This window comes from Microtus oregoni, unplaced genomic scaffold (genome assembly GCF_018167655.1).
Source record: "Microtus oregoni isolate MIOR12 unplaced genomic scaffold, Mior012 000020F_ref0000438, whole genome shotgun sequence".
In the NCBI taxonomy this organism is placed as follows: Eukaryota; Metazoa; Chordata; class Mammalia; order Rodentia; family Cricetidae; genus Microtus; species Microtus oregoni.
This window is the reverse complement of record NW_024543079.1, coordinates 37,491,071-37,562,797: the sequence shown is the minus strand read 5'-3', so window position 1 is coordinate 37,562,797 and position 71,727 is coordinate 37,491,071. Positions and strand designations below refer to the sequence as shown.

The 71,727-nt window shown below is 44.9% G+C and overlaps 1 protein-coding gene across 2 annotated transcripts; it reads left to right on the top strand.

The window, feature by feature from the left end:
- Positions 1 to 18,461: 18,461 nt before the first annotated feature.
- Positions 18,462 to 49,577, top strand: Stk35 (serine/threonine kinase 35). Of its 2 annotated transcripts, XM_041670456.1 has the most exons (4): positions 18,462 to 18,939; positions 19,505 to 20,105; positions 28,442 to 29,188; positions 44,974 to 49,577. In XM_041670456.1, the coding sequence occupies exons 1-3, from the start codon at positions 18,634 to 18,636 to the stop codon at positions 29,152 to 29,154; spliced, it is 1,620 nt and encodes a 539-aa protein (XP_041526390.1). In that variant the 5' UTR covers positions 18,462 to 18,633; the 3' UTR covers positions 29,155 to 29,188; positions 44,974 to 49,577. The 2 variants fall into 2 exon arrangements, with proteins under 2 accessions (XP_041526390.1, XP_041526391.1); XM_041670457.1 differs by lacking the exon at positions 28,442 to 29,188 and having other exon boundaries at positions 18,489 to 18,939.
- Positions 49,578 to 71,727: the final 22,150 nt, after the last annotated feature.

The window sequence follows — 71,727 nt, the reverse complement described above, 5'->3', positions numbered from 1 at the left end:
ATCCCCTCATTATTTCTGCATGGGGATGGAGAAAAGAACCATTCTGAAATACACTCAAACGTTCTTTTCTTTACAATAAAACCTGCTGATTACCGGGCGATGGTGGTGCGCGCCTTTAATCCCAGCACTCAGGAGGCAGAGGCAGGCGGATCTCTGTGAGTTTGAGGCCAGCCTGGTCTACAAGAGCTAGTTCCAGGACAGGCACCAAAGCTACAGAGAAACCTTGTCTCGAAAAACCAAAAATAAATAAATAAATTAATTAAAAAACCCTGCTGATTGATTGCTTACCCGTGTATCATCAATGAATGGATGGAATCTGAAATTCTAAAATGCAGTACTATTTATATTAAGCTTAAAGTATAATAATCTAGTAAATCCAATATGTGAGGGGCAGAGCGAGGTTGGAGGACAAAATGCAGAAGTCGCCGCTCTCCTGCATGTGGGTCTCAGAAATTGAACTCAGATTCTACCTGCTGAGCCGCCTTGCGGACCTGATAAAATATTCTTTATTTGATTCAAGATGGAGTTAGGCTTCTTGGAAGGAATACATGTCTACACAAGTTAAATAATACATCAGCACATGTCAGAATCACATCACATAGGGAAGTGGGGAGGATCTGGATGGAACTGGTGGAAGGGAAAGAAGGAGAAAAAACCACATGAGGAAAACTACAGAACTCTGATGAAAGAAACCAAAGAACTAAGTCTGTGGAGAAGCAGCCTATGTCCATGGTGAGAAAGGCTCAATATTAGCAAGGTGTGATCCTTTTCAACTGATGTATAGATTAAATGCAGTAAAAAATTAAAATTAGAGCAAATAGTTTTGTGGATGTCAACAAACTAAGAGACAGAAGACTCAGAGAAAGCAACCCTGTGTTGAAGGAGAAAAGCTAGAAGATGAACCTGATTTCAAAATTTACCAGCCTGGTCTACAAGAGCTAGTTCCAGGACAGGAATCAAAAGCTACGGAGAAACCCTGTCTCGAAAAATTAAAAAAAAAAAAAACAAAATTTACTATGAAATGAAAGCAATTGAGACATTTTGGCTAGGATTTAAAAATATACAAACGAATCCATCGATAGGATCAATAGCAGGGATGTAGGCCCACATTGATGTAATTGCACTGACTGCTCTTGCAGCCTGCACAGATTCTGTTCCTAGCACCCACATGATGGCTTACAACCATCTGCAACTCCAGTTCCAAGGGATCTGATACTATTTTCTGACTTCTGTGGGCACCAGGCACACACAAGCACATACCTGCAGACAAAACACTCGCATACATAAAATAAAAATCTTAAGAAGAAAGTGGTTTTCAACAACTGATGCTGAGACACTGAGTCAGTCAGAACAGAAGGTGAGCTTAGACACAGAGTTTACGGGCTTCACCGCAATTAACTCAGGGGGGGAGCCTCTGCCTGAAGGTAAAACACAGAGCTAGATAAGGAAGTCAGGACTGTAGGGGGGGGAGGGGGGTTTGGCCCACCCACTGAGACAGTGTGCCTGATCTAAAGGGAGCTCACCAAAGCCAGCTGGACTGGGACTGAATGAGCATGTGATCAAACAGAACTCTCTGAATGTGGCTGACAATGGGGGCTGACTGAGAAGCCAATGATAATGGCCCTGGGATTTGTCACTGCTGCACGTACTGGCTTTTTGGGATCCTAGTCCATTTGGATGCATACCTTCCTAGGCCTGGATGGAGGGATGGAGGAGGGAGGGCCTTGGACTTCCCACAGGGCAGGGTACCCTGCCCTCTCTTAGGACTGGAAGGGGAGGGGGAGGAGAGGAGGAAGTGGAAATTTTGAATGGTATTATTTATAAAGTAATAAAACAAAAAAACAACACCCACAAAACTGGAAGGTGCTATGTGTGTGACCTGAGGAGAACACGACTCACCAGGCTTACCAAGGTGTGAGCCCTGTGAGCGCTAATGATGACTGGCCTGACAAGACACGCCCACTGGCGCAACAGTGGCCTGACCACCATAGCAGTCGCAAACCACTTGCTGGTTAGATTTAGGTCCCACTCCACAGGATGAAACCCATACCTGGCACCATGGATGAGCCAATAACCCATGACTAGATAGGTCATGGGACCTAGGAGAAAACTTACTAGCATTATTCTGCTAAATGGATGGACACCATAATAAACTGACTCCTAATGGCATTGTTATGCCTCTCCCAACCTTCATTAGAGATGTTTCTATTTCAAGTAGATGGTGATTAACACAGAGTTAAGTAGTTGTGATTAGCACAACTGGCCAAGGTATAGAGAATAATATCCAGCCCTAAATGTAACATCTATAGTCCACCCTTTCTTCCTTACCCCCAGGGATCATTGGGGAAGAGGAGGTGGGAAGACTGCTTGAGCAAGAGATGACCACAAGGACACGGTGTCCTCTAGGTGTTGCAGGACACGTATGAACTCACCGTGGTTATGACATGTGCGAGACCAGTGCAAGCTCAAACCAGACCAAATCCCAGCATAGAGAGGGGAGGTGGAGATGAAGTCCCACCCTAGCTGAGGCTCTATTGGCAACTGATAACTTCTGGGAGAGGGAGAGTCAGTGTTCTTTAAGAGCGCTGCCTATAGTCAGCTGACAATACTCCAGAAGAAATAGATATAGCAGACGTAGTAGGAGGCAGAAGATGCAGTCTTCTAAGGAGATGGAGAAAGGACATGGCTATCTGGGGTGAAGGGGCACTAAAGAATCCTCTACTGCAAATTGAAGTCTGAGTACCAAGAAAGACTTCCAGAGAAACCAGACAACTAGCAGGAAGAGCAAAAATCAGCTCGACCTAAGAGAGAAAATCTGGCCCTGTAAAAGGGTCTACGTGTGCAGAGGACAAAAGGCACAAGAGGACAAATGCACTTAAGGAGCACACAAGGGGAGAGCGCACAGAAGAGGTTAATAAGTGTTCCGACACTTCTTGGGGGCTCTCAAAGAATCATAGCTTACCCCAGAACTAAGCCGGGGTCATAGAGACACAAACACAGGCCCCCATTGCCATGGGGTGCAGGAGTTCCAGGTGAAGAATTCACTGCGCAAATCAGTCCACACCCAGACGCAGCAAGGGGAGAGAAAGCCGGTGCAGACAAGCGCTCACTCCCAAGGATGCTGTACAGGGCTTCTCTCGCTCAGGATGTATGTTTGCCTCAGGAGACTGACAATCTTTTTTTTTTTTTTTTTTTTTTTTTTTTTTTTTTTTTTTTGGTTTTTCGAGACAGGGTTTCTTTGTGGTTTTGGAGCCTGTCCTGGAACTAGCTCTTGTAGACTAGGCTGGTCTTGAACTCACAGAGATCCGCCTGCCTCTGCGTCCGAGTGCTGGGATTAAAGGCGTGCGCCACCACCGCCCGGCTACCCAAGCCATTTTTGAGAAAGTTGACTGGAAGTCGTTCAAATATGGAGACGGAGTGACAACTGGCACATGTCATTGTTGGGTAACTTGACACCCAGCAAGCTCTTTCATGAAGCAGCCCCAAGGGCTATGACTACTGACCTTTCATCTGGAGTAGTTCGATTTCTTCATAAAAATGTACTTCAGGGGCTGGAGAGATGGCTCAGCGGTTAAGAGCACTGACTGTTCTTCCAGAGGACCTGAGTTCAATTCCCAGCAACCACATGGTGGCTCACAACCATCTGTAATGAGATCTGGCACCCTCTGGCCTGCAGGCATACATGGAGGCAGACTTTCTATACATAATAAATAAATAAATAAAATCTTTAAAAAAAATGTACTTCAATCCATTGCCTGTGGGTGCCTATGGGAGCCTAAATATGGTGTGGATGAGCTTAGATAGACACCTTCACACCAACCCTTCTCACCAAAGATGTTCATAAATCTCACCAAAAAGTACACTGAATCCAGCCATTGAAAAGTAGCAACTGGATCCTGAAGGCTCTTTTGGAGGTGGGGTCTGCTTGAAGGTCTCTGGGGAATGTGTTCTTGGGACTTTATCTTGTTTTTGTTTTGTTTTTTCCTAACAGGGTTTTTCTGTGTAACAGTCCTAGCTGCCCTAGAACTAGCTCTTGTAGACTAGGCTGGCCTTGAACTCACAGAGATCTGCCTACCTCTGCCTCCCAAATGCTGGGAGTAAGGGTGTGAACCACCACCTCGCGGCTCTGCGCTCCTATTTCTATGTGACCTGGCACCATGAGGTGAGCAACTTTGCCCCACCATACACGCTATCACCGTGATGTGCTAAATCATCACATCCATAGCAACGGAGTCAACTGAGCCCTCCAAAGTTATGACCTACTTTCACGTTCTCTTGAGTATTTCATACTGCAATGGAAGTCTAACTAAGACAGATGTGAAACTTCTGGAGCTGGTCTTCGAGTATCAGGGCCATCAATATTCAATAGCATAGCATGGAAACCTGTCAGGCTCCACTAAACTTACTGCCTTGGTTTCTTTCCTTGTTACCATGATAAAAAATATTCTGATCACAGAACTTAAGGCAAAAAGATCTATTTGGCTTACAGCTCCAGGCTATACTCTATTGTTATAAGGAAGTCAGGCAGCAAGAACTTGGAGTAACTAGTTATATTACATCCACAGTCAAGAGCATAGAGCAAGGAGTTAATGGCTGCCTGATAGTGTCTAGCTCACCTTCTCTGCTTTTATATAGTACAGAATCCCCTGCCTAGGGGATGGTATCACCCACAGTGATCAGGTCTTCCAACCTCAGTTAATGTAATTGAGTGTTTCAATGCAATGAGACGTCTAACACAGACATGAACCTTCTGGAGCTGGTCTGTGAGTACGGGGAGCATCATCATTCAGGACACAGCATTTTAGTTAACTCCGACGTTTAGTTCTATACTCATAACTTCCCATTTGCTAGGACTGTCTGTCATCACTGAATCTGTAAACTGTGTGCTAAGTTCCTAGTGATGAGTCAAGAATGGTGTCATATTCCAGCACTCAGGGAGCCGAAGTAAGAGTATTTCCACTATTTCAAGGCCAGCTTGGGATACACTGAAAGATACTGTCTCAAAGAAACAAAAGTTCCCAGAGATTAAGCCCGTATGACCTACGGGGACAGAAATAACTAAGGTCATTGCGTCAAGATGCCCCATCTCAAAGCCAGTCCAGTTGCTCGGGTACCCTGCTTTCCCTTCATCTTCTCAACATCTGGTTCAGCCAACTCCTGAGTCTTAAAGCATTCTAGATGAACTGGATGTTCTCCAGCATCTTCCCTTCTTGGACCATCAGGGATGTTCTTCTCTCACTCTGACAGTGTTTGCTATTCCACACAGCCTGGTTCCCATCTTTATCCACACTGCTTCTGGCTGAGTAATTCCCACTACCTTTGTCAAGGATGGAAATGGTGAATCTATTGCGTGCCCTTATTACCTGAGGTGCATTTAAAGGAGAGAGTGGCGGAAACAAGACTCAGTCATTTCTTTTCTTATTTTTTTTAATTATAAATGTGTGTGTGAGTACCAGTTCGCCTGGAGGGCAGAAGAGCCAGATGTGGAGTTCCAGGACATTGCAGGTGCTGGGGATCCAGCTCTAATCTTCTGCAAGACAAGTGTGTGCTCTTAACTGCTGAGTTCTTGCAAATTCCCCAAACTCCAGCAGTCTTAAATCTGCTTAACACTGCTGAACTGTAACAAACAATGATTAAGATGGTAAATTTTATGTTCTTTGTTTTTAAATTATAATTAAAAACAAGACAAACAAAATATCTGCCATTTAAAAAAATACTCCCCATTAAATTTCTGTAGATTTCAGAAAGCAAACACAATAAGCCATGTCCTTTTGAGTCTGTTTCCACACAGAACGCGCATCACCAGGTTTCTGCTGCTGTTTGTCACAGCACCTGACAAGAGCAACTTAAAGATAGGGCTTAGCTAGTTGGGGGTGGCACACACCGTTAATTCTAGAGCTCAGGAGGCAAAGGCAGGCGGATGGACTGTGAGTTCAAAGCCAGCCTGGTCTACAGAGCGAGTTCCAGGGCAGCTAGAGCTACACAGAGAAACCCTATCTTCTAAAAAATGGAAAGAAGGAAGGAAGGAAGGAGGGAGGGAGTGACGGAGGGACGGAGAGAGGAAGAAAGAAAGGGGCTGAAGAGATAGTTCAGTGGTTAGGAGCACTGTTTGTTCTCTGAAAACACCTCCATGAACAATACCCACGCACATACCATGCCCAGGAGTTTTTCTGTTATGTGACGCTAAGCAATCAAATTGGTAACACCAACCACTGCAGAGATTTAGCATATTTTAATCCCGTCTACACCGTTTATTCAAGTTATTACAAGAACTATCAGAAGTGGAACTTCTTAAAATGTGATTGTGTTGAGTCACGGTGACAAAATTCTCAGGTAAAACAGCAGAAAGGGGGAAAGTTATTTCTTCCAATTCATCATTTGAGAGGCAGGGAGGGTGTGGCAGGGTCAAGCCGCTCCCAGCAGCAGGGAATAGTTATCCTGTGTTCTGCCCTGTTAGCCCCCTACCCCCAAACCCCTGGCCTATGGGACCGTACCTCTCCCTATTCAGACCGCATTTTTGTACTGAGTTAACCCTCTCTGTGTCTTCATGGACACACCTAGAAAGCACTTAGACATCTCTCCATCAATGGAGCCAACATTCACCACCAATACGGCTCCTAAACCATCATTAGCAGCACGTGGGAACTTGTCAGAAGAGGGAATTATTGGGTTTCTCCCCAAGCCTACTGCCTTGGCTTCTTTTCTTGTTGCTATGATAAAATACACTGACCACAAAACTTAAGGCAAGAAGGTTTATTTGGCTCATAATTCCAGGTTATTCTCCATCAGTAGGGGGGAGTCATGTGACAAGAACTTGAAGTAGTTAGCTAGATTACATCCACAGCCAATGCATGAGAGTATTTAGCTCACTTTTTTCCTACTTTTTAAAAATTTTACTTATTTTTATGTGCATTGGTATTTTGACTGTACATACGTTTGTGTGAAGGTGTCAGAACTTGGGGTTATAGACAGTTATTAGCAGTCATGTGGATGCTGGGAATTGAACCTGGGTCCTCAGGAAGAGCAGTCAGTGCTCTTAACAACCCCAGGTCTCCGTGCCTAGGGAACAGCACCACCTCAATGTAAGCATAAAACGTGTTTCCCCAGGTGAGTCCACATTCCTCGGTTACATCATCATACCCCCTAAGAGTCAAATCAGCAATTGAGTTTTAAGAAATCCTCTACAGTCTGAACCAACAGCCAGGGAGTCTACACGGGACTGACTTAGGCCCTCTGCATATGCGTGACAGTTGTGTAGCTTGGTCTATTTGTGAGACTCCTGGCAATGGCTGTCCCTGGTGCTCTGGCCGACTCTTAGGAACCTATTCCTCATGCTGGATTGCCTCGACCAGCCTGAATACAAGGGGAGGTGCTTGGTAATACAGCAGCATGATGTGTCATGCCTTGCTGATGCCCATGGGAGGCCTGCCCATTTCTGAGTGAATATGGAGGAGGGGTGGGTTCAGGGGGAGGTGGGGGAGGGGTGAAGGAGTGGGAGGAGAGAAGGGAAGAGAGGCTGTGGTCAGGTATAAAATATATACATTTTTAAAAAAAGAAAAAGAAAAACAGAAGCCCTCTACAATTGATTGGAAAAAGAATAAAATCAAGTACAGGCTGAACACCCAAGGAGAGTTCCACTCCCCCAGCCTGGGAAGGAGGAAATGATGAAAGAAAAGGGACCAGCATCCTTCCAGCAGCTGCAGGTGCCAGGGGACATGCTTGCCAGTGTATGTTCTAATCAATGTTCATTCTCTTGTCCTTGAAACACCTGAAGTTTAGGGAAGGTAGGTAAGTTAGCTAGTCAAGGAAAACTAACCCGTTAATCCATGAGTAGAAGCATTTACCTCCCAAAAGGTCCCACAGATCGAATACCATTGATATGTGACTTCCAGGAATTTTGAACTCATGAAGTTTGAGGGCTATATCCAAACCATAGCAATGTTCATAAATGAATATAAACTTCAAGCCTTATAAAAATTAACTCAGACTGCATCAAAGTAAATTTGTCACTATGCACAGAAAGCAATGGGAGGATATGAAAGTGGTTAGATGGCTCCAAAAGCATAACCTGTCAAAGAAAAAATGATGAAAACTGACCATTCCAAGTGAAAAGCCTTTGTTCTGGAAAAGATCCTGTGAAAGAGTTAGGACCAAAGGGAAAGCATCTGCAAACCACTCATCTGACAATGTACTGAAATGAGCACAAAGGATTCTCAAAATTAAAATAAAAGGCAATCAAAGCAGAAAACGGACAAAGGCTATAAGAAGTTACTACCCTGGAAAATACCCATAGCTGCCGAGCAAGCGTGTGGAAGGATTCTCAGCATCGTTCCACATTAGGGCAGTGCAAATCAAGGCCAGCGAGGGACCTGCCATGGCTACCAGGACTCTCTAAAAGACAGAGGTAACTCCGAATGCTGCTGGGGAAATGCGGAGAACAATGGGGAAGGGGGTGCAGGGGACAGGGATGACAAGTGAGGAGGGCTCTCTTGTAAAGAGCTGGGGATGTTAAGTGGCTCAGCCAGCCAGAATAAGGCATTGTCTCGTAATATGACCTGGGTGTTCATAATACAGTCAGCGAGGGAGATGAATTGTTGAGGAGTTGTTGAATATAAGCACACACACATATTAATTCACGTTCAACATGAACCTGGAGAAGGTAGGTGGGTTGTGTCTGTGTCAATTTTGTGGTAGTGGTATCGTACTAAATGGAGTTAAGGTGTTAGTTCCAGGGCAAACTGCTCTACAGGACTTCCTGTCTTGTTTCTTACAGTTGCATGTCAGCGTCTCAAAAACCAAAAAAAAATTTAAAAAATGTTTTGAGAACCTCAATGATATTTACCACATTAGAAATTAGGCTGGGCGGTGGTGGCGCACGCCTTTAATCCCAGCACTTGGGAGGCAGAGGCAGGTGGATCTCCAAGTTTGAGACCAACCTGGTCTACAGAGAGTAAATTTCAGTATAATAGCCAAAGCTACACAGAAAAAACCCTGTCTTAAAAAAAGGAAAGAGGGCTGGAGAGATGGCTCAGTGGTTAAGAGCAGTGTCTGCTCTTCCAGAGGTCCTGAGTTCAATTCCCGGCAACCACATGGTGGCTCACAACCATCTGTAATGAGGTCTGGTGCCCTCTTCTGGCCTGCAGACGTACACACAGACAGAATACTGTATGCATAATAAATAAATATTTAAAAAAAAAAAAAAAAAAAAAAAGGAAAGAAAGGGCTGGAGAGATGGCTCAGAGGTTAAGAGCATTGCCTGCTCTTCCAAAGGTCCTGAGTTCAATTCCCAGCAACCACATGGTGGCTCACAACCATCTGTAATACACACAGACAGAGCCGGGCGGTGGTGGCGCACGCCTTTAATCCCAGCACTCGGGAGGCAGAGGCAGGCGGATCTCTGTGAGTTCGAGACCAGCCTGGTCTACAAGAGCTAGTTCCAGGACAGGCTCCAAAACCACAGAGAAACCCTGTCTCGAAAAACCAAAAAAAAAAAAAAAAAAAAAAAAAAGAAATACACACAGACAGAATATTGTATACATAATAAATAAATAAATATTTTAAAAAAGGAAAGAAAAAAGAAATTTAGTAACCTATTTTTCAATTAATAATAAGCACTTACATATTAATTCAAACATTTTTATGAACTATAATTATATTTGGCATTATTCTGTAGAGTTTTTTTTAAGTCTGTTTAATGTCTGATTTCACAAAGAACTGGGTCCTCCTTTTCCTCCCACAAAAATCCATGCCGAGCAGCCCAGAAGGATCTCTGGGGATGCATACACATACGGAGTGTGTAGTTCTGGGATAGAACGAAAGGTAAGCAATGCCTTATCATTACTATAAAAATAGTTTTCAACCTCAAAGACCCCTTCAAACAGCCTCAGAATGTCCCAAATCTGTGACATCCATGTTGGAAAGCCTGCATTATTGTGATTGTTTGTCCACATTTGCTCCTGTGTGGATGGCGAGTGAGGCGGAGACAGTGAGCTTTCATTTCCTATTCCAAATGCCTTATATAATTCTTGGTGTTACGTAGATACCAAATAAACATTTGATGAACCAATGAAATATTAATGACCCATTTGCCAAGGACAGGGAGACAGGGAAAGAGAGTGACCTGTTTGCCAAGGACAGGGAGGGGAGAGAGAGAGAGAGAGAGAGAGAGAGAGAGAGAGAGAGACTGCCAATCTGGTTGACAGTTTATTACTGTAGACTTCTAGTTCTGAGTCAGAATAAAGGTCAGAATGTCCTGATCTAGCTTGATCCAGGGAACAAACATTGTTCTGAGAGGCTCCTAGGGCATAAAAAACAGGGTATGTAGACCGAGTGGCCTTTTGAGAAAGGTCTCCCCAGTGGTTTTCGGTCTTCCTGTTATGGCCTCTCCACACCATTCAGAACACGCACAAAGAAAAGGGATTTAGCAGTTTCTGTAGAAACATCAGGAATGGCTCTCTCCGTTATATACCTCTCTGATACTCCTGATACATTGGGATGCCCCCCAAGGATCCAGTAGCAGCCAAGCTCAGTTCACTGAACCCTCAGCCACTCTAGGAAAAGGAAAAAAAATTGGGGTGCAGTTCAATTTTGAGTTTGTTATTTGTTCTCATCTAACGTATTAACCAAAGTTTAATTCAGCTGGGGGCACAGGTGAGGGTGCTGGCTTAGAACAACACTTGCAGGCACCCACTCTGCCGGTGAGAGGGTCCTGTGGGAAAAGCACCAATCAGGCTGGCCAAGTTCAGACCCTGCTTCAGTGAAACCCCATCCTCTGAGGGTGGGGACTCACTCATGTTGACTGTGATAAAATAATCCCCACAAAAAGCGGGGTGGTGGTGGCACATGCCTTTACTCCCAGCACTCAGTAGGCAGAAGCAGGTGGATCTTCAATTCGAGGTCAGCCTGGTCTACAGAATGAGTTCTATCTAATACAGCCAGGAATACACAGAGAAACCCTTCACAAAACAAAACAAAAAATCCCAAGAAAAGTAATTTTGGGGAGACAGGATTTATTTATTTTGTTTGTTTTTCCAAGGCAGGGTTTCTCTGTAGCCGAGGCTGGCATCAAAGTCACAGAGATCGACCTGCCTCTGCCTTCTGAGTGCTGGGATTAAAGGCGTGTACCACCACTGCCAGGCTTATCTTGGGTAAAGTCCATCATGATGAGGAAGTCGTGGCTGTAAGTGCTTGTGGAAGGCGGTCAGGAATCTAGAGTGGGGAGGACAACTTGACTCCGGCTGTCTAGCTCCCTTCTCTCCTTTTTAAGCCAGCCATCCAGGACCCAAGCTCAGGGGAGCTGGGAGGAGGGGAGAGAACAATGCCTTCTCAAATCATTTAACCCAATCAAGATCACCCCTCAGGGCATGTCTAGGGCTAACAGCCTAAATCGCCCTCCCAGGTGTGTCTGGAGGCTTGTCTCCTTGGTTATTCCAGATCCTGTCACTTTGGTAATCAGCCCTAACCATCACAAACTCTGAAAGCTTGGATAAGCACCTGTGGAAGACAAACCAACTCTTCTGGATTGAAGAGCAGTAACAGATTTGATTTTTGTCCTGGAAAGGAAAAGATTGCCATGTTGTAACTGGAGGTTTCTCTCCCACCCGCCAGTTTCTGAATAACCATTCTGAGGCTTACTACTAATTACAAGCTGTTTGGCCGATGACTCAGGCTTCTTACTGACTAGTTCTACGTATAAATTAACCCATTTCTAATAATCTGTTTATTGCCATGTGCCCTGTGGCTTACTGGCAATGCTCTGGCATCTTATTCCTCTGGTGGCTGCTGGTATCTCCCAGACTCCGCCTTCTTTTTTCCTGTATCTTTGCTTAGATGTCCTACCTGGCTCTATTTGGTCAGGCTATTGGCCAAATCAGCTTCTTTATTAACCAATGGCAATAAAACATATTCACAGCATACAGAAGGACATCCCACATCACCATGTTATCAGATTAAAAACAGCCAGATAAACCAGGTGTTGGTGGCACACAACTTTAAACCAGCACATGGGCAGCAGAGGAAAGAGAATCTCTGAGTTTGAGGCCAACCTGGTCTACAGAGTAACTGTATAAAAAAACCAGGGCTGTAAAAAAAAAAAAAAAAAAAAAAGACCCTGTCTTGAAAACTCAAAGCAAACACAACACAACAAACAAACAAAAAACTGTCTTTGGTCTTTGTCAGTGTTTTATTGCTGTAAAGAGACATCATGACCAAGGCCCCTCTTACAAAGGAAAGCATTTAATTGGGACTTGCTTGATGTTTTAGAAACTTAGTCCGTTATCATCACAGTTGGGAGCATGGTGGCAAGCACGGCACTGGGACAGTACCGAGAGCCCCATCCTGATCTGTAGGCCCAGAGACTGAGACTGGGCCTGGCATGGATTTTTGAAACCTCAAAACCTACCCCCAGTGTCACTTCCTCCAACAAGGCCACACTTCCTAATCCTTCTAATCTTGTAAATAGTTCCACTCTCTGGTGACTAAGCATTCAAATATAAGCCTGTGGGGGTCGTTCTTACTCAAACCACCACCCTATATTAGGGTGTTCTGCAGAGAGGATGAAGAGTCATCTGCACATGTAAAGTAGCAGTAGGCCAATGCAATCAAAGCTTCTTTCTTCCTTCCACCCTTTCCTCCTACTGTGGCCCAGCCAACACCCTGTTATACCGGCAATCTGGCCTGTGTCTGTTTGCAGGCTCCAAACATCATCATGTTTGTATTCCAGCCAGATGGGAAGGGAGAGATGAGTGTGCTCTTCTCTCGTAAGAAAACTATTTCAAAGTTGCACACTTCGCTTCTGCTCACATCCCATGGGACAGATTATAGCTGCAAGAGAACCTGGAAAACACAATTTTGAAACGTGGGCTTCATTGCTAATTATGGTACCACATACCTGTGAAGTCAGCACTTGGAAGGTAGAAGCAGAAAGATCACAGGCCAGCCTGAGTGACAAAGGGAGATGCCATCTCAAAAACAAAATCAAGGATTTGGACTGTATAGCTTGGAGGTAGATGGCTTACCTACAGAGTACCAGGACCTGAGATCAATTTCCAATACCACATACACACATATATACACACTTAGGAAACTCAATGTTATCTAGGCATAAAATGCACTCCTATAATCCCAGTACTCAGGGAAGCTGAGACAGTAGAATCACAAGTTTAAGACCAACGTGGGACCCCAGCACAAAACAAAAGTGAGAAATGGACTGGGGATACGGTTTTGTCATATAGTGCTTGCCCAGCATTTACGATTCCCTTGGTTCAGTCATCTGCCATCTACCTACCTATCTACCTGTCTGTCTGTCTACCTGCCTGCCTGCCTATCTGTCCATCCATCCATCTCTTATCATCTATCTATTATCTATCTATCGATCCATCTTAAACTATGGGTTTTCATTGCTGAGGAACAACTGGGTCAACTGGAGACATCTGCTGGAGCCTAGACGTGAGAACAAGGACTGTCTCAGAAAGCTGGACGCCAGAGCATGCTTAGAACTTGAGCCATGGAAGAACAAACTGGTGGGAAAGGAAGGTTCAGGCACCTGATGGGAAGTGGCCAGCTGAAGGTTATATTCTAGAAACCATCTGCTTCCCCTGAAAGGTTATTAGAGCTCTAATGGCCGGGCCTATGCCCAAAGCCTCTGACTGAGTAAACCTTCAGAAGATCTGAAAACACACATTTCTAACTAGTTCCCAGGTACTGCAGGTACTCAGGTCCAGAAAAACCTGAAAGAAAAAATGGCGGGGGAAGGGTGCAGAAAGTTCTGGAAAGGAAGGTAATGTCTGTAACTTAGAAAGCAGAATCTGTAACTGACAACATGCTGTACCGCAGCCTCCAGTGCTTCCTCTATCCTCATGTTCCCATGAGCCAGAAAAACAGGGCTAATAAAGAGCCTGCAAAGAAAAAGCACAAAAGCCCAGTGCCCAAGGTCCTCCCCCCCCCCTTCCTAGCAGGGTTACGGTGCTAGGCACTATCTCTACCCATCACTTCTGAGCTCTGAAGGAAAGCTTTAAATTAGAGACGAGTGGTGTTGAGCAAGTCCTTGTCCCCACCACTCCCAGGTTTCCCCACCAGTAATAATGCTGGAGTTCAGTTTAGGAACTGAACTGCTATCAGGCTCCACAGAACAGAAATGTCTCATGGCCAGGGGAACTCAGACACTTACCTAAACTGCCATTTGGAGTGTAATCTAACACATACCCTGGAAGGGAATCTGACAATCAAATCAGAATTTAAAATGCCTGTATTCTTTGATTTCGTAGCTCCGTATCCAAGAACTGAGTCTGTAGAAACATTGATTGTTGGGCATGGTGGCACAGACCCTGCAATCCCAGCACTCTGTGGGTAGAGACAGAAAAGATCAAAACCAACTCGGGATTTTTTGTCTCAAACAAAACAAAAATAAAATACCCATGCTTCTGTGCAAATATAAGGTTATTCGATGTCTTAATAAGCTTTCCATTACTATAATACCCTATACAATTAATTTATAAAGAGAAAAGAAAGGTTACTTTGAAACCTACTCCAAGACTGAGGGCCTTGTGGCTTGAATGTGAAATGTTTTAGTCTCCAGATGGTGACATCATTTGGGAAGATTGTGGAACTTTTAGGAGGTGAAGCCTTACTGGAGGAAATGGGTCATAAAGTCTCTGATGTATTGGCACTAGGTATGCACACAATGATACATACAAGTCAGACAGTCTGCACATACAGAATAAAAGTAAATCAATCTGTTTAAAGAAAAGGAAAAGAAAAAAATAATGACAGGGAAGGGATTTTTGCTAAGTGGCGACTTTACAAATTACCAGTTTCTTTAAAGACAGCGCTTCCGCTGTCTTGTTTAAGCCTTTGCTAGCAAAGGTGGCACATCTCCTTCACGGTTCTGATGGGTAGATTGCTCCTTTACTGTTGCTGATGCCCCATCTGGAATGAATAGACGCTTGTTCACATATCCCCAGGAAATGTCACACCATGCTCCTAATAACCTTCTTCTGAATGATGAAATATAGACTGGGGAAGAACACATAGATGCCACCTGTTGGGGGAATATTATTTTAAGGCTCCAAAGCTACAGAAAAACCCTGTCTCAAAAAAACCAAAAAAAAATTTTTTTTTAAGTAACCAAGGATTTAGCAACCACTATTCAGCAACAAATATACAGACACATGAACTGCAGATATTTGTGCTGTCACCAGATTGGAAGGGATGAAACGTCAATGTTTTATGGCCTTTCTGATGGCAGATATGGAAGAATGTTTGCAATTAAAATCATCCAAGTTTGGGAGCCCATTGGCTGCACCTACATCTTTCTGTTTTCTGTGACAGGCACACTCATTTAATGAAGAAGAGGCACTCTCTGTAGAGTCTTACTAGTAATCTCTTTAACCCGGTGTGTGATGAGGGTTGCCTGGCAGCCCCCAGATGAAGGTAGGTGAAACAGCTGTACCTCTTGGTCAAAAGTGATCAGCATCACGAAGTGGGAAACCTACTTTACTGGTAGTTAAGGATTGTACACCCTTCTTAAAGAATGTGTGTGTGGCCGGGCGGTGGTGGCGCACGCCTTTAATCCCAGCACTTGGGAGGCAGAGGCAGGCGGATCTCTGTGAGTTCGAGACCAGCCTGGTCTACAAGAGCTAGTTCCAGGACAGGCTCCAAAACCACAGAGAAACCCTGTCTCGAAAAACCAAAAAAAAAAAAAAAAAAAAAAAAAAAAGAATGTGTGTGTGGGGGTGGGGTGGGGGGCGGGATGGCACGCACTTAAGTGTGCATGCATGCCACAAATGAGCAGGAGCTGGAAGAAGCCAGAAGAGGTTGTCAGAACCCCTTCAGCTACACTTAAAAGTTGTGAGCCTCCTGCTGTGGATACTCAGAATTAAACTGGAGTCCTCTAGAAAACCAGCAAGTGCTTTTGACCACTGGGTCATCTCTCCAGCCTCTACCTTTATTTTAATATATATTTTAACTGAACAAATAAACATAAGAGTTAGACATCACTATGGCTTGGATACTACCAAGGGACTAGGAGTTAGATCCCTGGTAGGCAGCAGACAGGGGAAAAGGTTCTAGGTAGATCAATGTACCGTTACATTTAAACCTTTAAAATAGCTGAATTCCTGCTTCTTCTCCCTCTCCAAGACAGAGACTTGGGAGGTTTTTATTGTTTTGTCCCCCACCCCCCAAGCCCAGAAGGAATTGTTCAATGGGACTGTCAAACCTCCTGGGTCCTGCTGAGAGAAACAATCAGTTACTCTTTGTCTGAATTATTTAATATTCTGGAATAACCCAAGCAATCCAATTTGGAGAAAGGCAAGGAATTCACTCACTCCATCCCAGTAAAAAGCTTTAGCTTTGCTAGACAAACTTAGACACCATTTTTGGGTTCCCTCCCCATTGGGGAACCTGTCTCTTGTGTGCTTCAAGGGGTGTGTATGTGTGTGTGTTATTTAATTTTTTTAAAGATTTATTGTATTTTGTAAGTATGAGTATCTTTTCTACTTATACGTATGTGAACTATGTGTGTGTCTGGGGCCGTTGGAGGTCAGAATAGAGCACTGGATCCCTTGGAACCACAGTTACAGATAGCTCTGAACCAACACATGAGTGTTAGGAACTGAACCCTGGTCCTCTGCAAGAACAAGTGCTCTTTAAAAAAAAAAAAAGCTACAGAGAAACCCTTTCTTGAGAAACAAACAAACAAAAAAAAGCCAGGCGATGGTGGCGCACGCCTTTAATCCCAGCACTCGGGAGGCAGAGGCAGGCGGATCTCTGTGAGTTTAAGACCAGCCTGGTCTACAGAGCTAGTTCCAGGACAGGCATCAAAGCCACAGAGAAACCCTGTCTCGAAAAAGCAAAAAAAAAAAAAAAAAAAAAAAAAGTTGTTGGAATAATACTAATACAATAGGATGGGGACTGATGACTGGTATCATATTGGACTAGAAGAGAAAGGAAATGCATATTATTATTATTTGTTTTTTGGGGATAGGGTTTCTCTGTAGCTTTGGAGCCTGTCCTGGAACTAGCTCTTGTGGACCAGGCTGTCCTTGAATTCATAGAGATTCGCCTGTCTCTGTCTCCCAAGAGCTGGGATTAAAGGTATGCGCCATCACCACCCAGCAGGAAATGCATATTAAATAATAATATGGTATTGTTGCCAGGTGGCAACTCACTAGGCAAAGGCAGGCGGATCTCTGTGAGTTCGAGGTCAGCCAAGTTCACAAGAGCTAGTTCTAGGACAGGCACCAAAGCTACACAGAGGAAACCCTGTCTCAAAACACCAAACAAACAAACAAACAAAAAAAAAACCATGGTATTATTAACGTTCTTTTTTTTAATCACTGTATTGAGATTGTGCAAGAGACTATCTTTGCCCTCAGGAAATAAAATATATAGAGGTAAAGGAGTGTGACATCTAAATTTAAAAGGATATACACATATACAAAATGTATATATATATATTTGTTCACAGAACATGAAAATATAGCAAAACAATGTAATTCCGACAGAAAGGGGAGACCTCTCTACTATTCTTACACTTTGTGTGTACACTTGACACTTAACACACACAACAGTGAGAGCTTTTCGGTGTGTGCTGTCTTAAGTGGTCTGTCCTCAAATTCCAGAAATTCTAGTCCATTCTTTTATGGTACATTTAATCTATCTTGTTTAACTACAATGTCTACCATTTATTTTGCAAATAAATGTTCTGTTCTTAGTACTTTAACTCTGTAACCTCTATGAAGACACAAGGTTGATTGTCTCCTTCTGTGGCAAAGAACAGCAATTAAGGCAAAGAATGTCAAGCCCACTGCTCTTTCCGTAGACTTAAAATAGCATGGAGTGGAAACTCTATAGTTATGTTCTTCAATCTCTGAAGACTCAGCTAACAAATATTGGACATCTTGTACGCACTGGGGTACAAAGCAGGGCAGAAAATATTTTAAAATCCGTGCCTACGGCTAAGTGCTTGCCTAGCATGCACAAAATCCTGGGTTTCATTCCTAGCAATGTATAAACCGGGTGTGATGGTGCACGCCTTTAATCTCATTACTCAGGAGATAAGGCTGAAAGAAAAGTTCAAGATCGTTCTTAATTATATATATATATATATATATATATATATATATATATATAGACATTGTGTGCTCCCTCCCCCTACAACGGGTGGCTGGGGTGGAGGGAATCCAAAATCCAAGCCCAAAGCAGCTTATATCGGGGCACTCAATTAGCCAGCCATCATATTTCATTTGGTCCTTTGCAACCTGGGAAGTGAGGACCACCCGGTTTGGCAGAGAAGGATACTGGGGATTACGTGAGGCTTGAGATCACTAGGATCATTAGTGGGCGTGAGGATCAGCATTCTAACCCAGGCCTGAGCTGTGAATCAATCAAATCGAAGCCATTCATCCAATCACCATAAAGTGCCGGCGTGGAGCTTCTATGCAGGTCAGACGCCGAGCGGGGTTTGCGGAGTGCAGACGACTCGCGAGGGCCCTCTGTGCAAGTCGCGGGATTTTGGCGCGCTCTTTTTGTTGGTTGGGTGTTCTCGCCGGTGATTGGTTCCGGGCTGTCGCTGCTGCTGGGTCGACCTCGGTTGTACAGAGGCGGCGCAGCCTTCGCCTGGCCTCCTGGGGGATGGGCCACCAGGAATCTCCACTGACCAGAGCTGCGGCGGGAGGTGCAGCTTACATAAAGAGGTTACGTAAAGCGCTCAGCTGGCGCGAACTCGAGGACGGACACGGGAATCTGGAAGCCGAGGCCTCCCCCGGGAGCGTTGCTGTCACTCCAGGAGCAGCGCCGCGACCGGCATCACGTCCCGCCCGGTTCACCGCCTCGCGCCCTACTCGGCTCGGCAGACAACTCCGGCTCGGAACGGACCATCCTCCGGTGCGGGCTCCAGGGGGGAACCGGTCCGCCCGGAAGTGGAGGAGCGCCGGCCAGGTAAGAGTGAAGGGAAGGTCGAAGAGGGAGACCCCCAGCATCCCACAGCACTCGGGGACGGCCGTCGGGGTCTCGGCTGGTTCTCGGAAGCCCAACTTTTTGCCAGTCTCCACCCGCTGTCCCCAGAGGCTTGGGTAGACCCACTGGGCTCGGTTGGGTTTAATTCAAAAAGCACTGTTTACACCGGGAGAGCTCCTGGTAGGACGCGGGGAGGGGCTGTTGGGAGGGCGCTGAGCACCGGGAAAGTTTAAGCAGGCCGAGCCGCCTCGGAAGACGGTTGTCCTAGATGGTGAAGGCCCTTACTGGTTTTTTTTCCCCCTACTCTTTGACGGATAAATCAATGGAGAAAGGGGACGGTTTGTGTTTCGGCTTCCGGTCCTCCCTCTGTACTTCCCGGTGGTTCCGTCTTTCCCGCTTTCCTTTCCCCTCCCCCGATCAATCCGAGGCGGTGGCTCCTTCTTAAAGGGGCCGTGACCGGCGGCGGCGGAGGTGGGACGCTGGACACTTTCAGGTCCTTGTCTGCCCTTCTCCGCCTGGTGGTTTTAACTGATTCTTTCGCCCTCAGATCACAATCCAAGGTACCGCTCCTCCGCATCTCGGGGCTAGACGGAGGGATGAGGCAGGGGGGGCCCGGGCGGCGCCGTTGCTGCTCCCCCCGCCTCCCGCAGCCATGGAAACGGGGAAGGAGAACGGAGCCCGCAGAGGGACAAAAAGCCCGGAGCGGAAAAGGCGAAGCCCAGTGCAGCGGGTGCTTTGCGCGAAGCTGAGGCCGGCGGCCCAGGCCATGGATCCCGCTATGGTCGAGGCCCCGGGCGAGGCCTTCCTGGCCCGGCGGCGGCCAGAGGGAGGCGGCGGTGGTGGTCCTGCGCGACCGCGCTACAGCCTCTTAGCGGAGATCGGGCGCGGCAGCTACGGTGTGGTTTATGAGGCTGTGGCTGGGCGTAGTGGGGCCAGGGTGGCAGTCAAGAAGATCCGCTGCGACGCCCCCGAGAACGTGGAATTGGCGCTAGCAGAATTCTGGGCCCTGACCAGTCTCAAGCGCCGGCACCAGAATATCGTGCAGTTTGAGGAGTGCGTCCTGCAGCGCAACGGGTTAGCCCAGCGCATGAGTCACGGCAACAAGAACTCACAGCTGTACCTGCGCCTGGTGGAGACTTCACTCAAAGGTAGAATACAGTAGGGAGTCCTGCCCTCTCCTGGACCCCCTTGTTCTGAGAACCATTCAGCCCCAGTAACTGTCTCTGGCACACCCAGGCCCTTGCCCTGACTTTAGGACCTTTTCTGCTCCGAATGCTGCAAAATCAGGCTGTTTACTGTCATTCCTTAGCAAGCTCACTAAGTGTTCCATGATCGCTCTAGTACTCAGGTGTGAGCTGTAAGTCTAGCATTTTAAAGAGGAATGACGAGTAGGATTCAAAAGTTGTTGGCAGAACTGCAGAGCCCCCAGATGTCTTTCAAAACATCGAGGAAAAAAATCTTAGCGGACCCACCCACCCACCCATGCTCTCCTGGGTTTTAGTTTCCTGATACCATCCAGCTCCATTCCCAAATTCTTGCTTCCAAGTGTGGTTTCCTCTGAGAACCCCAACCCTTCACCTCAGGGCAGACAATCATTCAGTTGATTCTCTCTTAGTCCCGGAGGTGTGCAGGTAAATAACTTACACAGTAATAACCCCCACAGGTGGGCCAAGAACTTCGGATAACAAAACAGGTTACGTCTTTTCCTGCTATTTTACTATCTCGATAGTTTTCATAACCTCTGGGGATGACAGAGAAGTGGTTCCTGTGGCGAATCCCAACTCTAACCTAAGCTCTAAACAGTTTAGCTACTTTCTGTAAGAGTAAGTTCTGTCTCCATTCTAGAAATAGACTAAAGCTTAGAGGGGAACAAACACAACTTGATGAACCTCAGCTTGGAAGGGGTGGGGCTCCTGACTTCAGGTTTTTGTGTCCCTTGAAGCAGAAATGTTTTGAACCCAGACTGATTTGTCCTCAAAGTACTGAAATGCTGCCTTTCCTACCTAAGATTGACCTTAAAAGAACGGGCAGGACTAGATAGGGGGTTTCCTAACATCTTTATGGAGTGTCTGTCGGATTGCTGTAAGACCCCGGGAGAAGCCCTTGTAGAGTTTTGAAGTTACTTGACAGCTGATTGGCTGGTGAGATCTAATTCTCTGGGGGCCCTTTCCCCTCCTGTTTGTCCATTCTGAAAAGGGCATCATTTTCCAGCAGGATGGATGCTTTTTCTGTTTTAAAGACTTAGAGAGGTTTCCTCTTTGCCTGCATTCTCATCCCTTATTTTCTTAGTCTTTTTTTATACACCAATTTCTTGATGTGTGCAAATGAATGAAACACACTTTGTGAGTGGTTCATATTTCAACAGCTTGGAGTTTGGGGCTTACATGCAGTCCTGGGTTGTTCTGAACTGATACATGACACTGGACATGAAAACCCATGAGAGTCCCTTTAAGATGGGTATCTCTGTCATGAGGTTGTTCTGCATGCTGGGGACGTCTGTAATATTCCCTAAGGAATTCACTGCTATATTAGCTTTGTATGACTTTGAATTCCTTCCATCTTCATCCTCTTAGAGATTTGGGTTCTTATTGAAGTTTCCAAACCCTGGCTATGGACCACATTTCCTGTGTGGTCAGAATAGTAGGTTGAAGGCAATACTAGGTTTTTCAACTTCATTTGGGAGCTAAAACTAGAGAAATTAATTTTTTTCCCCTTTGGACCACATACTTAATATTGTTCGTTTTAGTTTGGAGTCTTAATATGCATTGCCTCTGTTTATGAAAATGACAATCAAATTTAATGTCATATGCCAGCTTAGCAAATAAAATAGTACCTAGCCAGCTTTTGCTTGCTAACTCTAAAAGTATCTGTCCTATGGCCCTGGGTCTTTAGCATGCTACCCAGTGATATCAGAGCTGAAAGGAATTCCAGAGATAACCAGGGATAACTTTCCTTAAACAGAAAAGTTCTTTACAACCTTTCATTGCCCTGTTTCTTGTAATTCAGAATTATTTTGAGATAGGCCAAATGATTGCCTACATTGACATTTTTGTTTGTTTGTTTGTTTTTTGAGAAAGGGTTTCTCTAGCTTTGGAGCTTGTCCTGGAACTCACTCTGTAGACCAGGCTGATCTTGACTCACAGAGATCCACCTGTCCCAGCCTCCCGTGTACTGGGATTAAAGGTGTGTACCACCACCACCCGCCAATTGGCATCTTTCAAACATACTTTTTTTTTTTTTAAACTGCATACCTCTGGTAGTATTGGAAGGAGAAAAAAAAAAAAGACAAAACACATTATGGATATTTGAAAAGTTTGAAGGCATAAATAGTAATCAGGGTCATTCTTGAGTGTGAGGGGTTAGCTCATTCACCAGGGCTTTGTAGAGAAGATGAAGAGAAAAAGAGAAAAAAGAGTTAGCAGGAAAGGTGATCTTGAAAGTGAGTGGCCAGGCCTTAAATGCAGAGTACTAGAGCAACAGAATAGTTATTTCTCCCTCTTCCCTTAGCTCTAGTGAATACACAGAAAACAATTTTATAGTTTACAGAAATAACAAGATATACAAATAAGTACCCATAATAAATTAAAAAAAAACAATTAGAAAAACTATGTTCTTGGTCATATTCCACTCTGTTAGCTTCTGTGTATCAAATTCATCTCTTCTGAGCATGGACCGAATGAGTGTTATCCAGAGTATAGTACAGTCAGAATCTCAAATCCCTCCTTTAGCCTTTTGTGGGGGCACACATTATGGGGGTAGAGTTTCAGGTAGCTCAGGCTGAGCTCAGATTTACTCTGTAGCCATGACTTTGAACTAAGGACGCTCTGCCTTGAGGACTAGGGCTAAGGGTATGTGCCATCATAGTTGGTTTATGTGCTGTTGAGGATTATGCCTAGGGCTCTGTGCATACTGGGTAAACTCTCCCAACAGCGGTCAGTACCTAGCCCTTAGCCTGTTTCACAAGAAAGAAAAAGGAGCTCTGAAAGGAGCTCTAAAATGAAATAATGGCAAATACCAACCAGCTTTACTTTAGAAATGTATTACCAGCCCTGTAAATTTGATTGATGGGTTAGTAACTGTGTCTTCTACTTTGAAGTCCTTCAATGAAAAGAGAAACTAAGGCATTAACAGTTGCTTTTACCACCTGGTTTTCCTTTTCCATCCCTAGAAACCGTCCCGATACCTACCTAAAACAAAGCTTAAGGTTATTACCACTTAGAAGATAGCAAGCAAGCCTCACTATTTTGCACTCAGGAATTTGTTGCCCTAGTCGAAATTCTTCTGACAAACAGGTAAAGATTGACTCCATGTATACTAAATACATAAATTCTGCATTAATTTTCATAGATATTTAGATGAGCTGGGAGGCCAGCTTGTTATAAGCTCTGATGTTTATTCCAAATGCTTTTGGTAGCGCAAGGTAGGTTTGACCTGGGCCTCTGGGCAGCAGTCCTTGCTGCTTACCAATGCTGTAAGCCAGGCTGCTGTTTAAGAGGCTTTTGCAGGCTTTCCTTTATAAGACCTGTACACCTAAGTGATTATGCTGCAAGGTCACAGTGGTGGCTTCCTAATAAACAGGTTCTTGGTGAGAATTTCATTAGTGACCTAGTGAAGCAGGAACTGAAGTAGCTGGCATGAGACCTAGTGTAGGGGACCTGAGTCTGGAAATGAATTAACTGCAAAATTCCTGGCCATGGAAACCAACCTAAGGGGTTCTGAGCAGGGTTGTCATCTTTTGCCCAGGCTTCAGCAAAGCAACTCAGAATTCTCTACTTCTGTGGCTTGACCTTGGAATTTATTTATTTATTTATTTATTTATTTCGAGACAAGGTTTCTCTGTAGCTTTGGTGCCTGTCCTGAAACTAGCTCTTGTAGTTCTGCCTGCCTCTACCTCCCAGGTGCTGGGATTAAAGGCATGAGCCACCACCACCAGGCTTGACCTTGGAATATAGAGACCCTCCAGGGTTCCTGTACAGACTTGAGTTGTCTTTTAACTGTTGGGAAGTAAGCTTGAGAATGTAGCTTCAAGTTCAGATAGTGTTGTTGTTTTGGTTGTAAAATGTGTGTAATTATACTTTACTAATAGGATTTAATACTAATGTATTAATACATCCTAATTGCTGCTGTTTGTGTTGAATTATGTCTTATCGGTGCTTACTGCACTACTTTCTCTTGGTGCCTTCCACATATCTCAGCAGCCAAAGACACTGCACCTGCTTTCTGACCTGTTCTTGGATGCCTTGGGGCAATTGCACAGACTTTTCTCTTGCTTCTGAGTGTTTTCCTTCTATGTAGGGACCAGCCCCAGGAGATAAAAGCCACCCTGTCTTAATTGAGAACATTGGTTAATTGGAGTTGCATTGGGTAAGACTTTTTATAGGGTAAACTCTCAGGGAGAGCTTACCTTCCCTTGTAGAGTATCAGTTCACCTTGAATTTTCCTTTCAGCCCTATCCTTAGGGCTAGGGATTCTCTTGAGTGACTCAAATTCTCCATCCTTATTTAGTTGGCATCCTGACGAGGAGCTCTCACAAAGCACATTTAAGTCCATCAAAATCCTGCACCATAAAAAGGAATCTGTATTTCCTATAGTTGGATAATCCAACACTAGGGACTTGATGAAGCTTAAGTTGCTTGGTGTATGCAAGAGCCTGCATATAAGGAGCTTGTGTAGCGAGAAAAATGGGTATTCGAGTGTGAAATTGCTGCTAGCACCATGAAACAGTAGAGCTTTGAGTGAGGACTTCTGAATCTTCCCCCAGTTAGCTGTAAGACTACAGACAAATAGTTAATCTCTTGAGCCTCAGTTTTCTCACCTGAAAGTAGGGTGTAATTATCAGGATTAAGGGTGTAGTTATCAGGATTACAGTTTAGAGCAGAAACAGTTGGAGCCAATGCTTTGAATTCTTCGATTATCACAGGAGATTAGTTACTAAATTCTGATGAAAACCTTTGAATCTTTCTCCCTGTCCCTTTCCAGCTTCCTTCCTTGACTGTCCTCATTCAGTTTCGGAGCCTCCCGATGACTTAGCCTCTCAGCCTTCATCCATTGTCCAAGATAGGCCCTAGCACAACTTCACCTCTGGTCCAGCTAGCGAGTAAAAATGTGGTGTGTTCTAAATTTCCCATTTTGCCTTTCTTTTTTTCCAGGACCTTGTGCTTGGTGCTCTACCACTGAGCTAAATCCCCAACTAAATTTTCTATTTTGAGTAACATGTAACAATCTATTGCCTGTGTAGTACTGGGAAATAATTTCCAAGGTTAGTGTGGCTGCTCATCTGTAATTCAAGTACTGCGGATAACCTGGATGGATACATATCAGGACTGTCTCAAAAACAAACAAATATCGGGGCTGGAGAGACAGTGCAGAGGCTAACAGGATTTCTTCCGGAGGACCTTAGTTTGGTTCCCAACGTCCATGTTAGGTGGCCTGTAACTCCAACACCGGGGAACATAATGCCCTCTCTGGCTTCTGCAGTTGCATGCCACCCTTCCCCCACCCCCTTACCCCCATTTTTTTTTTTTTTTTGAGGGACCTGAGTTTGGATGCTAATGAGGATGTTAGTGATGGTCAGTAGATAATTCTCCAAAAGTATTTTATAATCTGCAAAATTTGTTCCACACCTGTGACTTAGTTCATTGGAACTGTCAGGTAATGTTAAATAATCAAATTTGATGGGTAAGAATTCTGAAGCTCAGAGTTGAGGGATTTTCCTAAGGTTCTGGTTGTCTAGCATTTGTGCTAATGAGCTAACAATTCATTAGACTAGAGGGTCTAATGTTGGGGTCTGCAGTCACTCAGACTCTATTCCTGGTCTCTGCTTACCTTGTTCTCTTTATTCCGACTTGCTTCTCCATAGACATTCACTCAATACCAGACATGTTTGAGTCTTGGTCATGAGTTAGCAGAGGCCCAGGTAGGTAGTCTGCTTGAAGGAAGGACTGAAATCCTAAAACGTCTCTTCTTCTGTCTTCTGGTGAACAGCTGGGACTTGTGCATGAAAAGATACTGCAGGAAAGCATGCTTCCCCTGAAGGAAGCCCAGACCCTTGCCTGCGCAGAAAAGTAATCTTGTTGTTTTTCCATGTGTCTTGGTCAGTGATGTTGCATGGGTTCTGAGGATGCTGCTTCTGCCTGGCTTTTCTCTCAAAGGGCTCCTCTTGGATCTGCATCTTCAGGCTCCGTCTGCCCCACCCATAGACTAGCTTAGGGCACTTTTTACCTAACGTTTTTTCTCTCCCTGGATTCTTTTGTTGTTTTTGCCTCCCCCCCCCCCCCCAGACCAGGTTTCTCTCTGTAGCTCTGGCTGTCCTGGAACTCACTTTGTAGACCAGGCTGGCTTTGAACTCTCAGAGCTCCACCTGCCTCTGCCTACTGAGTGCTGGGACTAAAGGCATGCGCCACCACTGCCTGGCTCCTTTTCCTAGATTCTTATAACCTAGAACTGTATTCATTCCTTTGGCCAACTTGTTTTCTTTTATTCCTCTTAGTTACCATAGTTACCAGCTTTGTGTATTAAATAATAATTTCTCTATCCACGTCTCTTATTAGATGTTTTGTTTCTATCTGATGTGGTCTTTGCAGGAGGAATTTGATGGCTTTCTTCCCTGGCTGTACTGTCAGGGAACATTTCTTGTTGTCCTTTTTCTGTCTGTTTCTTTTACCATCTAAATGGGTTTGAGCTTCAGATTGTGGCTTTATTTTTCTTTTTTTTTTTTTCTTTTTAGGTAGACTCAGCCTGCTTGCAAGTGACCAAAACGAGGATTAAAGAGCAGGGGGTCAGGGTGAGGGAACAGTTCAACACAGATTGTAAAATGAGGCCATATGCCCTGAACTGGTTCTTTCAGTATTACTTTGATTGTGACTAATATAAACAAATTATACAATTACAAGGGAAGTGAGGTCTGTCAGATTGTGGCTAAAACCAATAGCTTTTGTCATGCATTCTGTCTCTGGCTTTGGTAGACTTTGCCTTAGTCACTTAAGCAGAGACTGATCTGGCTTATTGAGTCACTGTGTAGCAAATGGGTAGGAAAATGAGCCTCCTTCCAGAGGCTGGGGAAGTGTTAGCCTTGTCTTTTGGGACATAGCATACTCTGAGCCAAGGGACCTGTTTTAAGATCTTGACTCACTTAACAAATGACCAGCCTATAGTCTGTCTGTCTTCCTTCTTCCTTTTTGTTTTGTTTTTTGAGACAAGGTCTCAACTGTGTAGCCCTTGGCTGTCCTGGAACTTGCTATGTAGACAAGGCTGGTTTTGTACTCCTAGAGAGCCACCTGCCTCTGCCTCCCAAGTGTTATCATTAAAGGTGTGTGGTCTGCACACATAGAATGGTCTTCCTTTTGTCAAAATAAGACATCTGCTTTTTTGGACTTAGCTGTAGGGCATTTATCATGTAATAACTTTCACAAAAGGACTCTGTTTCATCAGTTGCTTTATAAACAATGTTGGGATTAACAAGAAAGTGCCAGTCACCAGCTTTCCTGGTTTTGAACCCCACACCTAATACCGCCTGTGCATCTGCTTCAGATCTCACTGTTTCATCAGGTTATGTTTTCCTGCCCAGATCTCCCATTTATTAGACCTTCCTGGTCCACTTGTCCCTGTGTCCATGTCTTTTTCATCTCTTCCTGGAGTTCTTGCATGTGTGCTGATCTTTGATAGAAGTTGACCTTATTACCAACATTCCACTTATGATAATTGCTGTCAGGAACCTGTGCAACCAAGCCTCAGAGAGCCAGAGGCTTGATACAGACCTAGCTTGGACTAGGCATATGGTGAACTAGCAGAAGATGTGCATGGGTTGGAGTGTACATCTGAAATAAAATTGTAATGTCATTGTGTTTGTGTTAATACAAATGCTTAAACACATCAGGAAAGAAGAGAGCAAAGAACATGTGCTGGGTATGGATTAGCCATCTGAAAAGCTGGCCCAGTACTAAATGGTAATAGCAGAAACAGCCCACACTTCACAAAGCTTTTCTGTATGCTTCTTATTCTTATCATTTCAGCATCCCTACAAAGAATAGATAGGCTTGCTGGATGGTGGTAGCACATGCCTTTAATCCCAAGAGTTAGAGGCAGGATCTCTGTGAGTTCGAGGCCAACCTGGTCTACAAGAACTAGTTCCAGGACATTTAGGACTGTTTCACAAAGAAACCTTGTCTCGAAAAAACCAAAAAATAAATAAATTAAAAAAAAATAGGCTTGTACACCAGTTTGAAAAATATAAATAAACAAAATGACCTCAAAACCAACTAGATGACAGTAAACTTAAGTTCTTAAATTCAAACCCTAGGTGCTTGACACCAGGCCCTAATGCCTCTGCCATACCTTGTTCTGTTTGGGTAGAAGTGGACTGTATATAGAATTTGCTTGGTGCCAGTTGGATCGGTCCTCTCGGCACAGATACTTATCATCGTCTTCTTTCTTTACTCTAGTGCTGTGAATGTCCACTCAAGCTCTTTCCTGTCCTTTGGTTTAGGAGAAAGGATCCTGGGCTATGCTGAGGAGCCCTGCTATCTTTGGTTTGTCATGGAGTACTGTGAAGGTGGAGACCTCAATCAGTATGTCCTGTCCCGGAGACCAGACCCAGCCACCAACAAAAGCTTCATGCTACAGCTTACAAGCGCCATTGCCTTCCTGCACAAAAACCACATCGTGCACAGGGACTTAAAGCCAGACAACATCCTCATCACAGAACGGTCTGGCACCCCCATCCTCAAGGTAGCAGACTTTGGACTGAGCAAGGTCTGTGCAGGGCTGGCACCTCGAGGCAAAGAGGGCAATCAAGATAACAAAAATGTGAATGTGAATAAGTACTGGCTGTCCTCAGCTTGTGGCTCAGACTTCTACATGGCTCCTGAAGTCTGGGAGGGACACTATACAGCCAAGGCGGACATCTTTGCCCTGGGCATTATCATCTGGGCAATGATAGAAAGAATTACTTTTATTGACTCTGAAACCAAGAAGGAGCTCCTGGGGACCTACATTAAACAAGGGACTGAGATCGTCCCTGTTGGTGAGGCGCTGCTAGAAAACCCAAAGATGGAGTTGCATATCCCCCAGAAACGTAGGACTTCCATGTCTGAGGGTGTGAAGCAGCTCTTGAAAGACATGTTAGCTGCTAACCCACAGGACCGACCTGATGCTTTTGAACTTGAAACCCGAATGGACCAGGTCACATGTGCTGCTTAACTCCAGGGCTGAACGTCTGGGGTGTTTTAACTAGGTGAGTGCTTTCTTGTTACTGTGCATACACACTCCCTGGGCTGGTTGTGTGTCCTGTACTTGTTATTGTGCATACACACTCCCTGGGCTGGTTGTGTGTCCTGTACTGGGTTGGACCCTGGAGCTGTAGAGAAGATGCAAGGCCAGGAAGAAATAAGTCTTGTTGCTGCAGGTTGGCCCCCAAATCTTGGTGAGTGGAGATAATTCAGATTATTTGAGTGCAGAATGAGAAGTGAAATCTTTAAGAGGAAATTATATGAGGTGGAATTTCCCGAGATTTTTAGAAACACCTTTTCTTTTTAGCAAATAATAAATTCTTCATGCAAAATGATGCTGAAAGGAATACAGTTTTCAGAGAAGGAACTTTGTCCCACCTGTGTTTTTGCTGTTCATCTATCAGTTCTGTCCACATGGGACCTGATGCTGGAGGGCTTGGAGAGAATAGGCCAATTGGGTTTAGTGTGGAATATAGATAATAGAGATGAAAGGACAGGGACCAGCTAGGATAAAGAACAGAGTATCCAGAGATGTTTGATTTTTCTACCCAGAACAGTTAGACTAGACCAGAGGCTGAGGTGTGGACAAGAGAGGGTGTTAGAAATTGACCACCATTTATATGAGACATTACACATACTGTAAGTCATTCTTCCCATTTCCCATTAAATTAAGGGTAGGTATATCTTACCTAGTTTATCTGTCCCCTTGCCCTGGATTACCAAGATGACAAGTAGAAATAAGAAGTTTGCTGATGTCTTGAGATCCAGTAGTGAGGGGAGTGCTGGTTTCATCATCACAGGGATAGGCCAGTGGGCACAGGCTTCCTTGTTCCTCCATACCTCTGCAGGCGATGACTTGTACTGAGCCGAGCAGCTTGCACCTGTCTTGTTCTCAGTGGCGCTGGCTGGCTAGTTATGCTTTCATTGTATTTCTTATCATAGCTTTCTGTTTCCATCTCAGCCTTTGCATTTCAGAAAGACCTCTTAGAATTCAGATTTTCCTTGTATAAGAGAAAGGTTGTATTGGGAAAAGGACCTGAATGTAGGTTAGGATTATGTATTGTCTCAATTGAGATCTGGGCCCTTACTTGGATTAGCACGAGATTTGTACTGATTTACAGAGCAAAGTTCTATAGCTAAAGAGAGGAGACTTCATCTAAAAGAAATAAGTGACCTTGAGAGGAAGGGGGGAAAGGTTAGGGACTTGTTTTTGGGTGTGTGTCCCAAGCTCTTTGGTGACTAGTCATTGCGATGTCGTCATGCCAATTTGACTGGCCTGTTTTGCCCTGTCCTAGCAGAACACTTTGAGTTGTGGGCCTGACCCAGCTGTGTGCCTGGTGCCTCAGGTTTCAGTCATGTTGTTGAGCCATATCTGCTTAGCTAGACACTCAGAGGCTAGAGCTAGAAAGGGCCTTCCACCTAGTTCCCCCTCCCGTTGCCAGACTAATGCCAGTGTTGTATTGAGAAACATTTTGCTAGCTAGATACTGTTTCAGGCATAAATGATACAATAATGGGCAAAACCAAAACTACACTTTCAAAGTTCACATTTCATTGTGAAAACAGGCTGTCAACACAGGTCTTCTGTTAGGAAAGGCTAACTGCTGTGTATAGGTAGGGTGTTTTAGACAGACAAGATCAGGGCCACTCCCCCCGCATTTCTTCTCCCCAACAGTGCCCTCTGAGCACATGAGAATAGTTGAGAGAGAGCATCTTGAAGACTTTGGGGGAGGGACTGTCTCAATGATAATTAGTGTTATACTGATTTGAAAATCGGATAGTGAGCTAGGAGAGGAGGATGTATGTACAAAACCAAAACGGAGTCAAGTAAGCATTTTGTAAGTCAGAAGAGGGTGATTGGCCCTGGAAGCTGTGGCACCTGACCTAGGTGCTAGGACCCAAACTCAGTTCCTTGGGAAGAGCAGCAGGTCACTTAACTACTGAGCGCTCTCTCCAGTCCTAAGAAACATTTTTAAAGTTCTTTTCAGGTGAATGATTGGATTAATAACAATATACCAGTTAGATATTGTCTTAATTATGTTTTATGAAAGATAACTCTTTTAAAAAACTAAAACCATGTGACTAGCATGGTTTTTGCAAATCTGTTTAATTCTTGCCTTGATCATCTCATTGGCTTCTTCATTATAACATGGTATAGACAACTCATCATGTAACTTCTGGAATACTCCATGAAAGTAGAAAACAAATGCTGTCCTATTGTCCTCATGAAAAATACAGCTTCATAAATTCCCAGACTAGACGGCGGGCTGAGAAGCAGCAATGCAGATGGCTCTTGCTGAGGAATTTTGCTGTGAAGAGGAACTGAGAAGTGTGTGGTAGTTAGAACCCTACAGAGAAAGGAATTTGTCCCAAATGAAGGGACAGAACTTGAATACCCTGGTTTCTAGGTAACTTTCTGTTAGACTTGTTTTGGCTGGAGAATTTAAGTATACTTACTTAACCCTAGTACCAACATGAAAAGATGTTATTTAGCTGACACTCAGGTAGGTGCTAAATGAGGAGTTAATTGTTGCTGTTTCTATAACAGTAAACAGTTGGAGAGACTGCCCTTTGGTCTGGAAAGGTAGAATTCCTATGGAGAGAGAATTGGCTGCAAATATTGTGGGGATTTAGTCTTTTTTTCTATGGTTTATTGGCTATATGATCATCAGGTAGAGTATTTTGCCACTCTGGGCCTTGGTTTTATTACCCACAAAATGAAATTAACCATGCCTATTCTAGGTGGTGCCCCAAACAAATTGTTTCAGTCAAACACTAGGTTTTAGGTGTGTGCTCAGCTGAGGTGGAGGCTCACTGGTGCTTAGTAGCTTTCTTCTGTAAGAACATTGGGTGGTTTGCCTTTACAACAAAGCCAACTTGTCTTGTCGATTGTTCTAGAAAGGCACAATCTGTATTTAACGAGTGCTCAATAAGGCCTGTCTTTCTCCCTTGTCACTTTTAGAAGAGTATTTTTAGTGAATCCTATCAGTCGCAAGCCTTATTCCAAGCAGGAAGCCAGCCAAATTGATGCTCCTGGTGCCATCAGCCCCACTGCACCAGGGAAGGCTGTGACATGAGCACCGCTGTATTAATGACAAAGCCCATGGTCCAGTACGCAAATGTTTTATTAGGGCCTTTTGAAGCCACACTCTGGGTGATGGATATTTGGAATGGACAGCTAAAGCCTGCTGAAGGAAATCAGATACTGATGTGACCCAAGGTGCCTGTGAATGGGTGGGGTCATAGAAAATAGTCTTCACTCCTTCTGAGGTCTTGGTAGTTGCTTAACATGGAAGAACTAGTCCTGCCTGGTTTTTGTCTTTTGAAGGTCATAGAGCTAATAAGGTGTATAGATTTTAACTCAAGTCTTAAGATATCTTCATAGTTGAATTCAGTGAATAATTTAGCATGAACCAGCCTAACTTTGGCTGTCTAGCTCTAAGCATTCTGAAGTGCAGGCAAGGGCAAGAGAACTTAGTAGTTTTCCCTTGGAAGGTAGTTTCTTCTGTGAGAGTTAGTGTCCTGATCCAAGTCAGGCCTCAAGGAAAGGTGTGGTTGCTAAAGGGCCAAGGCCTTTGGTTTCTGTCCCATAAGCTGATTTAGCAGCAGTCTCTGGAGCATTGAATTACACACACACACACACACACACACACACACACACACACACCACACAGCCTGTGGGGTAGGGGTAGGAGGAGGGACTTACACTCTGTGGCAAAAGTACATTATTGCCTCCATAAGAAGTATGAGGTATTTATTTAAGCAGAAAGTGGATTCATTGATTAACATTTTTTTTTTTTTTCTCTTGGGGGTAGGGTTCAGGCAGACTTGGAACTTGTCTTTTCTGTCTTAACCTCTTTTAAGTCACTGTCTATATAGCAACGGTAAGGGCTGTACCTTGACTGGGTCTCACTAGCACTTCACAGAGCTGTGCCAGGAGAAAACTTGGGGGGCAGTTGTCAATTTTAGTTCTTTTTTTTGTTCCAGAAAATAGAACTTGGCTTTGACTGTGATGACTTGTGATTGCTTAGGTACCAATGGCACACATGTCTCTTGGGGCCTCATCTTTCTAGGTGTTTTGGAGTTTTCCTTCCAGATGGGGAAGGCTGGAATCAGGTCCAGGTGGCTTCCTGGGGCATCCTGTTGCCCCCTCTTGGTGGCTCCTGCTCTCAAACTGGAGGAAGTTGAGCTGCCAGCCCTGTAAAGGGTTGTAGACCCACCCGGGTGTCCTTTGTTCCTGCCCTGGGGCTGTTGGTAGCAAGGCCCAGATGCTGCTCACATGGCTCTCTCTGGCATCCTTGATTCAACCCAGCAGAGATGGTATCCCTTGGACAAATCTGAAAGACTCTGATAATCATCCAACTGCCAGCAAAGCTGCCCCGAAGGTTTAGCTTTCTTCCAACTCCCATCTTTTGGGACCCCAGGGACATGAAGACCCTCCAACTGAATGAAGTAATAACTTCATGTTATCAATGAAGCCTGCTTTGGGGAGGGGGGCTGTGAGTTAGGACCAATGGCCCTTCCTCTTCATCTATATCCCTGAATTAACTTATTCAGGGAGTAAGTTTTCGTTGTTAGGAACTTAACTGTTTTACATCATCTGTCTAGTTAGGTGCTAGTCCTCATGCTGTACATGAGAGAGCAGCAATTCATTAAGAGTCAGAATCTGAAACAATGTGTGTGGTGGAGGTTCCATCCTTCCATTCTTCAGTCTCTTGAAAACCACGTTTGTGTGGGTTCATGCTGATGCACTGAACTGAGAGCCCTACTCTTGGCTCTGCACCCCACAGCAGGATGACCAGCCCAGCCATTGCGTTAGGTGATGTCTGCCTGTGTACAGATTTCTTCAGGTTACTTTGACACTGCTCTAGACATCGACAGGGGAGGGGCTAGAGACATCCATATAACCAAGAAGAGTTCTCATTTAAGTAGTGCAGTAGCCCCTTGAGAAAAGAGAGTCCTGGCTGAAGCCTGTTCCCAAGATTGAGCCAGAGATTTCAGGTAGCTGAGGACCCAAAGCAGAACGGCAGTGTTAATAATTCTCAGCGATGGACAAATCTCCCAACTCTATCAAATCCCCACTGAATCTTCAGGTGCCATTGTTTTTGTCTGCTCTGATGGGTGGGGCTGCTTGCAGCCCTGTGTTGAAAAATTCTGGGGCCAAGTCAGGTTTGGTAGGGGAGCCATCTTAGTACCTGGCAGGCAGTTGCCCATTGGTGACACTGGTCATTTGGAATTCAGCGTAGTCTCCCGAGAGCTTGCAGTTTAGTTGTAGATGATGGCTCTGGAGAGCAGGGAAGCCTTTGTGAGAAATCTTAGGGCTGGTTCTTGAGGGAATGTCTTATCAGAGTTGGATTCGAAGCGATCGCTTGGGTATGTCTGGAGGAGGCTTTGCTCACTCAGGACACGCTGCCGTGGAAGGAAGGAAGGTGCAGTTCCCGAGCGGTGATGCTTGGGTTCAGGCCCGGAGAGAGGACCCAAGTTTTGTCTTGACAAAGTGGGCAAAGCAGATAAGTTGCCAGCCCCTCTTTATTTTACCTAATACCTCATGATATTCCAAATCAGACGAAATAGAAATCTTTCAGCATTTCTAGGGCTCAGAGGCATGGCAGGTCTTAAAAATGCCAACCAAGTTTAAAATAAATCAATACTGCCGTGAATTTCCCAACTTAACGGAATTTCGCTTTCAGTAAGAGGTGCCAGGGGAAAGCTGTACTCAGCCTGCAACATAAACAGGTCAGAGAGAATGCTGTATTTTGTTTCTTTGTTAAAGAAAATGATGTCTAGGGACTTGGGAAGAATGTGTTAGAACCACCCAGGTACCCCATAAGGCATAGTAAGGAAGATAGAAATGCTTGTTTTCCAGCTACAAAACTAATCTTGATTTGAAGCTGGGTGAAGGAGTCTTGTGAATGATGGCTGGCTGGATTTTTTTAGTTTGTTTTCTGAGCTCAGAGGCATGGTACTATAACAGTGATGGGAGAAACAGATTGCCTATATCATGTTGGGTTTTAGTATTTATCATATTGTCCAGTAAGTAAAGCTACCAAAATGATGTGAATCTACTGGTGGATTGTGCATCTCTGGCCATTCTCTGGGGAAAGGGACACCCTTAGCAACCAGATAGAGCTGGCGCCCCTTTGCTTTTCCATTATCTACTTTTTGGACATGCCTAAGACATGCCCTTCTAGAAAGCTGAAGTCTAGGACAAGCCTCAGGCGTTAGGGGTGTGCTGCTGTGAGATCCTGGCAGACTGCACAGACACTGCCAGCAGGACCCAGCCCCTTGTACCAGACATAAAGAAAACTGGAAGTTGCAAGTAAGGGCTCACTCGTTTGTTGTTAGTAACCAGATTGCCTGTTTGGATCTGGTAAATGTTTGGAAGGAATTCTCGGCTTGCATGGGGCAGCAGAAATGGGTGTGAAAACTACCACACCCCAGACAAACAGGGTGACATTTTACCTTTCTACTTGTTCTGGGGTTTAAGCCAAGTACCTAAAGTGAAGTACAGCTGTCACCACTGACACAGTCCAGATGTCCTCCTCCCTCCCTAGAACATCTCAGGGCCAAGGTTCATTCTAGTGTGGTATAAAAAGCCTTTGGAGACACAGCACACAGCTCCTTCCCACTGTTACAGAAAACCAGAACTCCACTTGCCCACCTACTTGTAGAGATGAGATGGGGTTGGTGCTGTGGGAAGACTAAACAGGAGTCTTCTGCAACCCCATTCCTTGACTTTGGGTTAATGGAGCTATGGTGGAAGGTGATTCCAATTTACAGTTCTGGCCACTGCTAAGACTCCGTAAGCAAGGAATTTCCTACTAATCAGATTATAATTCTGATCAGATAGAGAGAGAGCTTCAAGCCGTCATCACAGTCCTCTCAGCTGTCTTTAGGACACTTAAGTACAATTATCAAAAATGTAGGGGTACCTCCTCTCTAGCTGGTGAAGAAGAGGCGTCTTTCTTTCAGTATCTTTTCACACCTTGGTTTGAATGATACACGATACAAAGGAGAGGCAGGACTTGCAGTAGAACCCAGGAACCACTAGGTCCTTTCCCTTTGCGCTCATGAGCAAATGCATACTCGTGGTCTTGCATTTTATTGCTTGCTTTTGCAGAGGAGCAGGCCTGGGACAAGTGTACTTCTTTATCATCACCTTGCTGAGCTTGCCTACTCAGTATTCCTTTGTGTCCTTGGTATTGCTGTCCATTCCAGACAGGAAGTGATTGAGCCCTGGCAAGGGCTAGAGCTCCAGCCCAGGCCCTCCTCCATTGAACTCCCCAGGAGAGGCCAGATAGTCAACCCCAGGGGGATCCTGAGTCCACTCAAGGCCAGTAAGTAGCTCAGAGGAAAGAGTGCTGTCTTTTGTTGAGTTAAGTGACAGCAACATTTGGGACTCACTCACCTAGCTGTACTTGGAGAAGGGTGTCCTGAGCAGAATGCAAAGTGAGCCTTGTACAAGCCGGGAATCTAAAGAGCTATCCTTGAGCCACCAGGGGCTTTGTCAGCCTAAAGAAGAGGAACTTGGTCTTGCAAATAAGGTTGGGCTTGAGAGTGGGTGGAACAGTGCCTGTAGCATTTTAGGAGGGTGGGTCCGACCTGGGAAAGTGCTCCAGCAGCACACCTGGCAAGATAACCTCTGTAGAGGGCGGGAAGCTACACAGTTCACTAACCACGTCTTAGCCTGGAAGCTTGCTTGCACAGTAGTGACATTTAGGAACATGCTAGGGAATCTTCGTTTAGACCGCACTCCACTTGCTGTATCAGTGGCTTTGGGCAGCTCCTCTCTCTGGGCTGGTTCCCTGTGGGAAATGCAGCCTGGTGCGCACAGTAGTCTCCATCGCAGTTCAGCAGCAAAACCTCACAGTGGCAGTGCCTCATTTTACCCCTGCCGTGGTATTTGTTTTTGCAAAACCTTCACAGACTGCCCTTGAACTTCATTTTCTTTTTCCCTAATAATGTGTGGAGACTTTTTCCCCAAGAAAGCCATAGACTTCTTAGAAAGAGCCCCAAGAGTTTCTCTCGGCGTGCCCGGCTTTGAGCTTTAACTGGAAGACCATATGGTCTTTCTTTTAGACCATACCATTTGGCCTTGGGTCTTTCTTTTTATAACCACGAATTACGTTGTCACCACATGGAAGAGTGACCTCGCCTTTAGTGACAAGGACTTAGGTGACTTCCTAGTGGGAAAGTGTCCTTTGGGGAAATCCCAGGATCCTACACTTTCCCCTGGATCCCTTTTTCTGCCAATCATAGCCACTACAGTTGAACCTGGTTCTGCAGGGCCCAACTGTGAGGCAGTTGTCAGTTTTTATTTCAGCCCTACACTTAAAAAGCTTGAGGAAGGGTATTATATCTACCTATCTAACTGCTGATTTTATTAGTGGTTTCTAGGAACAAAAAATTGTCTCTCCTTTAGTCTTATTACATTTAGGACCAGCTTACTAGCTAAAGTGCTGCAAGAAAACACCAGCCCCAGCCCCAGCCCCAAGACCTACTGAGTCAGGCAATGCCAGATCAGAGGTCTCAATGAGTCCAAGTTCTCAAGCACATTCAGGATGACTCAGCGGGTAGCTCTGCCTACTGTTAGGTCACCATGGAGCCTTTTAAATCTAGACTCGTCCATTATGGCAGTGATTCCTTCTTTTTGTACATTTGGTGAACTTTTTTAATACTATTAATTTTGGCAGCATACTTTAAGGAATCAGATGGCCTAAAATAGTATTGTCAGTAGTACAGTCAGTGTGACCACTGCCTTATTATGACGCAGTCTTCATGTGTAAGAGCTCCCTGATTGTGTAGTTACCATAGACTCACTTAGTGCCCCTGCGGAGCCTTCTGACACAGTAGAGGAAAAGCTGATGTGTTTCCAACAGCATGCTATCCTGGCTTTAAATTCTGTTCATGTCCTTTCTCTGACTCCTGCCCTGACGTCTATTGGGCCTGGCAGTGGTGCTTCAAAACTGTGTTTCTTAGGGAGCAAGGTAGCTGTGGAACCAGCTTCAGGTGATAGGAGAGGAGATAGAGCCTGTGTCTCAGTGGTGTCATACCATTAAGAAGGGTCTCAGGTTCTGCTTGAAGACTTCAGAAAAAAGCAAAGGCTCTGGCATATTGAGCTGAGACTGGCCTCAGCCTTTCTCACTGACCTGCTTCCTCAGCATCTCGGCCACACAGGCTGTACTGTTTACCTGTGCCTACTCCAGAACCGTGGGCAGTTCCTCTTGATACGGTGCCTCTGGTTAGTTTTTGTCTGCATAAGTCAGGCTCCTGGTGGATTTGTTTCAAGGTCTGAATAGTGAGATAGCCTTCCAGAAAACTGCTTCTGACTTACACTGAGAGTTTGAGGCCCTTGGGGATTCTTGAACTCATGCTAAATTCCTGAGATTAGAAGGACCTTGGATTAAAAATCCCCTCCCTGTTGTCAAGTTCTTCATTGAGCACTTGGGAAAGCAATGACACTGGAAGCCAGGCCCCTTTTCTCTTTCTCCTCCTGTCACCCTGTAGAGATGGTGATCCTCCGCTGCTGCTGAATAGGCCTCCACAGCTAAGTGCAAGACTTAATGTACTGCTACAGCCTAGGTGGTAGTGTGGAGGCCACATCCCTCTGAACGGGGTGGGTGTGTGGGAAGACGGGAGAAAGCTGCCGTCTGTCCATAGCCACCCCTCTGACATCGTGGATTACAAATGTGGAATTCCAGTCCTTCTAGCACTGCCAGAGCTCTGTCATTACCTCCAGAGCTACCTGCTAGCCTGGGCAAGGAAGCTATTTTAAAAACTAATTACTATTTATTTATTTGCCATCTTACAGATAGATAGTTGCCAGCTTCTAATTTTGCTCTTGTCATGAACCATGACAGCTTTGCCACTCCGGGTTCCAGGAGCTCTTTCCACATGAGCGTTGTGTGGAATCTGCTTTCTCTTTGAGGGGATTTCTCCTGATGAGAAGTTGGAAAGAAAAGGTGGAGCCAGGAGCCTCTTTCTATAAGCAGTAGACTGTCTAAGTGTTAGAAAAATCCATGGTCTCCATATACTTTGTTTCTCCTGTTCAGCTCTGATGGTGAGAGAGCCAAGGAATGGTTTAGCTTGATTCCAGAGTAGCACAGGCATCAGGGTTGGGCACAGTCCCAACTCTGTCCCTCACCAGATGTCAGAGTGGAGAAGTAGCCCAACCATCATAGGTGTGAATAAGCATGCACTGGCTGTTGAGATGCTTGCTGTGCATGTAAGCACTGGGCAGTGGGCTAGGAGGTTAGTCACAGGCAGAAGTTCTTATAACCATATTTTCTCCTTAAAATGCTGTCTTGTTGAATGTGTCTTAGAAGTACATCAATTAGTTTATATTGCCATGTACACTAATTTAAAGATTCTGTCAGCCATTCAGTATATAAACTTGTAGCATCCATCACCACCTGGTAATTGATAGCCCTCAGGGAATTGGCAGACTCTCGTCTAAGGGATTGTGAGGTAGTAGAGGCTAACTGTCAGGCCTGGCGGCTCACCGCAAAGCAGCGTCCTTGCAAAGATTGTTCTTTGGACATGCTTCCTGGGAGGAGGTACAGAGAGGGACCCGGAATGCTTGGTGACAGCTAGATGAGGAAGGAAGCCGAAGAGTGGGAGCTAAAGCCTAAAACAGAAAGAAGACTCTCACCTCAGGGGAAGGCTGACTCCAGACCAAGTCGTAAATTTTACTTTAACAAAATGACTATTGGGAAACTGGGCATGGTTGTACCTGCCTGTAATTCTAGCACTGAAGAGGCAGAGACAGGAGGATCGTCTCTGGGATCATTATGGCAGAGATGTATATGCTCTGAATAGAGCTCGCCACCGTTAATTCTCCCACCGATATAGTAGATATAAGATAGTTCCTGAATTAAGCCTTGATGAGTGAATTCCAGGCTAGTCATGATGACTCTTACCTGTAATCCCAGCACTCAGGGAGGATAAGGTGAGAGGATTTTCTTGACCTAGAGACCAGCCTGAGTCTAACCCAGAATGAGATCCTGATTCAACAAAACAAAAGTTAAGTTCTAGGTATTCCAGTCTGATGCTCTAAGAGCCCAAATGACCCATTAATGCTTGAGAGCATGGTAGTTTGAGAGCCCGCTTTGCCGGCTGAGCAGTGAATAGACGGGCATAAGTAGACAAGATGGACTGCTGGTAGTCTACTGGAGTTCCCACTCCCCACAGCAGAGTGTAAATTGTACTGTCTGCATTTCCAAAAGAAGGGAGAGCTGGAGACAGCGATCGTGACTGTGACCAGGAGGTAGAAGCCAGCTTCAAACACTCAGGTGTTTCCTGTAAAGCCTGTGCCTTTCCTTCATGGAGTCTGGGAACGCGAGAGCTGTATTTCATGTGCCATGTTTTTAAACATATTTCTTAAGATAATGCAATTATCTTATTAATTAATAAACTAGGGGACAGTGGAGGGGATCAGTTTTTCAGTGTTCCTACTACTATCAACAGTTATTTAAAGAAACGATACAGACACACAGGGAGAAAGGCTGTGCTTTTAGATTAAGGGACATCCTTTATTTTGTGTGTGTTTAGGAATAGGGAGGGCAGGAGATGGACATCTCTAGCCACTTCTTTCCATCCCTTGCTCACCTCAGCTCTTTCTAGTTTCTGTGCTCTAAGATACCAGTGGGAAAAAACAAAACAAAAAACCTAAACCTGCCAGACCAGCTATTCCAAGGCCATATCTACCATAAAGCTACAGATGGCTAGTTGCCATTCTTCATTGTGCTTAGCAGACACACCGTTGACTTTCAGGAGGGCTGTGTGCTTAGGGGTTCCACTGAGAGCAACAAGGAAAACCCTGGTTGATGCTACGTATCAGAATCAGACCCACATGCTCTAGCCTGGTCAACAAGGGAGCCACGGTTTGGCATCAGCTAGGATGAAAGGTAATGAACAAGAGCCCACCAAGGCTGGGACTGCACTCTTCATCATCGTCTGCATTAATGATGGGCTGGCTGCTTTGACTCCAGACCAGATAGTCTTTGCTGTTCTTGTTGAGGTAGCAAAAAGTGCCTCCTCCATCTTCCCTTGAGCACACCGTGCTGTGGCTTCCCTGGGGAAGGTATACTTGTCTGTCTTCTGCCTCACCTGTTCATCTACTGAAAACACAAGCAGAAAGCAACAGGGAAAAGTTACATGAGGCCGGAATGGCTGCCAAGTCATCAGGGAGTGCATGAGTTTTTCCCAAGCTGAAGACTGGGAATAAGTCCTCAAACGAATCTTTGGGGGAATCTTTAATTCCTATTGCTAGTAGGGGAGCAGAAGCATCCAGTCAGTGAAGGGGTAGGCCTCAGAGATCTGAGGCTTTTTCTCCAGAGTACATGCTTTTTATCATAGATTTTGGGTCTGGTTAATTTTGGTGCATGCTGGTTTTGTTTTTGATTTTTTTGTTTGTTTGAAAACTTTTTTTTCCATATAGTTACGATCATGGTTTCCCTTTCCCAGCTTCTCCTAGATTCTCCCCACCTCTTCACCCACCAAACTCGGTTCCTTTTTCTTCCTGTTCTTAAGAAACAGACACATTAAAAAAAAAGACAAAATTTAATTAAAAATAAAACAAACAAAAAAACCCAGGAGAAACACATGTACAGAGATACTTACACACAAAAGACACACACACACACACAAATTCCCCAAATTGGAAATTAATGTGCAAGTGGAAGACCAGTAAGGTACAAAAAAAAACAAAACAAAACAAAAAAAGAGGCAAAAATAGTCTCCAAACTGCTGGGCAAGGTGGGGGAGGCGCCTGCCCTTTGGTGTAGTTTATATACTCAAACTCCCTTGGAGAAGACTAGGTTTTCTTTGGCAAGCTGTTGTCACTTGAAGATAACTTTCTGGTTAGGGATGGAAGCTCTGTCTGGTTCTCCCTCTCAGTGCTGGGCCCTATCTGACTTGGACCTATGCATGCTAGCACAGTCTGAGTTCATATGTTTATCCTATGTCCTGTTGTACCCTTGGTGTCATCCATATCCTCCTCATTCTCTGCGCATGGTCCAGTTGTATGTCTCTTTGGGTCTAGTGAAAAATGTCTAGTGAGGGCATTTCTCCTCCATTGACTGGTTATTACATTTAGATTTCTTTCATATATGTGTATGTTACAAGAAACTTCTATAGTAGTAAGTTTCTATATGAACCCCTCCAATGGTCCGTAGTGTTAGTTGTCCCTCTCCATATTCCCTTCTTTATTGCCCTCTTCCCCCCCCCCCTTTTAGTTTAATCCTCCCATCCCATTCCATTCCCCAATTCGTCTATAACTATATATTCTATTTCCCCTTGCTTGGAGATGCTTCCCTTACTCTGTACCTAACCTCTTTCTGGAGTGCATGCTTTTATGTATAGACACTGGGTCTGGTTAATTTTGGTGCATTCTGGTTTTTATGTACAAGTTTTTTGTTTTAATAATAGTTTATTAAAAGTAAAGAAAAAGGATACTTTTTGGTCTTGGGTCCTAAGTCAGAGGTCCATCTCTGAGGATGGATGGCCCTTCTTGTTGGCTGTCTTTTGAGGCAACATGGGGGGCATCATATATCAAGAAGCCTGTGTGTGTGTAGGATCTCCCTCTTTTTTTTTTTTTTTTTTTTTTAGATTTACTTATGTGAATGACTGCTTTAACTACATGTATTTATGTGCATCATATATGCCTAGTTTCCATGGGGGAAAAAGGGTATCAGATCCTATGAAACTGGAATTATAGATGGTTGTGAGCTGCTATGTGGGTACTGGGACTCAAACCCTGGTTCTCTGGAAGAGCAACCAATGTTCTTAAACCACCGAGTCATCCCTCCAGCTCCTAGGATCTTAAACAACCACCAGAGCTTAATCATGGGATCCCACCCAAATGACTTATGTATTCCTAATTACCTCCCAAAGGCCTCATCCATCCAAGCACCACAAGTTTTCACCTATTACCTCCATCCTGAACTGTAGAGACAAACTATATTTCTGCTTTCTACCATGCAGTGTGTAACGTATGTATCCTACTTGACTTTAACAGGCTTCAGACTGATGCACCAACGCCACCCAACTCTCATTTTTTCATTATAACAGTGAGCTGATAGATCATTTAGTCTGTTAGTTTTGGACATTAGAAGTAATGTCTCATAATTTATTCTCATCTTTATTTGTGAATTCTTTTTCCATGTTTAGAGTTAGCAGTGAAGCTAAGTTTCTAGAAGCGGAGCTACCAGGCTCTCTAGCTCTTAGCATATCTGAAGTTCTGAAAGCTCTTCCAGCTGCTCCCCACAGGCTGTTTGCACTCCTCCATCAGTGTGGGGGATGCCTTTCCTGTGGCACCTACAGCTACTTTTGATGGCCGAATGACTGCAGGTACATCGAGAGTCTAGCTGCAGACACAGGCAAAGGAGAAATGGGCTCATTGGATATGTCAGGACTTTCTGTAGGCCTTATACTTTATACTCATTCTACTCAGAGCCCAAAAGAGATGGAAGACAATCGAGGAAGACACAGAGGCCGACAGGCCCTGTCTGGTGTCAATTTGTGAATGAGCTAAGGCACTTGTCAGACTTGAGATTATGGGGCCAGTGCTGTCTGGCTGTACTGACCACAGCTCCGGTGAAGAAGGTACTCTGGGCTGGAACCAGAGCATACTTCTCAAGCCTTAGACAATGGACTTGGTGTGTTCATGGAACAAGGAAGTCACTGAAGGGTTGCAAGCATACAGGGAAGGGCTTGTTTGGGACAGTCATTTAGAGTGAAACTAGACACTTTGAAAACTTTAGAACATTGCTGCCCAGATGACCTGCCCTGCCCAAGACAAAGCTATACTAAGCTATGAGATTAAGTAGCTCAGAATATAGAGCTGCCCCAAGACTAATCTCTATAGACTTCTGTGTGCTAGGTTCTTTGAAGGGCAGCTTCTTGTCTTATTCCCAAGGCCCGACACCAAAGTAGTTCCCAGGTAGTAGCCAGTGCTCACAGGACCAGGCATTCTTCTAAGTAGTATATGTACAGTTAGACAGAATGATGCTTCAGGAAATAGCAGACAATATACAGCGGTGGTCCCATAGAATACCGTCATGCTCAAGCAGCTCTACATTTCTTATATTATTAAGCCATGCACAACTGAATTTATGTAATCTCCAAAACAGCTTGTGACATAGGTGTAGATTATGAGACCAAAGAACATAGTCAGCTGGCAGGGCTGTTGTTTGGTCTCCAGAACACTCAGTTACAGCCCCAGTAGATGTTGCTGTGGGCAGAGAGGACCTATCACTTGCTTCTGGGAAACCTTGCTCTGAGTCCACCTGACCTAGGAGAAAGTGATGTCTCTTTAAAACTTGTTGGCTAACTTAGTATAAGTTCTCCAATGCTGAAAACCATTTTCTCATTTGTAAAGAATAGGGAAATTATATAAGAGTTGTTGTGAGGAGAGAAGAAAGACTAAATAGAACCAAGACCATTAGGGTCCGTTGGGAACATTCTATTTGGAATGGGTCCTGTGTAGTACAGAGAAGCTGGAGTGGGAATAAGGTGTAGAATTTGTGATCAGATTGGTAGCTGGACCTAGCATGCTACCTTAGCTCCCTCTTCCAAAGTCTGCCCTTAGTCATTGTGACCTTGAACACATCAGTTTCCTTACCCGAGCCGAGCCGTAGGAGTGTGTCTTTACAGGTGGCTCAGCTTCCTCCACATACAGTATTTAGAAAACCTGGCACACATAGCTGCAGGGTCAGTTTGGTTTGGGTGCTGGCTCTGTACCCTCACCCACTGATCCAATGTCCACTCCTTGCCTACCTTCTGTCTTCCAGGTCGATCCTTCGGGACCCACAGTCTCATCATGTCTCGGACAGGATGGCAGAGGGTACAGGTGGTGGCGATCTCCTGACAGCTGGACCTCCCACAATGTGAAGCTTTTGCTTGGGTTTCCCACGCTACCCTTTTGTTTTTCCTTTATTATAATAATAATTATTATTTTTTTAAACATTAAACCATCAAGACTTCTGAAGAGCAGAAGGCTACATTCTGGACAGGCACCTTTTTATTGTTTGGGTTTTTGTTTCATTTTGCTTTTAAGAACATTGAATGTGGGCAAAGCTTATGCATATATTCACCGTTAGTCCGTTAATTTCTTAAGTTAGAAAGCAATTTTGGTTTTCTCTTTCATGTTCTGTTTCTTTCGTACACATTTCTCAGTTGCGCTCTGGCATCCCACTTCCCAAAGAACGTCTCTCTGCCCAGAGTTTGTCTCTCCTGCCAAGAGATACGAAGATCTAAGGAAGCAGCCTCTGAGTTACTTCCCTGCCAGTTGTGGGAGCTCTTGGACTCCTTGGGTGTGCTGGTCCTGGCCAGCCCTCAGGCCTCAGTCAGGATCAGAAATGAAGAACATCTCAGAAGAGGAAGACCAGGGTTTGCCAGAAGTACTCTTAAAGAAGACCTAAAGCGTGGGTTTGGTTCTTTTTAAGTTCTTGGGAGCCCCAGGTCATGCCACGACTCACTGTAGTTGGAATTGCTTCCTTCTGTCCTTTCCAACCGGGCTCCCTGAGGAAGGAGACCAAGAGTGATGACCCCGTCACTTGGGGATAAAGACACTCCAGCCCACTTGCACACGCCTATCTTCTAGGACTGTTGTGCCGACTCTCTGTTAGACTTGGTCTTCCTTGGCCTCTTGTCACTGCTATGAGGCTATTACTTTTTTACCTTCTGCCTCCTGGATTATCTTCCCAGTGTGCTGCAAGTCCATCTTGTCACAGAGACTACCTGGCTCCAAGGTCCAGTTTTGACCATTGCAGATTACCTTTGAATGGCTGCTGCCATCATTTCCCCACAGTAAAAGGTGTGCCCTGTGTACCAGGATCTATGGTGTCACTCACCACTGGGTGATACTGTCAAGCGCCATCTCTTACCCCCAGGGACTTCATGTTAGGTGATCAAACTCTCTGAAACTGTTGTCTGTTGAAAGAGAAAGGACCTGCCTTGAATAGGGAGGTATGAGGCAGACAGGGATGCCCCTGTGGCTAGCAGAGGGCCCATATAGCAGCTAGCCGTCTTAAAGCATCCCCAACCTAGGCTGCCTCTGTTTGCATAGTCTTTCACTCTTAACTCCCTTGCAGTGTTCTTATAGCCTCCTGAGGGAAGATACCCTTCTTCAGCTCCTTCTTGATGGACCCCATCATTCTCTCGGCTGCATCCCTCTACTTGGATGCACCTTTGGTTGCTCCAGTACTTTCTCAGATTTTTCACCCTGGCCACATGGGATGGGGTCTCTGGATAAGGAAAGAAGGTATCTATGTGTTCATCTTGTTCAATCTTCCTAAACTAGCATAGGATGGATAGGGAAATGAGAGGCCAAGGGGAGCTTTTCTTTGAGCAGCTGTAGTGTGGGGAAGGCCAGAGCAACACTGAACCCTGCTTAGCTCTGTCCACTAACACTTTCCAGCCTTCTCTCAGGCAACTCAGCACCAAAGTTTCTTTCTTCTCTTGGCCAGAGGTCAGCTGCTGTTCCTGTGATTCGCGGCTGCAGACCCATGGGTACGCGGCTGCAGCTCGTAATGCAGGCGCTCACCTCGCTGCACTGTGGTAGCATCTTGTCTTCTTGAGTTGTTAAGCGGCCTCCTGAGCTTAATCAGAGTGGCACCTGGGAGGGGGCTGGGAACAGCAGCATCCCCTAATTGCAAAGTACATTCCATTTCTGTTCCACCCTCCTCTCTTCCTCTGGGTGCTGCTGTCTCTTTGTGCCTGAGCAGATGGGAAAAGCAGTCTCTGAGCTCAGTACCCCACTCTCCGTGTTATAGTCCTGCTGGGTTCGTGGTAAAGGGTCAGGCCTAGCAAATCACTATCTACCTACCTTTTTCTCTTCTCCGTCTCTTCGCTCTCTGCAATCAAGACTTTACCATCATACTTTTCTTTGACACATATGGGGTGTCAAAGTAGCCCTATAGGTTGCAGGTGGGTAGCCTGGTGAGGGGTAGCCTGTTTCCCTGTACCTTGTCTTCCATGACTCCCAGCTGGTTCTGGCCCGGTGATTGCACCTCTATCTCTGGCTCAGATGAGAGCCAAGTCTTGAGCCCCAAGTGCCTGTTCCTGTTTTCTTCCCTCCCTGTCCTGCAATCTATGCTATCACCTGCCAGCCGGATAGACGGACACTGGCCCGGTGACATTTTTGCTGTGCAATGGCCAGTGAGTCAGCCCCTGGTGGGCTCTGTAGTCTTCTCTAAGCTCAGCTGCCTGTCCCTCTTGGGAATCAGCATCCTTCTCTGTTATTTCTGCTCTGCCTCTATGTGGGTTGCAGGCCTGCCGGTAGCTCTGTGGAGCATCATCTCAGGTGCCTCCAGTTTGCTAGACCTGCTCACCTTCTAGACGTGTGCGGAACTCCTAACATTTGTCATTTTCTTGGGTGTGAGGATTGCTGTTGGGAGACTGGCCTGGCCTGAGTTCTCTGCACTCAGAGCTCAGCTCCCTGTGACTGAAGGGAGTCATCAGGACAGATCATAGTGCCTTATTCCATTGTCCTCCCTGTCCAGACTCTGCCAGAAGCAGGTGGCTGTCTTCTATGTGTTCATTTGTCACTGGTACTCATAATCTCCCACTTGTATATACCCACAAGGGAAGGAAGACTCTGAGCCCCCACCACCTCCTGTGGGCTGTAGCCAGACACACCTCCCTCTTGCCTCTGTGGCCCTCACAGCAGCTCTAGACCAGGACCAAATGCTGCTGCCCACATACGCACACTGCCTTTGCTCCTCCCTGTTCTTACCTCTAGCCAGGAAGACACTGACTGCACCATCCAAACTGGCTCCAGCTAACCCCCTCCTGGTCACAGGAGACTAAGGTTCAGGCTTTAGCCTCACCTAGCTCTAGCGCATTGGGGCAGGGAGTAGGAACTCTGTTCCCACCTTGTAGGGTTTGCCCTTTGACTGCTTGAGGGATGTTTTAATGTTTACTTAAAGAAATACCCTGTTTACAGCTGGAGGAGAAGGGCACCAACACTAGGTGAAGATCTGACTCTGGGTAGGGCCTGGCCTCCTTTGTGGCACTGCCAGTGGGAACTCCAGTGGCAGTGAAGGCAGACAGACACCTGGAGTGAGCAGAGGCCCTTGACTCGCTTCCTAACCCCGTGGTGCTAAGACCACTCCCTCGCTTCCTCACCTTCTTGCCCCAATAGTTCCCACCTCCATCATTCCTTCCTCCAAGATTCTCAGCTCTTTAACATATCACTATTTTAGAAAAACAGTGTTTGCAGCAATAAGGTTATTGTTTTTGCGTGAATATTTTCCAAGAAGAGGAAAAGAGCATTGTGGAAATCTGTTTATGCTATTAGGTGTTTACTGCTTGAGAAGACAGCTTAAAAGGATGGGTTAAATGTGGGTTTTAACCTTTAGATATCTTTTGGAATCTTGGGAAGAGTGAGAGAGTGTCTGACTGCTATCCTCCAAGGAGGGGAACGTTCCTACCCTGCCTTACTCTGTTGTCCTTCCCAACCCTGTTATCCCTCCCAACCCTGCTCACTGTGAGCTCTTTCCACCTTGTCTCTTCCTTGTGTGCCCCTCCTTCCACATCTGGGGGCATAGTGGCTTCATTCCCGGTGGATCTTTGGGTTATCCCTCCCCTTGACTGGCATCTTCCTCCCTGTCTGGCAGCTCCAGACAACTGTTGGAGTCTACCTCAGAATTGGCTGAGTTTGGTTCCTCAGCTCTCCAGGCCAGCAGACAGCAGACTGATTTCTGAGCTCGTCATACAGCCTTCAGGTCTGCAGAGGTCTGGAGCCTTGTCTGGAAACATGCTCTGGGAGGGAAGCCCTGCAGTAGGGACTCTATGGCAGTGGCTGATGTCAGCATCCACAGCCCTCACTGAGGGACAAGTCTACTGCCATTGGTTGCCTAGGGGTCCCTAGGATTAGGGAGAGTACCAGAAGGAGTGAGCCTTTTTTTTTTTTTTTTAAATCAGATGAGATCATAGGAAGAAGGAAACCTACTTAGGGAATATTTACAAAAAAAAAAAAAAAAAAAAAAAGACATCCCAAAGGCTGCCTGCCATCAAACCCGGAGGATATTTCAGTTACTCATAATGCTCACATGGATCAGACTTGGTTTTGAGGTTGAAAGCCAGGCACAAGGTCAGTTTCAAATACTAGTTAATCTAATTTTCCCTTTCTTTTTTTTTTTCTTTCTTTTTTTTTTTTTTTTTTTTTTTTTGCACAGAAGCTGGTAATATAGGACCTATGTGTGAACAACTTTATAATATGGACATTTTTTGTACTTGGCTTACTTGGGTTGGTATGATATATTATATTTAAGTTCTTTGAACACTGTGGATCCCCCTAATGTGTATGAATGACTGAAGCTTTGTAAATTAAGGGACGTTTGTGTGAATAAAGTTATTTGATGGGATCAAAAAGCCATATACTACTTGGAAATGAGTGTTTGTGATTTTGTTGCTACCGGTTTGGACAGCATTGTTATTGGGGTTAGGGTTAGAGCCTGGGTCCTGTGACACCTAGGACAAGCCAGACTTACTGACCTGCCCTCAACAGACCAATTAAAGTAAGAATGAAAAACTTGCCAGCTGGGACAAATAGCGGCCTTGCTGCAGCGCTGTCTTTCCTCAAGAGTCAGCTTCGGGATTCTAGTAGACTCTGCAAAGCTGGGCTCTAGCTTTCTTGGCACTGTGCAGCGCCTGTCTAGTAAAGGTTTATGTTTGACAGACAGCCTACTATCGTGGGTCTTTCCCCAGGAGGGAGACCTGCGAATTCCAGAAGGAACAACAAAAACAAAAGGAAAGAATTAGGACACTGGAATAATGTTAGAGGAAAATATCTCCAATACAAACTTGGACTCTAAACTCCATCCACACCCTGGTTGTAGGGACAAAGCAAAGGGTTCTTTTGTCCTTGACACTTGAAGAGGGTAACCCACAAGTGGGTAATGTTTGTGTTTATTTGTGTTTGTGTTCTAAGATTTTATTTTTATTTTATGGGTATGAGTGTTAAGATTCTTTTTTTAAGAGGCATGCACCGCCAGACCTGGCTTTTGTCAAACTTTCAAAGAGGTTCTACCATTTGTAAATTTCAATAAATACATTTTCACATCCCCCTGTCGTTACTTGAGTAGGCATGGCATGTCGACCGCCTACTCCATTGTGCAGTGACAGGGAGGGAGAGTGGGGAACAGTCTTTAGATGATGACTCACTGACCTAGGAAGTAGGTGCCCAGCCCACGCCCAGGATTAAAGGGCTGTGGAGCAGCCTGCTGCTGACTAGCCCTTTAACCTCGGGGCGCTTCTCCAACTCCGCTTTCTCACCCACAGAGTAGGAAGTAACCACATAATAGCCTGACTAAAGGGACCAAGAAAAGCCTTTTTTTTTTTTTTTTTTTACAGGAGGAATGTGATGATGCCCTTTCTCTCCCACTCTTGGACGACACTGGAGTTAGGGCAGTATTTAAGAGGGAAAGCGTTGTGACAGGTGTGTGGGCACGAACATGGAACACGACACCTGGAACACGGTAGTAAAGCACCAAGCACCTTGCTCCTCCAGGATTACCGGAGATAATTTAGATCTAAATTACCCCAAAAGGGATAGATCTAAAACATCCAATGTCTGTCTTACTTACTTGGCACTATGATAAAATACCCAAACAGAAGCAACGTAACAGGGTGTGGTGGCACACACCTTTCATCCCAGCACCAGGAAGACAGGCAGCTGGATCTCTGGGATTGATCTAGCCTGATCTCCTTAACAAGTTCCAGGGTAGCCAGGGCTACAGAAGGGTAGGGGGAGGGAGGGGGGCACAACTGAAGGGATGGCTATTCTGACCTAGCTTATACTTTAAAGGTTGAAAGTCAAGCTGCAAGAGCTTCAGGCAGCTGTCAACATCTACAAAGGGGTGAGGTCGCAATGGATGTATTCATGCGAAGGCTCCTGTTTTCTCCACTTCCAGAGTCCAGGATCACTAGTCCACAGGGTCTTCCCACATCTGTTAATGTGATCGAGACAATCCCTCACAGTGGTGCCAGACTCCCATCTTAGTTGATTCTGGAGTCTGGCAAGTCTACACTGACCCCATCTCTACCCCTTGCCAACTTAACACCTCACTGTAAAATGCATTCGGTCCCATTCGAAAAGCCTCCATAGTTTTAAAAATCTGTGATTGTGTGTGTGTAGGCATGTGGGTTCGCACACATGTATATATGCCGGTCAGGGTTCACGTAGAGCAGGTAAAGACCTACTAAGCTACCTCATGACCCCCCCACCACACACACACAATCCTTTAACAATGCCAATGCTTTAAAAGTCTAAAGTCTTAACTGCCCAACTTAGAATGACATAGAATAAATATTCTTTCTTCCATAAGGGAAGAATCTGGGCATAACAAGGAATAGTCATGCCAAAGCCAGATCTAAACCCAGCCCAGCAAATGCCAATTCTGCAGCTCTACCTAGTGTCCTAGGCTGGAATGACATTGGCTGATCTCCAAAGATACAGTAGCCACACCCCTTCAGCTCTGGCCTCTCCAATTGATCCCAATCCATTCTTGCAGCTTGCCTTGGCTGACATCCCACAGTCCTGACATCTCCAATATCCTGGGGTGTGTGTGTGTGGGGGGGGGGGTCTTCATTGCTTTGCCTAAATAATTGCAAACAAATGTCTATTGACCTCTTTACAGGGATTCTGTCTGACCCTATTGGAGATTACCTGGCCTCAGCTGCTCTCAGTCTTGGGTTTTTCATGCCTTCAAAACCAGTTGGACAGTAATGCCAACAGCCTTGTTTGGAGCTCTGATGGGGACACCTGTACTGTGGTTCTAGTGCAGTAGAGGTTTCTGTTACTGGCTCTTCTCTCTAAGTTACGGCCTTCTGTTGTCCACATATCCTCTGCCCGAAACTTGAAGCTTGCTCACACGCCTATCCTCTGCCAAATAAACGAGTACATAGTCTTTACATTGCACTTCATTCAGCTTCTTAGGATATGGACAAAATGAAGCCAGACTCTTGACCAAAATATCACATGAAAGACCCCCTGGCCCCATTCCAAATAAAGTCCTTTGTTCCCCTCAGAACTCATATGATGGGCCCGCACTGTGATTCTCGGGATTTTGGTCTTCTAGGCTTCCATCAGAACAGTCCATTTTGCTTTTAGTACTTGGGGGCTTTCTAGTCCAAAGGCTCCAATTCTTCCACAGTTGTCCCCTAAAACAGTTTCAAAGGCCCAAGAATCACCGGGTCAGGTTTCCTGCAGTATTGGCCACACTGGGTACTGATTTGTGTCTTAGTTTCTTTCTATTGCTGTGATAGAATACCTTGAGAAAAGAAACGTAAAGGAGGAAGCTCACAGTTAAGAGCAGGAAGTCAGGGTGGCCAGAGAGTGAGACAGACGATCACATCCCGTCCACAGCCAGGAGGAGGGACAGTGACTGTATGCTTGCTGGTGCTCAGCTATGTTTGTCCTGCTCAGAGAGCAGCCCCACCCACCACTAAACCGGGCCTTCCTAGTCTACCAACATAAAATAATCCCTTAATCTGCCAAGTTAACACCAGTAGCCATCACACCCAACTAAGTCATGCTGATGTCAGTGGAAGGAATCACCCAGCACCTCACTAATCCTGCCCCTGCCCCAGTTCTGGCTGCTGGTCAGCTTCAGCCTCTGGCTGCCTGCTCGCTGCTGTCCAGAGGATGAACCAGGGAGAATACAGGCATATTGGTGTGGCAGGCTGGGTCAGAGGGAGACAGAAATGATGCCCTGGAACATCTCGGAGCATGGAGGAGACGGCTCTGGGTGACTGCTCTGCCTACTCTACTGCCTAATCCCACTTCAGACCCTGCTGAGTCTGCAATCTCAACGGCCCAGGTCTCCCTTCTGGCCTTCCATCTTAGAGCTGTGCACCATATCCATGCCTGAGGTTCCAGAGGAGTTCCTATGTCATTGAGATCATCTTGGTCAGTATCCACACAACTTCCTTCTAAGCCAACAGAGCAGGCCAGACAGTAGCTTGTATTTTCTTCTGTTTACTTCTCCAGCCTTGCCACCCAGCATCCTCCATCTCTGCTCCCAAATCATCTTCTTTCCTGCTGTCCCTAAGCACAGAGAACATTTCTACCCTGAACCTTTACACCGCTGTTCCCTCTACCTGGAATACATTGGTAGGTAGTCCTGCTTCATACAGGAGGTCTGATCATATCACCTAAGACCCGACCTGACTATTTAAAGAAACATGGCCCCACCATCATTGACTCTTTAACATACTTCATTTTTTTCTTAATGTTAGGAATATTTCCTAATGCAGGCTCTCCACCGATGCAAATTCTCAATCAAGCCAAATCAAAACAAGCCAAATTAAGAAATATCCAGTTTTTTTTTGTTTTGTTTTTTTTCGTTTTTCGAGACAGGGTTTCTCTGTGGCTTTGGAGCCTGTCCTGGAACTAGCTCTGTAGACCAGGCTGGCCTCGAACTCACAGAGATCCGCCTGCCTCTGCCTCCCGAGTGCTGGGATTAAAGGTGTGCGCCACCATCGCCCAGCTAGAAATATCCAGGTTTAATGGGAGTCCTGCGCTCTCCGTTGGCCCCAAGAGTGAACTAGGAGGCTGTGAACACGACCACCAGGAGAAAGGAAAAGGGACCACATGTTCCTCTTTTGGGAGTTCATTTAAATACTCTGTGGAAGTGGCATCCTGGGATTTGGAGTCCAGACTGATACAAACTCTCAGGCCTAGAGGCTGGAATAGATGCGAGGGCCTGGGGTCTACCCTCACAACTTAACACTTAAAATATATCAATACCACAGTTTACAACATAATGTACATATCTATAATTTATACACAAATGTATACAAGGCATCAAGTTATAGCTATAAATATCCATATGTGGAGCCCAGTCCCAAATGATACGTCTACAACACAGCCTGTTGAGCCTAAGACTCAGGGGTCACTGTGGAAGAGAGCCAGAGAACAGGGAGTTTGCTGTAATCGTGTGTCTTGAAGCTATACCCATACAGCCTCACCGACATGATTGCCTGAACAGGAGCTGAACAAGGACAACGGCAGACATGCTAACACTGACTCAAGAAGGCTCATGGGACCTCAGCCCTACACAAGAACAGACCATAAGGCATGCTGAGTGACATGAACACTATTGGCTCAGGACACCCCAAGAGTTCTCAGCACAAAGGAGATTTATTTACCACAGAGGGCAGGGGAATAAGAGAGAGGGGTAGAGGTGTTTGCCCTGGATGTGGGGAGACAGAGGACTGCCTCTGGCTAGAGGGGAGACAGATGTAGCACATAGACAATGTGGCAGTTTATAAAGGTAAAAGGGGAAACCCTGCGTTAGGATGAGGTGTTTAGTTCTATTTATTTTTATTTTTTTTTCTGGATTTTTCGAGACAGAGTTTCTCTGTAGCTTTTGGTTCCTGTCCTGGAACTAGCTCTTGTAGACCAGGCTGGCCTCGAACTCACAGAGATCCGCCTGCCTCTGCCTCCCGAGTGCTGGGATTAAAGGTGTGCGCCACCACCGCCCGGCCTTGTTTTGTTTTTTGAGACAGGGATTCTCTGTAGCTTTGGAGCCTGTCCTGGAACTAGTTCTTGTAGACCAGGCTGAGCCTTGAGGTCACAGAGATCCGCCTGCCTCTGCCTCCAGAGTGCTGGGATTAAAGGCGTGCGCCACCACCGCCTGGCCTTGTTTTGTTTTTTGAGACAGGGATTCTCTGTAGCTTTGGAGCCTGTCCTGGAACTAGTTCTTGTAGACCAGGCTGAGCCTTGAGGTCACAGAGATCCGCCTGCCTCTGCCTCCAAAGTGCTGGGATTAAAGGCGTGTGCCACCACCTCCCAGCTGAGGTGTTTAATTTTAATTGGGCATGTTAAATTAGGTGAGCCAAAGGGGGCTTTTGAAGCCTGGTCTTCACTACTTTCGTAGTTGGTCCTTAGTAGTCTTAGGAGGAGGAAGAGACCAAATAAAGGAATAGCCTTGGGGGCTAGCTTTAGGGACGTAATCTAATGGTTTTTAGGGAGGCCGAAGGAATGGGAGAGAAGGGCAAGGCCTGCCAGAGTCACGTTTGCCGTGCTCCGGCTGCTAAAGTCCCTTCACTGAGAGTGAGAGAAATAGACTTCCTTAGGAAAGAACACACCAATCGATTATTTAATTATGTACATATAAGTAACTTTATACAGACTGAGCAAGTTGTATTTGTGAATGCAAGAATTTATATGTACACATGCATACATATATACATGTGTATGCATGTGATGACAATGTATGGGAAAAGGCCTTTGAAAGAAAGAAAGGAGAAGTTTCTGGGAGGGTTTGAAGGATGGAAATGGAAGGGGGAAATGATATAATTATATTCTCTAAATAAAATTTCTTAAAAATCTGTGTTTGTCCTTAGTGCCTGGTAAGGCACATAGACAGTAGCCTGTAAGTAGATGGATGAGAGAGATTCTGTGTAATCAGTCTACTTATTATTCCCCAATCTCAAGGAGATAACTTGCTTGGGAGCCAGCAGAACAGACTGTGGCAGTGGGGACCCCCGAGCCTGTGAGCCCTCACCAATTCTCTGCCTGGCTTCATTCCAGCCAGCCCCCGAGACATGGGAATGGAACCTCTCAAGGATATTACCAGATATAAATAGTGATCCTGCAGTTTAATTTCTGACATCTGGATGGTGGATCAGCAAACTTGTCTTATCCACGATCCAGAACTATGTTAGGCTTTGTTGGCCATAGGGTCCCTTGACGTTTTTCAGCTCTACTGCTGTGATGCATGACTGCCATTAAGAACATGTGCACACCTGGTCTACAGAGCGAGTTCCAGAACAGGCTCTAAAGCTAGAGAAACCTTGTCTCACAACAACAAAAAGAATATGTACACAAATGAGTGGCCCGAGTGCCAGTAGAACTTTAGTTATGAACACTGAAATGTGAATTTCATATTATCTCCAGAGTGTCAGTTTCTCTTACTTCAGCTGCTCAGAACCATACACCTACCAGGCATGGTGGCGCACGCCTTTAATCCCAGCACTCGGAAGGCGGAGCCAGGTGCATCTCTGTGAATCTGATACCAGAGCCTGGTCTACATAGTAAGTTCCAGGCCAGCCAAGGCTACATAAGTGAGAACTGGTCTAAATAAAGAAATGTAATAAATAAATACATATACAGATCAAACCACACGCCAGATGGTCCAGGGCTTGCTTTTGTGAGCGGACTCGGCTCACAAAATGGCTCATCATGAGATGGGGCCAGGTCCGTGACTCACCCATGTGTAGCGTTCGCAGGAATGAGGATGGTGCCTGTTAAATGTGGGGAGAGTGACCCAGACCCTGAGATCTGCTTCATGCCCACCTGGCTCCTTGGTACAGCTCTGAGTAGGGACAAGGGAAGTAGGTGGCAGCCACTATACTAGCTTCATTCTGTGTGTGGTCAGTACCATGGCAAAAGAACAACTTGAGGGAGGAAAGGGTTTGTCTTGTTAGATTTCTAGGTTCATCACTGAGAAAAATCCGGGCAGGAAGTTGAACTAGAGTCCATGGGGAACCCTGCCTGTGCGCTTGCTCAGTCTCCTACTTAGCTGGCTTTCTTATACAACCTAGGAACACATGCCCAGGGATGTTCTGCTTACAGTGGCTTAGGCCCTCTTATAGTAACTATCAAGACAATCCTCCACATGGGAGATTCAGTAATAATAATAATTCAAGACATACCCAAAGGCTAATCTGATTTGGGCAGTCTCTCCAAAGAGATTCTCTTTTCAGATGATTCTAGGCTGTATCAAGTAGACAAAGCTGTAGCTGGTCTTTTTTTTTTTTCTCTTTACTCATTTGGGGGTCCTGCCACCTAGCTTCCAAATAAACACACAGAGGCTTATTGTTACTTATGAATGCCTGACCTTTGCTTGGCTTGTTTCTAGCCAGCTTTTCTTGACTTAAATTATCCCATCTATCTTTTGCCTCTGAGCTTTTATCTCTCTCTATTTCTGTATACCTTTCTTTACTTCTTACTCCGTGACTTGCTGTGTAGCTGGGGGGCTGGCCTCTTCTTTTCTCACTCCTTGATCTCTTTTCCCAGATTTCTCCTCCTGTTTATTCTCTCTTCCTGCCAGATCCACCTATCCTTTCTCCTGCCCAGCTATTGGTGGTTCAGTTCTTTATTAGACCAATCAGATGTTTTAGACAGGCAAAGTAACACAGCTTCACAGTTGAACCAAATGCAACAAAAGAGAATGCAACACATCTTTGCATCATTAAACAAATGTTCCACAGCATAAACAAATGTAACATGTCTTAAAATAATATTCCACACCACAAAGCTAACTAGGGTACTTGCCATCTGACATGGCCTTGTCTAGAAGTAAAGTGAAAAAAAGCCATTGGGAGAGAAGTCAATATCCCGAATCTAAATCCATTAAGGCCTGCTGGCAACTGTGTGGGAAGCGACAGCCCACTCTTCTTTGGGTCTAGTTGTATGGTGGATTCAGAGACCAGGAGTGGAGCTGGACAGTGGTGTTTAGGTTACCACTCTTGACTACATAGTGTTGATATCTTGGGTCTATTACTCCTTGGAGTGATTCTTCTAGAAAATGACAGCAATTCCACTATGCTGATTTTTCTGAGGAGTAATGACAAAAAAAAAAACATATAATTCACAGTATAGGATTGGGCGTGTGATTATTAACCATACAGGGCCTCTATTGATTGTTATATATTCCATACATATATACAATTCATCTTTCCCATATCCATTCCCATTCCCTCCCTTTTGCCCTCCCCAGTCTCCTCAGCATAACTCCCATCTCTTCCCAATTTCTTGTCTTTTTACTGTGATAACCCACTAAGTCCAATCAGTGCTGCCTCTATGTGGATGTGCGGTCATCCACCGGGACATGGGCAACCTACCAATGGCCACTCCCTACTCCTGAAAAGAAAAGGGACTCTTCTTACCCCCACACCAGCAGCTACCCACATCCCTGCTTCCCAGCTAGGGGAGGGACATCAGAAGATCCTCTCTCTTTCATGATAAACTTTCTAACTATTTTGATCTTGCTAAGTGCAACTCGTTCAGATTAATAGAGCACTGCGAGCTCATGTAATATCCATGTCACGGCCAAAGGCCAGCCTTTCACGGTCTTCTTCCCTCTGGCTCTCACACTCTTTCTATCCCCATTTCTGCAACGTTCTCTGGGCCTGGGGTGGAGTGGTATAGATATTCTACATGGCTGAGCACTCATGCATACGTATTCCTAACTTTTCAAACTTTGTGAGTCTCCAGATTAACCACTATTCTGTGCAGTAAGTTTCTGACTAAGGTTGAGAACAACACAACTCTATGGATAGAAACATAAACATTTACAAGAAAGTTTGACAACATGACCATTTAGCAGGACGTTAATAGGTCCTTCCTTGGGGACTATGGCTTCCCTAGCCATGTATTTTTGGCCACGTTTATGGTACCAGGCATACATTTTCTCCTGGAGGCATGTATCAAATTTATTCAAGGGAGTAGTTGCTTGGGTCCATAAACCTTCTTGCTGTTATTGCACCAGTGGGCACATCTTGCCTAGCAGGTCGTTACTGTAGCATCGGGATCCAGCGTCAGATAAAACCATTGGTGTATTTCCACCCGAGCATCCTGCACAGCACTTCCATCAAGGTGAATGCTAAGGGCAGAGTCTGCTGGTCGGTTCATTTGATTTCTCTGTCCGGCGTCCAAAGTGAGTGTGTCTTCGGCAACGGGATCTTAGCATCTAGTTATGGGGGACAGTCGAGAGCAATGGCAACAGCCTATCTTATTCTGGATGACTCAGAGACACCCCCCCACCCCAACAAACAACTCATAATAGGGAGGTAACCTGTGCCTGATGTATCACCTAATAACCTATATTTTCTGGGAGCAGAATTGTTCAAACTCCACTTAAAAATTATGCTTAAGGGCCGGGTGGTGGTGGCGCACGCCTGTAATCCCAGCACTCGGGAGGCAGAGGCAGGCGGATCTCTGTGAGTTCGAGACCAGCCTGGTTTACAGAGCTAGTTCCAGGACAGGCTCCAAAACCACAGAGAAACCTTGTCTCGAAAAAACCAAAAAAAAAAAAAAAATTATGCTTAAACTAGCTTATGCACTAGTGGGGTTCCAGAAAGCTTCTTCATACATTCTTAGTTTGGGTTAGCCCCTCCCCTTCAGTCTCCCTGCCGCATATCTCCACTTAAACCTTTACTCCTTGTATCCCTATACCTGCTGTTCTTTGTCTCCTCATTGTGTGTGTGTGTGTGTGTGTGTGTGTGTGTGTGTGTGTCTGTATGTGTGTGTGTGTGGACACAAGCTTGGGTTGTAAGATTGTATGCTCCCATGTAGCCTCTTCATGCTCACTTCCATTTGGTTAATCCCTTCCCGTCCCCTCATTTCCCATCCTCATCATGCCATTACCTGCTTGAACCTTTCTTCCTCATCTCTACTTTCATCCTGCCTATGATCCCCCCACCCATTGACGTAAGATTAATTTTCTGACTTCTACGTGTGCTCTACAGTAAGACACAAGTCTTGAAGTTAGCTCCACATGAAAGAGGACATGCAACGTTTCTCTTTTAGGACTGGGTAACATCAAGTAAAAAAACTTCCCAGTTCCATCCATTCGCTTGCATATTTCATTACTTCATTTCTCAAAAGCTGAGTAATCGTCCATCACGCATATGTATCCTATTTTCAGATTCCGTTTGTCATTGATTAGCGTCTAGGCTGGTTTCATTTGCTAACTGTCGTGAGTAGAATGGCAATGAGCATGAACACGCAAGCAAGCATCGCTATAGTCAGACAGAAGGTCCTTTGGGTCTACACCCAGGAATGCTATAGCTGGGTCGTGTGCTAATTTTTCAGGCTGGCTTCCAGAACGCCTTTACGAGTTGAGACTCCTACTATGTCTGAAGTTTCCCCTCCCCTACACCCATGTGTTTGTGGTCGTTTGTGCTCCTGATGGTGGCCATTCTGACTGAGGCGTGATAGAATCTTGACATCATTTTAATCTGCATTTGCCTGACGGCTACGGACATTGAACATTCATTAAAGAATTTCCTAGCCATTGTATTTTTTTCTTTTAAGAATTTTCTAGCTGGGGGTGGTGGCACTGGTGGCGCACGCCTTTAATCCCAGCACTCGGGAGGCAGAGGCAGGCGGATCTCTGTGAGTTCGAGGCTAGCCTGGTCTACAAGAGCTAGTTCCAGGACAGGAACCAAAAAGCTACAGAGAAACCCTGTCTCGAAAAATCAAAAAAAAAAAGAATTTTCTGTTCAGTTTTGTAGTCCAGTTTTTAAATTAAGTAGCTTGTTTTCTTGGTATGTAGTTTTGTGCATGCTTTATATTTTCTAGGTGCTAATCCTGTGTTACATGCATATCTGGCAAAGATTTTCTCCCTCTCCCCAGGCTGCCTCTGTACTTGACTGATGTCCTTTGCTGTACCGGGCTTTTTGCTTCATGGAACCTCATTTGTTAATTGTTGATCTTATTTCCTGAGGTGTCAGAGTTCTGTTTAGAAAGTCCTTCCCTGTGCCTAGAATTGAAGTTGCCTCCTACTTTTTATCAGTAGCATGTCAGGGTATCGGCCCTTAGGTTGAGGTCCTTCATTGAGTTGGAGTTGAATCTTGTGTAGGGTGAGAGGTAAGGATCTAGTTTCACTTTTCTGAATGTTGACATGCAGGTCTCCCAGCACCACAACTCAGGCAACTTAAGGAAAAAAGTTTATTTTAGCGGATGGTTCCAGAGGGGCAGAGTCCTCAGTGGTGGAGGCAGCACAGTGGCAGCCAGCTGAAGGGAGAAACTAAGAGATCAACATCTCAACAGCCTCGATGAAGCAGAGCAAGTGAGCTGGAAGTGGGGCATGGCTGTAACCCCTCAAAGCCTGGCCCCAGGAACATGCTTCCTTCAGCAAGGCTGCACCGCCTTCTGTAATCACCCCCAAACAGCACCACGTGTTCAAATACACGAGCTTGTGTGTGGCATTTATCATTCATGAGATTTGAATATCTAAAACAAATGTACAAATCACTACACGCATACAACATACCAAAATTAAACCAAGATAAACAGATCCACAGCCAGCAATGAGAGTGAAGCAGTAATAGTCTCAAAACCAAACAAACGAAACAGCAGGAGCAGATGGGGAGTCACTGCCGAACCCCACCAGAACTTCACAGAAGAGCTAACCAGCAGTGCTCTAATTATCCTATGGAATGAAAGAGGAAGGCAGACTTCCAGACTTTTTTTTTTTTCTAATGAAACCAGTAATACTCTGGCTGACAAAGGAAAAAAAAGAAAGGAAAAATTACATCAAACTTCCTGATCAACATAACAGGAACTCTCAGTAAAATACTGCCAAACCCAGAAACACAGCTCCCCATCAGTGGTAGGCACCACTTTAGGGTAAAATGTTGGGAAAATATCCCAAGTAAATGAAACTACAAAACAAGCAGTTGTAGCTATTCTAATATCTGACAAAATAGCTCCCAAATCAAAACTAATCAGAAGGGATCAAAGCAGGGCATTTTATACTCACAGAAGGAACAGGCACTAAGAGGATATTATAGTTCTAAACCTAGTTTGTGTTCATACCAAAAAGTTCACCTACCGTGATTTAGCTTCCCAGAGATTTAGGGAAGGGTCTACATGCATAAGGCCACAAATGTTAACCATTATATTCATGGATTAAAAGGCAGGAAAAACATGATCATCTCATGAGATGCAAAAAAAGCCTGTGACATTGGTCGCTGACAAAATCCAATTCCATGAAAATGTCATGGGAAAGCTGGGGATGAAGAGATTATGAACTAAACATAGAAAGGCTACGTACACATCATGCTAAACAGGAGAAACCCCAAAGCATTCTCACTAAGGTCAAGGTTCCCATTAGTTCTCTTCAATGTAGTACTTAAAGTCTTAGCTAGATGGGAAAGGGATGCATAATATGTGATCAGTCTTGAAGAAAGTTCTAGATGCTGCTGAGAAGAATGCTCTTTAGCATTTGGGTAGCATGTTCTGTAGATGTCTGCTAGGTTCATGGGAACTGTGGTTTCTTTTCTGCCAATATTTCTCTGTTTAGTTTTTGTCCAGATGACCTATTTGTAACAGTGTGGTATTAAATTTACTGACTATCACTGCATTGGGGTTAATCTGTATTTTTACACCTTGTAGTATTTCTTTTATGAAATCAGGTGCACATGTGTTTGATGTGTATATGTTTAGAACTATAATATCCTCTTAGCGCCTGTTCCTTCTGTGAGTATGAAATGCCCTGCTTTGATCTCTTCTGACTAGTTTTTGTTTGGGAGCTTTTTTGTCAGATATTAGAATAACTACACCTGCTTGTTTTGTAGTTTGGTTTACTTGGGATATTTCCCCAACTTTTTACCCTAAAGTGGTGCCTACTCTACCACTGATGGGGAGCTGGGTTTCTGGGAGGCATCAAAAAGGTGGATTGTGTTTTCTTTTTAAAGTTTAATTTGATTTAATGTTCTCTGTGAAGCATTTACATGGCTGGTCCCCAAAGAGGCCAGAACAGGGTGTCCTGTCCCTAGGGACCGAAGGTACAAATGGTGTGAGCCACTGTGTGGGTGCTGGGAATCAAATTCAGGTTCTCTGGAAGAACAGCTAGGACTCCTAACTGCTGAACCATCTTTCAGCCATGATTGTGTTTTCTAATTTAATGTACTAGACTATCTTTTTATTGTATTAATTCCTGTCACTTTCTTGATTTTGTGTTTTTTAGACCTCTTTTTGTCCACTATCCTGATATTGTTTATTCATTTCCTATGATCTCTTGGGTGTGTATATCTTTCTCTTCAAAGTGAAGTGCTCCTTCCAGCATCCTCTGTGGAGCTGGTTTGGTGATCATAAGTCCATTTCTTCTGTTTTTATCATGTAAGTCCTTAATTTCTCCTTCAGTTTTACTGAATAGTTATGCTGGGTTGAATAGTCTGGGTTACAGTTAGGGTCTTTCAAAACTTAGAATATATCTTTCCAGGCATGCACTGACTTTAGGTTTCTTAAAATTCTCAGGTGTTGTTCCGGTAGGCCCGCCTTAGAATCACCCTGCAACCTTACTCTGTGTCTCTGATGTCTGACTGTGTCATGGGGAATTTGGTTTTTGCTCCCATCTAGCTGATGTTTTATGTCATGGAGAGTTTGTTTACTCCTGTCCAGTTGATGTTCTGTGGGCTTCTTTGACCTGGATGGGCATCTCTTTCTTTAGGTGAAAAATTTTTCTAAGAATTTTTTCTTTTGTGATTTTATTGAAAATATATTGTGAGCATTTAGTGCAGTATTATTCTCTTGCTTCTATGCCCATAATTCGAAGATTTAGTCTTTATGATGGTGTCCCAGAGCTCTTCTATATTTCGTTCATATTTTAAAGAATTTATCATTGACCTTTATTCCTCTACCTTGTCTTCCAGCTCTGAATCTGCTTTCCACGTGATCCATTCTGGCTGTGGGGCTTTCCACTGCGTTTTGATTTATTGAATTTTCATTTCTAGTATCCTTTCAGTTTGGCTTTTATTCAGTTATTCTCTTTGTTAAATTCTGTATTCATTTCTTGTGTTAACTTCCTTATTTCATTTATCTTTTTTTTTTTTTTGGAGTGTATTCGCGTTGTCTTCTTTGAACTGTTTGGATAGTTTTAAAATCATTCTTTGAATTCTCTGTCTGGATGTTCTTCCTGGTCATTCTCACTGAGGTCCATTATTACGGGATTAGTAATTTTTGGAGGAGAAGTATTGTCTTTGATTTTTGAATTGTTTTGTTTCTGCACTGGAACTTGCACATCTGGACGTGGTTGAGTGGCAGGGCAGCCCAGAGACTGAGTGTCTGTGATTGCTTACCTGTGGGTGCTGGGAGTGAGTAGGTGTTGGCAGTCTCAGGCCTGGGAACACCTTACCTGTTAGTGCTGGGAGTGGAACATAGAAGTTTAGGTGCTCATGGTCCAGGGACCCTTCCTTCTGTGTCCTACTTTTGTTTTCCTCCCTCCCTCCCTCCCTCCCTCCCCCCCCCACCCCTCTCTCTCTTTTTCTCCTTTCTATTTTTCAAGACAGGCTTTTTCTGTGCAGCTTTGGAGCCTGTCCTGGAACTCACTCTGTAGACCAGGCTGGCCTCAAACTCACAGAGATCCACCTGCCTCTGCCTCCTGAGTTCGGGGATTAAAGGCGTGTGCCACCATCACTGCTAGGTTTGTTTTGTTTAAGCCAACAGGCACCCTGTAAGACGCTCTCTAAATAAAAGGTTCTAAGTTCAAATAATGTTAAAGAATACTGTTGCTTTCTTTTTTTTTTTTTTGGAACTTCCCCTGTGAAGCTTCAAGGTTCTGAGGAGTTCTGCGCTAAGTGGATTGGTAATTCAAAATTACTAGTCCCATAACACCCCACTAAGTGCAGGACTTCTTCAGGCTTCTCAGACCACCGCTCACACATTGAACACCACCTGCTAACATTTCCTCACATTAATTTTGTGAGAGAATCAGTTTAGAGTCGTGTTGGGAGACGCTGAAGCCCATCAGCACCTCTAAGACCCTAATTCCCTTCCAGGGGTCGTTAACTGCCCCACCCTGTCTCCCCCGAGACTGCGATGATATCCCTCTTACGAAACCTCCAGTCATTTCCTCTACTTGGTCGTCTGGTCCCCTGAGGGAAGACAAATAATATTGGGAATTTAATAAGCACGATCTAGGTCTCCTGCCCAAATGCTCTGGGAGCACTGACCAAACAATTTGAATGTGGGAAGAACACGGAGTGGGAGCTCCAGACAGCTTACCAAGGGCGGTACCAAACCCGCACATTCCTGGGCCCACATTGGCAGGGCCTGGCTCTTTTACCTAGTGTGTACCTAACACCAATGCATCCCATTAGCCTTTGCTAGGATGCTCTTGGAGTTTCATGGTTCTACACACTGGCTCTACTATCAGACTGCCTGGGTTTCAACCAAGTTGCTCTACCTTTCAAGAGCCCCGTTTCCTCACATACAAGTGAGGCCTATAACTACCTATTTCTCCGAGGCTTGGTCACTGGTGCACAGACGGGAGAGTCCCAAATGGCAATTGCTGAAACAAGGCAAAACTTGTCTTCTTTCACACACAGAACAAGATTCCTATTGAGTGGGTCAAGTCGGGGAGCTTTGCTTTCTTGTCTGCAGTCCATGGCTTCCGGTGCAGGCAATAGCTGTGGTGGTGCATGCCTAGAATCCCAGCACCAGGAAAACTGAAACCTGAGGATTGTTGCAAGCTCCAGGCTGGCTTGGGCTGCATAGTGGGTTCGAAACCACCCTGGTCTACGTAGAAAAACCCTACATGAAAAATAAAAGCAAATTTAGCTTCAAAACAAAGCAAAACAATTTAAAAGCAACAAAAAGGTTTGGCATAGGAGTGAAGAAGAGAATAAAGAAATAACTAGACCACATTCAATCTTCAGGACTATTTCTGGTTGCACACACAGTGTTCTAGTCCAGCCTGGTGAGTCTTCCTGACCCTCTGTGCCAGCCCAATCCACTGAATTCACTTAAATTTATCCTGCCTACCATATCCAGGCCTAGCCCAAGCCATTTATCCAACCTGGTGAATCTTCCTGATCCTAGTCTACTTGCATCCTCCCATTCCCCAGACCTACCCCAGTTCTCACACCTTGTCTTCACCAGCCCAATCTAGTGAGTCCTGCTGGCACCCTTCCCAAGCTCAAGTCTTAGCCCAGCCTGCTGAATTCACCAGACCCTGGACTACTCACGCCATATCCAATGTCCAGGCTTAGTCCAGATAGCACATACTATTACTGGTCTAGTATGGTGAGTCTTCTGGACCCTAGCCAACCTGCACTACACCCAATTTTAAGGCCCAGGCTGGGAAACACATTTATGTACCTATATAGCCTGATGGAAACTTGGATGGTTTCTTAGTTAAGGGTTCTATTGCTGTGAAGAGACACCATGACCATGGCAACTCTTATAAAGGAAAACATTTAATTGGGGCTGGCTTACAGTTCAGAGGTTTTAGTCCATTATTGTCATGGTGGGAAGCATGGTGGCATGCAGGCAGACATGATGCTGGAGAAGGAGCTGACAGTTCTACATCTGGATGGATCAACAGGCAGCAGAAAGAGACTGTCTTGCTGGGCCTGGGTAGAGCATCTTAGACTTCAAAGCCTGCCCCAGTGACACACTTCCTCCTATAAGGCCACACCTACTCCAACAAGGCCACACCTCCTAATAGTGCCACTCCCTATACCTGGAGAGGCCATTTTTTTCAAAACCACAAACCATAGGTGGTCATACCAGCCCACCCCTCAGTTGTAGCCTCAGACACACAGCCTGTATGATGACCTGGTAAGTATCTAAGACCCTGGTCCACTCACAGCATCCTTACACTCTCAGGCGAAACTTAGCACAAAGCAAGCAAACCCAGCCCTTAGTCCCACTCACCTGTTGTCTTGCTTACACTGGTTTGGAACTGCCCCCCCCCCATCCAAGAGCAACACCGACCAAGCTTTCATGCATGATCTGAAATAAACCAGCCTTGAACAAGAACACAGTTAGCTTCCACCCTGTAAAGGCAACCTAGAACCTCCCGCCAGACACACGACCAGGAAGTCCACATGTCCAGCTCTGAGCATACAAACACAGATATGAAAGGCCAAGACTGCATGACCTTCATCCCTGACCCAAGTCTACCAGTCCTGTAGAAGTGGTGCCCAATGAAAATCACCTATGTGAACACCAGACAACAGGACTTAAAAGAAGAAATCATAAACTTCATCAACAAATTCAAGGATTGTAAAGAAGATCCCACTTCCAGCAGCTTGTGATAGTGCACATTGGTTCTTAACTTGACTGCAAATGCAAACTAGGGGCTGGAAATGACTCAGAAGAACACTGGCTACTCTCCCAGAGGCCCCATGTGTGATGTCCAACACCCATATGGATGCTTGCAACCGTCTGTAACTCCAGTTCCAGGAGATCCCGTGCCCTCATCTGACCTGTAGGTGTCAGGCACACTAATGGTGCATGGGCATATGTGCAAGTAAAACATCCAAACATAGAAAATTGAATTGAATTGAATTGAATTTATTTATTTATTTATTCTTATTTTTTTCTGAGACAAGGTTTCTTTGCATAGAACTGGCTGTCCTGGAACTCACTCTGTAGACAATGTTGGCCTTGATTGCTGAGATCCGGCTGTTTTTGCTTCCTGATCACTGGGATTAAAGGAGTGTGCTACCACCACCCAGCAAAATTGAATGAGATTATAATTTAAATGAAGAAAATCTAAAAGAAATGGACAAGATTCTAAAAGTTTCTAGAGGCATATATACCTCTCAAGTTAAATCAAGAAGAGATCAACAACCTAGATAGATTGATAATTAGCATATATAAGAAGATATAGATGTGTGTGTGCGTGTGTATGAAGATATCAATATCCTAAGTAGACTGACTATATATGTATGTGTGTGTTGTGTGTGTGTAAATATTGAAACAAGATAGATGATAGTAGTGCACACCTTTAATCCTAGCACTTGGGAAGCAGAGGCAGGTGCTGGGATTGAGACAGGAAGGATTTTTCAGGTGGAAGAACAGCAACCTTTATTTTGCCCAGAAACCTTTTATACCTCTACTCCTTCTGTGGAGACCCACAGACCAGAAAGAACACAAACATCCTTGTCAATTACAGACCACAAGGAAGTTCCCCTGTCAGTCAGGAGGAGTGAGGGCAGCTGGATCACAACAGTCATGAATAACTCTCAGGTTGAGAACCGCTGTCCTAGAGAGGGTAGAATTAAAGGGAACATAACTCAACATAGTGAAGACCTAATGGGGAAAAGCTTGAATCAGTCCTATTAATCAGTACCAAGACAGGACTGCCCACCATCCCCACTCCTTTTCAGTGTAGTTCAGGAAGCACTTGCTGGAACCACAAGACAGAAGAATGAAATTAAAGGGATACAAATAAGGACAAAGTATCCCTGTTTTCCAGACATGGTAATATATATTAAAGATCCCAAAGACTCCACCAGAAAACTTTTAGAAATGATCAACAATTTCAATAGATTGGCAGAATACAAAATCAATTTTCAATCATCAGAAACCTTTTTATATTCCAATGACAAACATGCTATGAAATAATACCATAAAAGCATTCCACTTACAAAAGCCTAAAAAAAAATGATGAAATAAAATGTCTGGAATAAACCTAACCAGGAAGGTGAAAGATCTCTTCAGTGAGAGAGAACTTTACGTCTCTGAACTGAGAGGCTGAGGATGGCATAAAAGATGGAAAGGCCTCCCATGCTTGTGGATTGGAAGGAATAATATTGCAAAAGTGACCGTCCTATCAAAAGCCATTTGCAGATTAAATGCAATCCCAGTCAAAATCTCCATGTCATTCTTTGCAGAAACAAACAAACAAACAAACAAACATCCTGAAATTCATGTGGAACCACAAAAGACCCCATACTACCAAAGCAATCTTGAGCAAAAAGAACAATGCTGGAGGGATTGCCATTCTAGGTTTCAAGATTTATTACAGAGCTATAGTAATAAAAACAGCATGGTATTGGCAGGAAAAGAGACTTGTAGGGCAATGGGACAAAACAGAAGACCCAACATGAGTACACACAACTACAGCCATTTGACATTTAACAGAGATACAGAAACACACACTGAGAAGACAGCATCTTCAACAAACAGTGCTGGGGAAAATGTCTGTCTACCTACAGATGAATGAAATTAGACCCATATCTATCACCTTGCACAAAAATCAACTCCAAATGGATCGAGACCTCAGTGTGAAACCTGACGCTACAGAAGGAAACACAGGCAGTACCCCACAAGATACATGTGTAGGAAAGAGCTTTATGTAGAGCTCTGTTTGCCCAGGAATTAAGTCCAACAGCTGGCAAATGGTACCTCACAAAACTAGCAGGCTTCTGTACGTCTAAGGAAACATAACCAAACGAAGAGGAGGCCCACAGAGTGGCAGCGAGTCTTTGCCAGCTATGGGTTTGGAAAAAGATTAATATCCAGAATGTATAAGGATTTTTTAAAGTCAAGAAATCAAATGACCCAGTGAAAAAATGGGCTATGGCTTTGAACAAAGAGTTTTCAAAAGAAGAAATAAAAATTGCTATGCGTGGTGATGTAATATGAAAATATCTTTTAGATCCTAACAACTTTGCTCACAGCCTGAGTTAATAATACACTTCAGGTTACTTAAGACCTAAGACTGCTATCCCACTGTGTCCTCAGCCTGTTTATTAACCTGCCTTTAAAGGAACAATGCAACAATCAACCCTACTTGCCTTGGATTTCCCGTGTGATCAACTTTTACAACCTAAGCTAATGTCTAGCTATAATCTTCAACATGCACTCTTCTGTGCCCTTGACCTAGATAATGCATGCGTATCATCTGCTGAAAGCATCAAATACAGAAGTTGAGAGCAAGTTCTAAAAGCTACCATAGAGGTCGAAAGCAACCATTTATGGACAGTGGTTGATAAACAATGGTATTTAGTATCTGGGTCAGTTGGAATCCCTGTCTGTCTCTGTTCAAGGTTTCTGTGAAGTAGCCCATTCCTTCCCTTTCTGTTCTATGCTGTTCAGTAAATGCAGAGGGAAGTCCTTTGTTAGGGACAGACAGACACACAGAGAGACACACAGGGACAGGGACAGACATAGGGGCGAACAGATTCACAAAACCCCATTCAGACAGCAACAGACTCCAATTCATACAAACAGAACGGAAGCTGCAGGGAGTGTAAAGCAGAGAATTCAATTCTCGACTTATTCTGGGGGAAGGGTTTTGATTTCTTTCTTCATCTGTGACATCTGTGCATTACTGGTAACTCAGAGTTAATCACTAGTGAGTATAATTCATGCATCTAATAAGTATTTCCAGAAATGGGCGTCGTTCTTAGCAATTACGGGAATGCAAATCTAAAACACTTTAAGACGAAAACAAACAAAGAACTTAGAACAAATGTGGGCAAGTATGCCGGGAAGGGAACCCTCATTTCTTAAGGGGCTTGCAAGCAGGTGCAGCCCCTCTGGAAATAAGAAGTGTGGAGAATTCTCAAAAAGCTAAAAACAAATCTACCATATGGCCCAGCTGTGCCGTTTCGTGGTATAAACCCAAAGGACTTGACATCCTACTCCATAGATACTTGCTCAGCCATGGCCATTGCTGCTCTAATAACTGGGAAATGAAAACATCCTAAATACCCCTCAGCTGATGAATGGGTCATGACAATGTGGTGTGTAAACACAAAGGTGTACTATTCCCCCGTAAAGAAAACGAAACCATGCAATTTACGGGTAAATGCATAGAACTAGAGTGTATTCTACTGAGGGGGGTAACCCAGACCTACAAAGACAAATACTACATGTTCTCTCTTACTTTTGGCTCCTACCTTCAGATATTTAGATGTGAGTATATAGAACTTGGGGTGGTCCCAGAAACCTGGAAAATAAAGAGGAACTGGGTGGAGTGGCTAAGGAGCCGTAGACGGGGAAAGTGTTCACAAGGTGCCGTAATGGGGTAAATGGGGAAAATGGGAAGGGAGTTTGCCTGGGAAGAGGGGAGTGAGGGAGAACCTAAGAATGAGGGGCAGAGGAAGAGTAAAGAACAATAGGACGTTGAGGAATCATGCCGGGGCTGATTTGGATGCCTCCTCCCTGAGGACTGACTCTCAGAGTTTCAGAAGGGTTTATGCTGACTGCCAAGGGGGATGAGAAATAGGTAGTTCTAGCTAGCCATAAAGCTGATGAAGCACAGCAATGACTGGACTGGCAAGACCACCACAGTTGTACAATAATGGAACTTTTATCTTTCAGGTAACCCATAGCTCAAAGTCCTCTTGATAGGAAGGGAATTCATGCCTGATGTTGTAAACCTAGCTGTCTTAGTGATTTTTCTCTTACTGTGACAAAACACTATGACCAAAGCACTTAATGAAAGAAAATGTTTAATTTGACTTCTTGTTTAAGAAACTTAAGAGTCTCTTGTGTCAAAGGAAGTGATGGCTGGAGCTCCCATCTTGGCCCACCATCTCTGGGCAGAGAGAGAGACCACTGGTAATCACACAAGTCTTGGAAACCTCAAAGCCCACAATCAATGACACATCCTCCAACAAGACCCACCTTCTAATCTTCCCAAACCACCAACTGGGGACCAAGTATTCAAATGGCAAGTGCCAAGAATGGCATGGTGGAGCTACACCAAGGGACAGAAGTGTATTAGATGCAACAAAGCTGGAAGGGCAGAGCCATGTAGGCCCTGTGACATCAGACATGGAGCTACAGGATTTGGAACTTGGCATGCTGACTTTCAGTCTTGCTCCGGTTAATTATTTCCTCACCATCCCCCTATTCATCCCTGACTTTCCCTGTGGCTCCATGTCTGATGTCACAGGGCCTACATGGCTCTGCCCTTCCAGCTTTGTTGCATCTAATACACTTCTGTCCCTTGGTGTAGCTCCACCATGCCATTCTTCTTGGTCGATATCTCAGGGCTCTGGCACCTCTAACGTCTTGGGGGATCATACACAATCCAGGCTTTGTTTTCACAGTTTCATGC

Coding starts and splice junctions, on each gene's coding strand:
- Stk35 (XM_041670456.1), top strand. CDS start 18,634: ATGGGCCACCAGGAATCTCCACTGACCAGAGCTGCGGCGGGAGGTGCA. Junction 18,940..19,504: donor AGTGGAGGAGCGCCGGCCAG/GTAAGAGTGAAG, acceptor TTTCGCCCTCAG/ATCACAATCCAAGGTACCGC. Junction 20,106..28,441: donor GGTGGAGACTTCACTCAAAG/GTAGAATACAGT, acceptor CCTTTGGTTTAG/GAGAAAGGATCCTGGGCTAT.